This window comes from Anomaloglossus baeobatrachus, chromosome 3 (assembly GCF_048569485.1).
Source record: "Anomaloglossus baeobatrachus isolate aAnoBae1 chromosome 3, aAnoBae1.hap1, whole genome shotgun sequence".
Lineage (NCBI taxonomy): Eukaryota > Metazoa > Chordata > Amphibia > Anura > Aromobatidae > Anomaloglossus > Anomaloglossus baeobatrachus.
Window position 1 is genome coordinate 515,737,628 of NC_134355.1, and position 72,089 is coordinate 515,809,716.

Consider the following 72,089-nt stretch of genomic DNA (forward strand, 5'->3'; position numbering starts at 1 on the left):
ATTACAAGTATTTTCTTTCCAAATCTCATTGCTTTAATGAATCACAGCTATTTCAACTGCATCCTGTTACCACCGGCATCAGCAGCATCCTAGCAAGTGCCAATAAAAGGGAAAAATAAGGAGGTGTAAAAAAAAGCATATTTATTCATTCTATGCCAGGTCTGAGATGTGTAATCCTCCCAGGCTAACAATCTGTACCAGATTTAAGAAGCTTGGCTGTCAAACATCCTACATCGACGCAACTACATGCTGAAATCACCGCAATGAGCCACGGCAAACTTTTTTTTTTTTTTGACATGTAAAGATCACTGGAATCCTGTTATCTATTTCTTTATGAACACAGATATCCATGGTTAACTCTACCTGCAACATGCACACTGCTTGTCAAGATTAGGATTATGGATATAGGGATGCAGGATTCTGTTGTCTTGTTTCACTTAAAACCTGCCATTCCTTCTAATTGGTATTGATACCAGGCATGAAAAACATGATTGGCCTGATCTGTTACCATGGCGATTCTGACTGTTCCGAGATTTTTTATCTTGGTAATTACAAAAAAAAAAAAAAGTAGCATATGCCACATTGCTTCTTTTCCTGAGTGAAAAATTACATGGCATTATTCACTTGTTGTACACAGAACTGCGGTCCTAACGGCACCACTGCACTGGGTGGGTGGTGTCCGTCTGCGAGGATCAGCTTATTGTGCTGGTAAAACACATCTAATTATGATTGCTTCTGTTATAATACATTTTAACACTAAGCAAGTGTAGAGAGAATAATGTAACCTACTTCCCCCAGTTCAGATTAACACTCCTTTTAATTAGAATCCGTTACAATTATTTAAATAGACAGAAACATTTTTTTTCATATAAGCGAAACATCGCGCAGTGTCATTTAATGTTAACATGTTGTACACGTGGCTCAATTGTATAAAAGGCTCTTCCCTACGGGGCATATCGTATCCATGTTTTGAAGACCAGTGGCATTTCAGAATCATTTCAGATGTCAACTTGTTTTTCACAGGAAACAATTTATTATTTCTACCTCTTGGGGTTTGTCTGTTGGATCTTTACCATATGTCCTGAGGTCTGGTGTCTGCCTTTCAAGAAATCATGTTCATTTGATATAATTAGAAGAAGGAAAAGGAAACACCTTCCAGTCTGGTGATCTAGCATTCATTAGGTGCCTGCATTCTGGTCTATGCTGGTAATTATTTATTGTAAAAATGGGTCACTTTCTTTAGACTTGCAAATTCTTTTAAAAATTTGTGTTCCAGAAAACTGAAGTTGTTTGTATAATTCTTAGCAATATGTTATTCTCTATAAATAAAAGTGATCTGATTGATTGCAAAGGAATTTTAATGGGGTCTTTCAAGAAGAATCCATAAGAAGACTTCATCCTATATTCACAATTTGTAAGGCTTTTAATTATTGCTTGGAACAGGGATGGACAGTCACAGACAGCTTAAGATCCCTATGAAACGAGTGTGTCTGACTCCACTCCTTATATGATGAGAAAGCTACAGATTATACAGTGCCTTGTGAAAGTACCCCCCCCCCCCCCCCTTCCCCTTTACATTGTTCATGATTTGCTACCTTGCAATCTGGAATTTCACAGGTTTTATTTTTTAGAGGGTTAGCATCAATTCATGTGCTGAACATACCTACAACTGTGAATATTTGTTTTTCATTTTATTGTGAAGCAAACAACAAATAGGACGAAATAACTGAAAACTCCAGTGTGCAAAACTATTCACTCATCGAAAGTCAGTACTTAGGAGAGCCTCCTTTGGCGGCAATAACAGCTGAAAATTGCTTTGGATATTTTGCAACTGGGATTTTTGCCCATTCCTCAAGGCAAAACTGCTCCAGCTCATTCAAGTTAGATGTTTCCTCTGGTGAACAGCAATCTTTAAGTCTGACCATATATTCTCAATGAGAGTAAGGTCTATGCTTTGACGAGGCCACTCAAATACATTTACACAGAACCACTTAAACCACTTGAGTGTTGCTTTAGCAGTATTCTTTGGGTCATTTTCTTGTTGGAAGGGGAACCATCATTCCAGTCTCAAATCAATGACAGATTGAAATATGTTTTGCTGAAGAATAGCCTTGTACTTCAAACTATCCATCTTCCCTTCAACTCGGGCAATTTTCTTTGTCGCAGCTGCTGAAAAACATCCCCCTAGAATGATGCTGCCACCACCATGTTTCATGGCAAACTGGAAGAGTTGGGTAAAGCGCCAGGATTGTCACATCGAATGCATGCGACAATTCCAGGGTGGCTGTAGGCTGCTATTCTTAGCCTGGATGGTCCTAATAACCATGGGACTCCCCAGGCTGAGAATACCAGCCCCCAGCTGTTGGGCTTTAGCATGGCTGCATATCAAAATTTGGGGGGGGACCGCACATCATTTCTAAAAATTGTTTATTTAAATAATTAAAAAAAAAAAAATCCGCATGCGTTCCTTTTATTTTGAATTACAGGCAAGATAAGCGCAGGGCTGGGTATCATTATATGGGGGGAACCTACACCAATTGTTTTATTTATTTTTGCACCCCGATACTGACCAGCAGACAGCACCTGTGATTGGTTGTCTTTGACGCTGTCACACAGGCTGTTGACCCATCTGACTACAAGCAATTACAGATCTCAGGATGGCCGGAGGGTGATGAAAGCAGTGCATATGGATGAGCAAGGACAATCAGCCCGAGAAGTGAAGAAAAGACTGCCAGAGCAGTGTACAGCTTCATGGGAGCAGTGTACAGCTGCGTCACAGCCATCCTAAGTATGAAGCGCTTGCTTCATTCATAATTTATTTATTTTTGCCTTATTTTTTTAATTTCCTGAGTGCTAGATCCAGATCAATAACTGGAATCCCAGGCCTGGTTCTAGCACCTGGGCACCTTTCAATCCATGCGGATCTGGACTTTTACAGTCCGGTTCCGCCTATCACTACTCCCTTCATCTCTCTGTAATTCATACAGTGCACATACATAATATATATTTGCATTCATTGATTGACTGGTGACATCTCTACTGATAGATGAGGTTTCTTTTGTTTCTTCCTTCATGTCACAGTAAAAATACTAGAGCACACCAAGCTGTAATTATTTTGCAATAAAGGTTTATTTTAATTAGGGTCAAACATCACTATAGTGCAAACTTAAAATTACCGCTGTGTGTGCTTTTATATTTTTGTTGTGACACAGAGGAGTTGGAGAAAGCCTTGTTCATAAACAGCAGTCCCCTTAGGGTACTATGTGGGTTTTATATCTGATTGCAGGCCTTCATGTCAACACTATTGATTAGTGGGCACTAACATGCTTGAGTACTCGTTACTCACATTAAACAAGTCAGACGATTGGACGGGCTCGACTCGAGAAACAAGAATAATGGGTGTCAATGGGAAACTCAAGCATTTTTTCAGCAGACCTGAGGCAGGAAAATTGCTGAAATGGATGGAAACAGTGCTCTACTTGAAGGGGAACAGCATGGGGAAGATGCCTAGACGATTCTCTGACTCCCAGGTTGCTGCTGGGAACAATGCTGTTAGAGTATCATGCCACTTTTATGGAATGACAACATGGGCCCCACTTGAAGGCTGTTTGATGGATACTGGGTCCCAGGTGACCACCATGCCCAAAGAGTATTTCCGATGGCACTTCCCTCATGTCGCCCGATGTAGTGAAGCACCGACTATAAAATTGACTGCCGCCAACAACCTATCCATTTCCATAGCAGTGGTAGTGTGGATGAGGATTTGTGTGTGTGTGTGTGTGTGTGTGTGTGTGTGTGTGTGGGGAAAAGATCTGGGAAGGAAAGGGATTGTACTGGTGAAAGACCCTGTTCTGAGGCCAGTGGGAATTTCTAGCTGATAATCCAGAAAAAGTAGCTTCACCTGTGCAACTCAACGACGTCCAAGTAAAAGGACCTTCCTAGAGGTGCAAGATTGGCCCCACAGTTTCCAGACCTCAACCCAGTCGAACACTTTTGGGTGGTGTTGACAAAAAAGCTGTATATGTACCCAAGTGAGTCAACTAGTATGCAAGATTGGGAATATGTAGAAGAGACCTGGGATCATATTTTGATAAAGACATGTTTGAATCTGACCGAGAGCATGCCTAACAAGATTCAGAAAAATAAATTTTCAGCTCACCTGTAGCCTGGGCTGTGGAATCCAGCAAGTGCACAGTATCCACCGGCAGGTCCCAGCCGGTAATGCAGAGGTAAGAAGTTGAAGGAAGGATCCGGCACAAAAAAACTCCTTATAGTAAAAACATCGTAGCCATTATTTTAAACGTTAAAAACCAACATGTAGTGGAGACCCAAGATTGTATCTATAACGGGGGAGCTTCTTGGTTGGCTTTTAACGTTTAAAATAAAGGCTACGATGTTTTTACTATAAGGAGTTTTTTTGTGCCGGATCCTTCCTTCAACTTCTTACCTAACAAGATTCAGGCAGTGTTGAAAGCCAAAGGTGAACTTAAAAATTACTAGAAATATAATAAAAATTAAAATGTAGATTTTTAGTAGCAAAACAGTAACAATGTACTGACATGACAACAATCTGCATAACTAATCATACACTAAATAATTCCAAGTCACATTTATATATGAGAATGCCAAGATAATTGGCTATAAAATTATGATAGCCACACAATCGAAGCTGTCGGGGAAGGTGAAATATAGAGCCTGAAAGTTAAAGTTCAAAATATTGTTGCTCTTTTGCTCATTAGTGTAGTTTTATATAGAATACAATATACAAAATGGGTGGCCTTTTTCAGAGGAATTACCTTGATTTTTAGTAGTGTTCATAGCCACTTTCCCAGGAGACGTGCAAGGACAGCTATGAATGGAAAAGGACTTATTTCTGAATCACAATGTCTAATGCTCCAGTACCTGTAACCTTTTGTCCTCAGAGAAGTATTGTCCTAGAATATTAGTTGTTTGTTTTGGTTACAGGATCAGATTATTATTATTATGAATAATACATAATTTTACCTGAGTGTAAAATATAGGCAATGATTTGAAGGAGGATATCAGGAGGACTATTTATTAGTAAGTCTGGAAGTGTTCAGGAAGAAAATGTTAATTTTGCAAAACATTGTGTGCCTAAGCCCAAAACATTTGGCTTGTATGAAAATGATCCAGCTATCATCAATCATTGCATTAACACTGTTGGCTTCAATGTGTGGCCACCTGTTGAGCATGCTGACAACTCTCTGATCTGAGTCCTTGTCCTATCTACCTTAGCAAAAAAAAAAAAAAAAGGGTGTTGACTGCTGACTGTGCTGGTTGCCGGCCGCGATTGGTCCGGCCGCGCTGACAGAGTGGGGGTGGAGCAGCTGGAGCATGGGAGCACCATGTATAAAAACACATGGTTGCTTCACAGCGTTCCAGGTTCCACCTCCCCCTGATGAAATAATCTTATAGCTGAGATTGTGAAATGTATATGTAGGGGCTCTCTCCGGGGGGTCTGCTCTACTGCTTATCAGGCCGGCTTTGTGCACTTATGGGTATGTTTATTCAACCTGCTGGGATTCTATTCATGCATTCATGTCTTTGTACTTTATCTGACTGTTCATTGGCATCTAATTAGCACCTCATGGTGGCTAAACTTGTTTATCTGTTTTTGACTGTTTAACTATTTGACTCTGTCACCTCAGAAGTTGCTGCTTCACCAGCATCTGTATCAAGCACTGTTTATTAGTGATTAGTGAGACTTGGATCCTATTTTATATATCTCTGTTATCACAGAGTATACACTTTTATCATTGTGCTTATCCAATGCTGGTTTTTACCATCTGTCTATGTGTAACAATTGTCAAAATTTTACACCATGCTCTTTATGTGCAGGATGCCTTGTTCATGTTTTTGACCCAGTCTGTTATTCATTTATTTTTACTTGTGCCCTATTGTTAGGGCCAGGTGGACGGGCAGACCCAGGAGGTGGATCCACTGGGCCGAACTACTCACTGAAGGCAAGGGGTCCGGTAGCCGGAGCACTACAGGTAGCAGGACAGTCCGTTCCAAAGAGTGGAGTGTAGAAGTTCCTGGGACCACGGAGTCACCGAAAGTAATCTGGATGGCGGAGCTCAGGTTCGGAGCCCGAGATGTTGTCAGGCAGAGTCCGGAACCGATGGAGCGAGAAGACGGGTCACCACAGGGATCAGAGATAGTATGGACTGACGGGATGGCGGACAGTCACCGTTCGGGGTACGGGAATCGTCAGGACCGGATGGCGTGGCAGGAGCGGCTCTAGGAGAGAGATAGGTAAGTATACCAGCAGACACAAGGAGACCTGACTCCTAGCTTAGCAAAACACGATGAACAGGCGACGCCCTCCAGGCAGGGAGCTCCTAATATACCTGACCCTGACTGATGCAATATCCTGTTAGAGAGTGCAGGGCCTTTAAGAGGAAGTCAGTGACCGCGTGCGCGCCCTAATGCACATGCGTGACGCCCAGGTGCCGGAGGCCAGAGCAGGGAGCGGTGCCGAGGAGGACGTGTGGCTGAGGGCAGGGGACCCGGGGACAGGAGCGGTGAGTGAGAAACGACGTCGGGACCCGGGGAGCGTGACAGTACCCCCCCCAGGCCCCCCTCCCCGCAACCGGGACATGAAGGCACGAATCAGAGGAGTACCCACGTTCTCCCGAGGTTCCCAGGACCTATCCTCGGGACCATAACCTGCCCAGTCGACCAGGAAGTACTGCCGTCCCCTGACGGTCTTCATGGCCACGATATCTCTTACCGCATAGATGTCATCATCGGCTATGGGAGGAGGAGGACAGGTATCAGAGGAGAAGGGACCAAGGACAACAGGTTTCAGCAAGGACACATGGAAGGAGTTGGGTATCCGCATGGAGGGCGGTAGCTGCAACTTGTAGGACACCTCATTGATCTTCCTGAGGACCTTGAAGGGACCGATTTACCGCGGACCCAGCTTGTACGATGGAATCTTGAGTCGGACGTACTTGGAGGCAAGCCAGACCAAGTCCCCAGGAGAGAAGCGAGGAGGATCAAGACGTCTCTTGTCCGCATGTCTCTTCATTCGTGCAGCAGCATGTCCCAGGGAGGTCTTGACTGAGGCCCATAAAGCGGAGAAGTCTCTGGCTAGGGCATCTGCTGCAGGTACATCGGAAGCTGGAGAGACTGGTAACGGCACAGAAGGCTGGAGACCATAGACAACATGGAAGGGAGAACTGGAGGTGGATTCGCTGACCTGGTGGTTATGAGAGAATTCAGCCCAAGGAAGGAGCGTGGACCAGTTGTCCTGGTGGACATTGACGTAGTGACGAAGGAAGGTGGTCATGATCTGGTTGACTCGTTCCACTTGTCCGTTTGACTGAGGGTGGTAGGCAGAGGAAAAGTCCAGAGACACCCCCAGGTGTTTACAGATAGCCCTCCAGAAGCGTGAGGTGAATTGGGTTCCTCTGTCGGACACGATATGGGCAGGAAAGCCATGCAGCCAGAAGATGTGCTGTATGAAGGCGTCCGCAAGCTCTTGAGCAGAGGGCAATCTGGCCATAGGAACAAAATGAGCCATTTTCGAGAATCGGTCCACCACGACCCAGATGACCGTATGACCGGAGGACAAGGGCAAGTCCGTGACAAAGTCCATGGCTATGTGTTGCCATGGAATGGAAGGAGTCGGCAGAGGGAGAAGAGGACCAAAGGGCAGGTGCTTAGGCGTCTTGTTCCGAGCACAGGAGGAACATGCAGAGACGAAGGCGGTGACATCCGTTCGAAGAGACGGCCACCAATAGTGACGGGCGATGACGCCCCAGGTTTTCTTCTGACCGGCGTGTCCGGCCACTTTCGAGGAGTGTCCCCATTGGAGGACCTTGAGTCGGTCGGTCTCCGTGACGTAAGTCTTCCCAGGAGGGATCTGGGCCAGGGAGACGGGAGCCACCGGGATGACCTTGCTAGGACAGATGATGGGCTGGCTTGGCTCCTCCTCTTGGTCTACCGGAACAAAGGTCCAAGACAGGGCATCTGCCCGTACGTTCTTGTCCGCAGGCCGGTAGTGTAGCTGAAAGTCAAACCTGGCGAAGAAGAGAGACCAACATGCTTGGCGCGGATTCAGCCTTTGAGCGGAGCGTATATACTCCAGGTTTTTGTGGTCAGTATAGATGATCACCGGGTAAACCGCTCCCTCCAGGAGATATCGCCATTCCTCCAACGCCATCTTAACGGCCAGGAGCTCTCGATCACCAATGGTATAATTGCGTTCTGGGGCTGAGAAGATCTTGGAGAAGAAGCCGCAGGTGACCATCTTCCCGGTGGTGGACTTCTGCATAAGTACGGCTCCTGCCCCTGCGGAGGAGGCGTCAACCTCCAGGGTGAATTGGCGGTTCAACTCAGGACGGTGAAGGACGGGAGAAGAAGCAAAGGACCGCTTCAGAGAGCAGAAGGCGGCTTCGGCCTCGGGTGTCCAAGCCTTCGGATTGGCCCTCTTCTTGGTCAGGGCGGAGAGCGGAGCAGTTAGGGTCGAGAAGTGAGGGACGAACTGGCGATAGTAGTTAGCAAAACCGAGGAAACGTTGGATGGCTTTTAGTCCCGAAGGAGGAGGCCAGTCGAGGATAGCAGAGACCTTCCCAGGATCCATCTGCAGTCCGGTGTCCGATATTACATAGCCCAAAAAGGGGAGGGATGATTGTTCGAACACACACTTCTCGTGTTTGGCGTATAAGCGATTCTTCCTCAGCCTCTGTAGCACGATCTGCACGTGCTCTCTGTGGGTACGTAGGTCTGGGGAGTAGATTAAGATGTCGTCCAGGTATACGACTACACAGACATAGAGGAGGTCCCTGAACACGTCGTTCACCAGCTCCTGGAAGACTGCCGGAGCATTGCAAAGGCCAAAGGGCATCACGCAATATTCATAGTGCCCGTCCCGGGTGTTGAAGGCGGTCTTCCACTCGTCCCCGGAGCGTATGCGAACCAGGTTGTAGGCCCCACGGAGATCCAATTTGGTGAATATACGGGCTCCCCGGAGCCGATCGAAGAGTTCAGGGATGAGAGGCAGGGGGTATTTGTTTTTCACTGTGATCTGGTTTAGTCCCCGGTAATCGATACAGGGCCGTAGGTCGCCTTCTTTTTTCTTGACGAAGAAGAAGCCCGCACCAGCCGGGGACGAGGACCTTCGAATTAACCCCCGTGCCAGGTTCTCGGTGATGTATTCAGACATGGCCCGGGTCTCAGCAGGGGACAAATGGTATATCCGTCCCCGAGGGGGTGTGGTTCCCGGCAGAAGGTCAATGGCACAGTCGTAGGGTCAATGTGGAGGCAATACCTCCGACTCCTTTTTATCGAACACATCTGCGAAGGACCAATAGGCTGGAGGAAGACCAGGTAAGGAGTCCGGGGCCGGAGGATGACGGACGGGCTGGACTGACTGGAGGCAGTTCTCATGACAAGACGGGCCCCAGCGGATGATTTCTCCGGTACGCCAGCTGACCGTAGGTTCATGTACCCGCAACCAGGGTAAACCCAGCAGAAGCGGATGAGACATGCGTGGCAGAACATAGAAGGCGATTTCTTCGGTGTGTAGCGCACCGATACGCAGTTTCACAGGTTTAGTGACGAACAGGACGGGATCAGAGAGGGGTTCCCCATCCACAGAGGCTATCACAAGCGGTGTCTGCAGCGGGGTGACAGGTAACTGGTACTCGTCAACTGTGGCCTGGTGGATGAAGTTACCCGCGGCCCCGGAGTCGAGATATGCCTCTGCCGTGAAGCAGATTTCTCCTGTTGTCACCTGTACAGTCCATGTCACTGGGTCAGAGAGCTTCCCAGTACCTAGGGTGGCCTCTCCTACCAACCCTAGGCTTTGGAGTTTCCCGGTTTCGCTGGGCAGGCATGCACCTGGTGTGCACCGTCTCCACAATAGAAGCAGAGACCCTTGGCGGCTCGTTCCGCTCGACGCTGCTCGGAGGACCGTAGCTGGTCCATTTGCATGGACTCCATGGGTTCATGGATGGAGGAGCCAGAGAGCCCGGACGAGGAGAGGATAGGCTTCTGTGGAGAAGCGGAGTGCCTTACAGGGCGCCGCTCGCGGGACATTTCCTTAGACCTTTCTTGAAAGCGGAGGTCTATCCGGGTTGCGAGGGCGATCAGGGCGTCCAAGGTGGAGGGGACGTCTCGGCCGGCCAGCTCGTCCTTGATACGACCGGTAAGCCCCTCCCAGAATGCGGCAGTCAAGGCTTCATTGTTCCACCCCAACTCCGATGCCAGCGTGCGGAACCGGATGGCATACTGACCAACTGTCAAAGTTCCTTGGCGTAGCCTGAGGAGGGATGAGGCGGATGAAGAAGCACGTCCGGGTTCATCGAACGCGGTGCGGAAGGTGTGCAGGAAGTCCTGGATGTTGGTGGTTACTGGATCTTCCCTCTCCCACAAGGGGTTCATCCATGCCAGTGCTTCACCCTCCAGATGAGACATGATGAAGGCAACCTCAGCTTGGTCGGAAGCGAAGAGATGTGGGAGCAGTTTGAAGTGCAGCGAGCACTGGTTCAAGAACCCACGGCAGTTCTTGGGGTCCCCGGCAAACCGAGGCGGAGAGGCTAGTCTCAGTTGCGAGGTCGCAGAAGTTGTCCCTACGGAAGCCGTGGATGTGGCGGAAGTGGACAGGGACGTGGCTGTGGATTGCAGTGTGTTCAGGCGGGTGTCCACTGACGTCATGAAGGCCAACATACGGGATTGGGTCTCTCGCTGACGTACCAGCTCCTGCTGCAATCCGGCCAGTTGGGATGCTAGTGCTTCGGCGGGATCCATGGCCTGTTCGTTCTGTTAGGGCCAGGTGGACGGGCAGACCCAGGAGGTGGATCCACTGGGCCGAACTACTCACTGAAGGCAAGGGGTCCGGTAGCCGGAGCACTACAGGTAGCAGGACAGTCCGTTCCAAAGAGTGGAGTGTAGAAGTCCCTGGGACCACGGAGTCACCGAAAGTAATCTGGATGGCGGAGCTCAGGTTCGGAGGCCGAGATGTTGTCAGGCAGAGTCCGGAACCGATGGAGCGAGAAGACGGGTCACCACAGGGATCAGAGATAGTATGGACTGACGGGATGGCGGACAGTCACCGTTCGGGGTACGGGAATCGTCAGGACCGGATGGCGTGGCAGGAGCGGCTCTAGGAGAGAGATAGGTAAGTATACCAGCAGACACAAGGAGACCTGACTCCTAGCTTAGCAAAACACGATGAACAGGCGACGCCCTCCAGGCAGGGAGCTCCTAATATACCTGACCCTGACTGATGCAATATCCTGTTAGAGAGTGCAGGGCCTTTAAGAGGAAGTCAGTGACCGCGTGCGCGCCCTAATGCACATGCGTGACGCCCAGGTGCCGGAGGCCAGAGCAGGGAGCGGTGCCGAGGAGGACGTGTGGCTGAGGGCAGGGGACCCGGGGACAGGAGCGGTGAGTGAGAAACGACGTCGGGACCCGGGGAGCGTGACAGTACCCCCCCCAGGCCCCCCTCCCCGCAACCGGGACATGAAGGCACGAATCAGAGGAGTACCCACGTTCTCCCGAGGTTCCCAGGACCTATCCTCGGGACCATAACCTGCCCAGTCGACCAGGAAGTACTGCCGTCCCCTGACGGTCTTCATGGCCACGATATCTCTTACCGCATAGATGTCATCATCGGCTATGGGAGGAGGAGGACAGGTATCAGAGGAGAAGGGACCAAGGACAACAGGTTTCAGCAAGGACACATGGAAGGAGTTGGGTATCCGCATGGAGGGCGGTAGCTGCAACTTGTAGGACACCTCATTGATCTTCCTGAGGACCTTGAAGGGACCGATTTACCGCGGACCCAGCTTGTACGATGGAATCTTGAGTCGGACGTACTTGGAGGCAAGCCAGACCAAGTCCCCAGGAGAGAAGCGAGGAGGATCAAGACGTCTCTTGTCCGCATGTCTCTTCATTCGTGCAGCAGCATGTCCCAGGGAGGTCTTGACTGAGGCCCATAAAGCGGAGAAGTCTCTGGCTAGGGCATCTGCTGCAGGTACATCGGAAGCTGGAGAGACTGGTAACGGCACAGAAGGCTGGAGACCATAGACAACATGGAAGGGAGAACTGGAGGTGGATTCGCTGACCTGGTGGTTATGAGAGAATTCAGCCCAAGGAAGGAGCGTGGACCAGTTGTCCTGGTGGACATTGACGTAGTGACGAAGGAAGGTGGTCATGATCTGGTTGACTCGTTCCACTTGTCCGTTTGACTGAGGGTGGTAGGCAGAGGAAAAGTCCAGAGACACCCCCAGGTGTTTACAGATAGCCCTCCAGAAGCGTGAGGTGAATTGGGTTCCTCTGTCGGACACGATATGGGCAGGAAAGCCATGCAGCCAGAAGATGTGCTGTATGAAGGCGTCCGCAAGCTCTTGAGCAGAGGGCAATCTGGCCATAGGAACAAAATGAGCCATTTTCGAGAATCGGTCCACCACGACCCAGATGACCGTATGACCGGAGGACAAGGGCAAGTCCGTGACAAAGTCCATGGCTATGTGTTGCCATGGAATGGAAGGAGTCGGCAGAGGGAGAAGAGGACCAAAGGGCAGGTGCTTAGGCGTCTTGTTCCGAGCACAGGAGGAACATGCAGAGACGAAGGCGGTGACATCCGTTCGAAGAGACGGCCACCAATAGTGACGGGCGATGACGCCCCAGGTTTTCTTCTGACCGGCGTGTCCGGCCACTTTCGAGGAGTGTCCCCATTGGAGGACCTTGAGTCGGTCGGTCTCCGTGACGTAAGTCTTCCCAGGAGGGATCTGGGCCAGGGAGACGGGAGCCACCGGGATGACCTTGCTAGGACAGATGATGGGCTGGCTTGGCTCCTCCTCTTGGTCTACCGGAACAAAGGTCCAAGACAGGGCATCTGCCCGTACGTTCTTGTCCGCAGGCCGGTAGTGTAGCTGAAAGTCAAACCTGGCGAAGAAGAGAGACCAACATGCTTGGCGCGGATTCAGCCTTTGAGCGGAGCGTATATACTCCAGGTTTTTGTGGTCAGTATAGATGATCACCGGGTAAACCGCTCCCTCCAGGAGATATCGCCATTCCTCCAACGCCATCTTAACGGCCAGGAGCTCTCGATCACCAATGGTATAATTGCGTTCTGGGGCTGAGAAGATCTTGGAGAAGAAGCCGCAGGTGACCATCTTCCCGGTGGTGGACTTCTGCATAAGTACGGCTCCTGCCCCTGCGGAGGAGGCGTCAACCTCCAGGGTGAATTGGCGGTTCAACTCAGGACGGTGAAGGACGGGAGAAGAAGCAAAGGACCGCTTCAGAGAGCAGAAGGCGGCTTCGGCCTCGGGTGTCCAAGCCTTCGGATTGGCCCTCTTCTTGGTCAGGGCGGAGAGCGGAGCAGTTAGGGTCGAGAAGTGAGGGACGAACTGGCGATAGTAGTTAGCAAAACCGAGGAAACGTTGGATGGCTTTTAGTCCCGAAGGAGGAGGCCAGTCGAGGATAGCAGAGACCTTCCCAGGATCCATCTGCAGTCCGGTGTCCGATATTACATAGCCCAAAAAGGGGAGGGATGATTGTTCGAACACACACTTCTCGTGTTTGGCGTATAAGCGATTCTTCCTCAGCCTCTGTAGCACGATCTGCACGTGCTCTCTGTGGGTACGTAGGTCTGGGGAGTAGATTAAGATGTCGTCCAGGTATACGACTACACAGACATAGAGGAGGTCCCTGAACACGTCGTTCACCAGCTCCTGGAAGACTGCCGGAGCATTGCAAAGGCCAAAGGGCATCACGCAATATTCATAGTGCCCGTCCCGGGTGTTGAAGGCGGTCTTCCACTCGTCCCCGGAGCGTATGCGAACCAGGTTGTAGGCCCCACGGAGATCCAATTTGGTGAATATACGGGCTCCCCGGAGCCGATCGAAGAGTTCAGGGATGAGAGGCAGGGGGTATTTGTTTTTCACTGTGATCTGGTTTAGTCCCCGGTAATCGATACAGGGCCGTAGGTCGCCTTCTTTTTTCTTGACGAAGAAGAAGCCCGCACCAGCCGGGGACGAGGACCTTCGAATTAACCCCCGTGCCAGGTTCTCGGTGATGTATTCAGACATGGCCCGGGTCTCAGCAGGGGACAAATGGTATATCCGTCCCCGAGGGGGTGTGGTTCCCGGCAGAAGGTCAATGGCACAGTCGTAGGGTCAATGTGGAGGCAATACCTCCGACTCCTTTTTATCGAACACATCTGCGAAGGACCAATAGGCTGGAGGAAGACCAGGTAAGGAGTCCGGGGCCGGAGGATGACGGACGGGCTGGACTGACTGGAGGCAGTTCTCATGACAAGACGGGCCCCAGCGGATGATTTCTCCGGTACGCCAGCTGACCGTAGGTTCATGTACCCGCAACCAGGGTAAACCCAGCAGAAGCGGATGAGACATGCGTGGCAGAACATAGAAGGCGATTTCTTCGGTGTGTAGCGCACCGATACGCAGTTTCACAGGTTTAGTGACGAACAGGACGGGATCAGAGAGGGGTTCCCCATCCACAGAGGCTATCACAAGCGGTGTCTGCAGCGGGGTGACAGGTAACTGGTACTCGTCAACTGTGGCCTGGTGGATGAAGTTACCCGCGGCCCCGGAGTCGAGATATGCCTCTGCCGTGAAGCAGATTTCTCCTGTTGTCACCTGTACAGTCCATGTCACTGGGTCAGAGAGCTTCCCAGTACCTAGGGTGGCCTCTCCTACCAACCCTAGGCTTTGGAGTTTCCCGGTTTCGCTGGGCAGGCATGCACCTGGTGTGCACCGTCTCCACAATAGAAGCAGAGACCCTTGGCGGCTCATTCCGCTCGACGCTGCTCGGAGGACCGTAGCTGGTCCATTTGCATGGACTCCATGGGTTCATGGATGGAGGAGCCAGAGAGCCCGGACGAGGAGAGGATAGGCTTCTGTGGAGAAGCGGAGTGCCTTACAGGGCGCCGCTCGCGGGACATTTCCTTAGACCTTTCTTGAAAGCGGAGGTCTATCCGGGTTGCGAGGGCGATCAGGGCGTCCAAGGTGGAGGGGACGTCTCGGCCGGCCAGCTCATCCTTGATACGACCGGTAAGCCCCTCCCAGAATGCGGCAGTCAAGGCTTCATTGTTCCACCCCAACTCCGATGCCAGCGTGCGGAACCGGATGGCATACTGACCAACTGTCAAAGTTCCTTGGCGTAGCCTGAGGAGGGATGAGGCGGATGAAGAAGCACGTCCGGGTTCATCGAACGCGGTGCGGAAGGTGTGCAGGAAGTCCTGGATGTTGGTGGTTACTGGATCTTCCCTCTCCCACAAGGGGTTCATCCATGCCAGTGCTTCACCCTCCAGATGAGACATGATGAAGGCAACCTCAGCTTGGTCGGAAGCGAAGAGATGTGGGAGCAGTTTGAAGTGCAGCGAGCACTGGTTCAAGAACCCACGGCAGTTCTTGGGGTCCCCGGCAAACCGAGGCGGAGAGGCTAGTCTCAGTTGCGAGGTCGCAGAAGTTGTCCCTACGGAAGCCGTGGATGTGGCGGAAGTGGACAGGGACGTGGCTGTGGATTGCAGTGTGTTCAGGCGGGTGTCCACTGACGTCATGAAGGCCAACATACGGGATTGGGTCTCTCGCTGACGTACCAGCTCCTGCTGCAATCCGGCCAGTTGGGATGCTAGTGCTTCGGCGGGATCCATGGCCTGTTCGTTCTGTTAGGGCCAGGTGGACGGGCAGACCCAGGAGGTGGATCCACTGGGCCGAACTACTCACTGAAGGCAAGGGGTCCGGTAGCCGGAGCACTACAGGTAGCAGGACAGTCCGTTCCAAAGAGTGGAGTGTAGAAGTCCCTGGGACCACGGAGTCACCGAAAGTAATCTGGATGGCGGAGCTCAGGTTCGGAGGCCGAGATGTTGTCAGGCAGAGTCCGGAACCGATGGAGCGAGAAGACGGGTCACCACAGGGATCAGAGATAGTATGGACTGACGGGATGGCGGACAGTCACCGTTCGGGGTACGGGAATCGTCAGGACCGGATGGCGTGGCAGGAGCGGCTCTAGGAGAGAGATAGGTAAGTATACCAGCAGACACAAGGAGACCTGACTCCTAGCTTAGCAAAACACGACGAACAGGCGACGCCCTCCAGGCAGGGAGCTCCTAATATACCTGACCCTGACTGATGCAATATCCTGTTAGAGAGTGCAGGGCCTTTAAGAGGAAGTCAGTGACCGCGTGCGCGCCCTAATGCACATGCGTGATGCCCGGGTGCCGGAGGCCAGAGCAGGGAGCGGTGCCGAGGAGGACGTGTGGCTGGGGGCAGGGGACCTGGGGACAGGAGCGGTGAGTGAGAAACAACGTCGGGACCCGGGGAGCGTGACACCTATATGTAATTGTCATCTAGTACATCTATATTGTATCTGCCAGCCTGTTTTTGCCGCTGATTCCTTTGTGCCAGTTGCTATTTATTAAACATATTTGCACTTTACTCTTTGTCCTCCAGTCTTTGTTTGATGTTCAGAGTGTGCTCAGACAGGTGCCATGCAGTGGCTTTCCTGCTTCTTTTTCATTGTTTGTTCCTCTTGCATATTAACTAATTTTTCTGTGGTTCCCACAGCTGATTCCAGTCTTACCATGGACTTTCGCTCCCATGATGAATCGTGGTTGATCGAGCTAGATAAAGCACTGGCTGAGGTTGGTGGCACTGCAGTGGAGACGGGAGGAGAGAGCGCATTGTCTGAAAGTGTGCAAAACTATAGATCCTTACTTCAGAAACGTACCAGGGCTTGGTGGAACAAGGCGTTTCTCACCAAATATCTACAAATGGGGCTCATTCCACGGGGCCTACGGGTACAAGTGTGTCCCTCATTTCAGGTTGATAATTTATCCATCAGAACGCGATGGGAGGATTTTTCCAGGGCCTGTTCGAGAGGGTTTTTAAATCTTCTTATTGAGCTTGACACAGCCTCGATTTTGGAAATGGAGACAGAGATGGAAAAATTACTTTTTACCATTAAGGAGAATATGTCGAGCGATGCCCTATCTAAATTCACTGCACAGAATGAAGCTGATCTGCTACGCTGGGAAAAAGAAATTAAAACCGTAAAAATAAAAAAATTTTCACGTGATCAAAATGATTTTCAGCTAAATCGTGTTTATAAATGGCGCTCCAATACTCTTGGACGCCGGTCAAGATCACGATCTTTCTCCAGGACGAGGGGAACGAGTGCAGACAACGGACGTACCTTTCCTGGCCCCAGTGAAACTGATGAATCTGATGCAGAGATTGGCCATTCTAGTGGTATCGTTACGAGATTTAAGTCAAGACAACAACCCTCTAATGTGAATAAGCGCAGAACACCTCAGGTAATTAATCTGTCTCAACATCTCCTCTCCACTTCCCAAATCGATGTGCTGTCAAGGGGACTTTCCTTTTCACCATCTAATGCCTTCCATTGTTTTACAGCGGTAAAGGATTTATATATTTTTGCACGGAAAGTCATTCTCACCAAATTACATAATAGACGTACACAACATTTTTCTGGACCATTGGATTTGAGGGAACAACAGGCCATACAGGATCTTGAGGAGCTGCTGGATGAAGCCGCACCAAGCACCTTAGGTGAGTTTCCATCCTGTGCTTTGCCCAGATCAACAAGGTTTCCCCCTTTGTCTGTTTGCCCGGCCGTTGAGATATTCACTAAACTTGTGATATCCGATTTTGAACATCTGTCCAAGAGACGTCGGTATGACAATTTAACTTATGCCGAGAGATTGGCAATCGAGTCCCTGGACAAACTTGATGACATCGTAATAAAGCCTGCAGACAAAGGGGGTAACATTGTGATCTGGCCAGCCGTTATGTATGAGAAAGAGGCGCTTCGCCAATTACGTGATAAGACCACTTATGCTAAGCTCCCCTGTAGCGCCACTTCCACCTTTTCTGCTCAACTTCAGGTCATCCTTGGTAAGGCTTGTGATCAAGGGATCATTAGTAAACAGGTAGTGGAGGGACTTACGGTACGTTTTCCTAAAACACCTACTTTTTATTTGCTGCCTAAAATCCACAAAGATGCCCTTTGTCCTCCTGGTCGTCCCATCGTGTCTGGCATTGAGGGGTTGTGTCAACCTATATGTCAATTTATTGACCATTATTTGAAACCTTTGGTTGAGACACTCCCCTCATATGTCCGTGACACGACGGACGTTCTTAGGAGGATAGATGGCATCTTTGTGGACAATAACACTCTACTTGTTACGGCAGACGTTGAGTTCCTCTACACCTGTATTTGCCACGAGGATGGCCTGAAGGCTGTTGAATATTTTTTGTCAACTTCCGGTCGGGATGGCTCTTTGTGTGACCTAATCCTTGAGTTGCTCGGTTTTGTCCTCACCCATAATTTCTTTTTATTTAAAGATGTACACTATTTGCAGCAGCGCGGCACTGCCATGGGCGCGGCCTGTGCGCCTTCGTACGCAAACCTCTTCCTAGGTTTCTGGGAGAGGGGTTTTCTTTGCGACGGGGGCGGGCCGGCCGATGCCCATGTGCAGTGCTGGCTGCGGTACATTGATGATTTGTTTATTTTGTGGACGGGCAGGACGGAGCAACTCGACGAGTTCATGGAACGACTTGGCATGAATTCTTTTGGGATTAAACTAACCCATAAATATGATGGCAGGTGTCTGGATTTCCTTGATATTGATATTCAAATTGGTGAAGATAGGAAGATCCAGACTAATGTCTATCGTAAGACGACTTCGGTTAACTCCCTCCTTCATGCCTCGTCGTCCCATGATCAGTGCACTATTCGGGCCATCCCCACTGGTCAATTTTTACGGATGAAACGTATCTGCTCGTCTGACTCTCTGTTTGAGGAACAGGCGGCAGATTTACAAATTCGGTTTCAAGAGCGGGGCTACAGCAATAGGAGTATTAAGTGGGCTTATCTACGAGCGAAGCATACCCCTCGATCTACTCTTTTATATAGTAGTGGGGCGAAATCCGGCGGTTCCTCAAATCCTAGCCAAATCCGTTTTATTTCCACCTATAATCACGAGTGGTCCAATATGCGATCTATTTTGAGCAGGCACTGGAATGTTCTCCTTTCTGACTCTGTTCTATGTGACCTTTTACCCAAAAGCCCCTCAATGACGCCTCGCAGGTCACGTAATTTACGTGACATGCTTGTACGGAGTCATTACGTTCCTAATCGACCCACCACCTTTCTTGACCTTGGTACCACCCTTAGGGGCTGTTTCCCTTGCGGCCATTGTCTGGCCTGCAGCAATGTTCTTCGGATTTCTTCCTTCACCTCTGCTGATGGTTTGCGCAGCTTCGATATACACCACTATGTATCGTGTGGTACCAGCAACATGGTATATTATGCCAAGTGCGGGTGCCACATGATATATGTGGGCCTTACTAGTAGGGAGCTGCGCAAGAGGGTGAGGGAACATGTGAGGGACATTGCTGCCGCCCGGACAGTGGTTGACATTTCCACTCTTAAAACCCTCCCTCGCCACTTTCGTGTTTTTCATGACTGTGATCCAACATCCCTGAAAGTCAGGGGTATTGATGTTATACATGGGGGGGCGAGGGGTGGGAATATACGCAAAATACTCGCCCAACGTGAAACACGCTGGATTTATACCTTAGGTACACTGTCCCCGAGGGGGCTTAATGAGCATCTGAGTTTTGCGCCTTTCTTACGATGACTGCTCTCTTCTCTGACCTTCCTGGTTTTTGTGCCTTGTTTTTAATGTTATACAATTTTTTTATTTTTATTTTAGATTCACTGATTTTTTTCTGCTGGCCCTTTTCTGGAACCACATTTCTGATTTTGAACATCGACATGGTTTTTTTACATATATTGATTATCTTCCTTCTTGTGCCACGACTGGGACATCTGAAGCAATATTGTATTCTCTGTTATACTTATTTTTTTTCACCAGTGTCACTGTTTATATTCATAGTTTCATTTTTATCATGGAGTTATTGTATAATGATTATTTCCCTCTTGTGCCACGACTAGGAGATCTCAATTTACATTGAACATCTTGTGACATGAAGTTTATGTATATTATACACTAGTCATTCGTGTCCTGTGCCACGACTTGGGATGTTTTTTGTGATATTGAACAATCTGTGCTACAGTATATGATCTCTTTATGTGTTATACTGTTCATATTTATTTAGTTTAACTTTGATATGGAACTCATGTATTATGCATTGATTACCTTCCTCTCTGTACCACGACTATGACACTTGCATTAATATTGAGGGTTTGATGTTATAATATATGTCTTTTTATCAGTGGCACATTGTCCATAATTACCTATGTATATCCTTGATATTTATCATGTATCTTCCTCTTGGGTCACGGCTAGGACCTTTCAAGTTACATTCATTTAAGACTTTATGTCACAGTTGATGTTCTCTTATTACTGTTATATTGCATATTTACTTATCCTTGTCTACTTATGCTCGCTCCCGCCTCTCCTCCCCCGTCGGCACGGCTGCATCAGTGACCTGCTGGCCCAGCTCTGTCGGCGTCATCATCGCCTGCGCATGTGTGCGGTTCGTGGGTGACGTGTCCCCGCTTTCTGCACATGTGCGCTACCTAACACAAAAAAAACAAAAAAAAAAGGGCGTTGACTGCTGACTGTGCTGGTTACCGGCCGCGATTGGTCCGGCCGCGCTGAGAGAGTGGGGGTGGAGCAGCTGGAGCATGGGAGCACCATGTATAAAAACACATGGTTGCTTCACAGCGTTCCACCTCCCCCTGATGAAATAATCTTATAGCTGAGATTGTGAAACTTAGGGTACCTTCACACTTAGCAATGCAGCAGCGATCCGACCAGCGATCTGACCTGTTCAGGATCGCTGCTGCATCGCTACATGGTCGCTGGTGAGCTGTCAAACAGGCAGATCTCACCAGCGAACAGTGAACAGCCCCCAGCCAGCAGCGACGTGCAAGCGACGCTGCGCTTGCACGGAGCCACCGTCTCTAAGCTGCGGAGACTGGTAACTAAGGTAAACATCGGGTATGGTTACCCGATGTTTACATTAGTTACCAGCGCACACCGCTTAGCTGTGTGTGCAGGGAGCAGGGAGCCGCGCACACTGAGCGCTGGCTCCTTGCTCTCTTAGCTACAGTACACATCGGGTTAATTAACCCGATGTGTAATGCAGCTACATGTGCAGAGAGCAGGGAGCCGCGCACACTGCTTAGCGCTGGCTCCTTGCTCTCCTAGCTGCTGTACACATCGGGTTAATTAACCCGATGTGTACAGCAGCTACATGTGCAGAGAGCCGGAGCCGGCAGCACAGGCAGCGTGAGAGCTGCAGAGGCTGATAACTAAGGTAAATATCGGGTAACCACCTTGGTTACCCGATGTTTATCTTGGTTACAAGCTTACCTCAGCTGTCAGACGCCGGCTCCTGCTCCCTGCTCGCTTCATTTGTCGCTCTCTCGCTGTCACACACAGCGATCTGTGTGTCACAGTGGGAGAGCGCCTTTGAAGAAAACGAACCAGGGCTGTGTGTAACGAGCAGCGATCTCGCAGCAGGGGCCAGATCGCTGCTCATTGTCACACACAGCGAGATCGCTAATGAGGTCACTGCTGCGTCACAAAAAGCGTGACTCAGCAGTGATCTCGGCAGTGAGCTCCCTGTGTGTGAAGCACCCCTTATACATTGGGGCTCTCTCCGGGGGGTCTGCTCTGCTGCTTATCAGGCCGGCTTTGTGCACTTATGGGTATGTTTATTCAACCTGCTGGGATTCTATTCATGCATTCATGTCTTTGTACTTAATCTGACTGTTCATTGGCATCTAATTAGCACCTCATGGTGGCTAAACTTGTTTATCTGTTTTTGACTGTTTAACTATTTGACTCTGTCACCTCAGAAGTTGCTGTTTCACCAGCATCTGTATCAAGCACTGTTTATTAGTGATTAGTGAGACTTGGATCCTATTTTATATATTTTATATATCTCTGTTATTTCAGAGTATACACTTTTATCATTGTGCTTATCCAATGCTGGTTTTTACCATCTGTCTATGTGTAACAATTGTCAAAATTTTACACCATGCTCTTTATGTGCAGGATGCCTTGTTCATGTTTTTGACCCAGTCTGTTATTCATTCATTTTTACTTGTGCCCTATATGTAATTGTCATCTAGTACATCTATATTGTATCTGCCGGCCTGTTTTTGCCGCTGATTCCTTTGTGCCAGTTGCTATTTATTAAACATATTTGCACTTTACTCCTTGTCCTCCAGTCTTTGTGTAATATACAAAATGGGTGGCCTTTTTCAGAGGAATTACCTTGATTTTTTAGTATTGTTCATAGCCACTTTCCCAGGAGATGTGCAAGGACAGCTATGAATGGAAAAGGACTTATTTCTCAATCACAATGTCTAATGCTCCAGTACCTGTAACCTTTTGTCCTCAGAGAAGTATTGTCCTAGAATATTAGTTGTTTGTTTTGGTTACAGGATCAGATTATTATTATTATGAATAATACATAATTTTACCTGAGTGTAAAAAATAGGCAATGATTTGAAGGAGGATATCAGGAGGACTATTTATTAGTAAGTCTGGAAGTGTTCAGGAAGAAAATGTTAATTTTGCAAAACATTGTGTGCCTAAGCCCAAAACATTTGGCTTGTATGAAAATTATCCAGCTATCATCAATCATTGCATTAACACTGTTGGCTTCAATGTGTGGCCACCTGTTGAGCATGCTGACAACTCTCTGATCTGAGTCCTTGTCCTATCTACCTTAGCAAAGTGATAAAATATTAACTGAAAGCTGGCATTTAGCAGTTAACAAAATTAGAAGATTGACTTATTTATAAAAATTGAAGACTATACATTAGCCATTCAAAAGTTTTATATTATCTTACATTATGCTGTTATGATGAGCTCCATAAATAAAGCCATAGTTATTTGTTTGGAAAAAAAGGTAGCTGAAATAATAATGCAAATACATGAAGATTAAGAGTAAGAAAAATTTACAGGGAATTAGGATATTAAAAATATAATTTAAACTGAGTTTGTGTTCTCCAGAAAGACTAAAAGGAAAGCCAAGTGTTAAATATAGCAAATATAGACATGTGTATCTGTTATTAAATCATGTGCTTCAGCCATTGTGGTTTACACTCCCACGTATTTGTAGAGATTGTGGGCCACTTGGAGGGTGATATGACCGAGTCACAAAGCAAGGGAGGTAAGAACTTGGCTGATCATTGTGCACAATGGCGGTTTAATAAATAAATCACTATTAAGCATTACTATATAAAAGGATACTCCTCTGAGCTGATATGGTGACAGAAAATATTGGGTTGTCATCATCATTACCAAGTTCAGATGAGCAAATCAAAGTGTTCAACTTGTCGCGTAATATTTCCCAGGAAATTCGATTTGTGGAGAAGTTAATCTCCACAAGTTTAATGTACCTTATTAAATTTTGGGGTCTCTCTGGCAATCAAACTGTCTATTCTTACTTTGAGTCTTCTGAAGACCTAAAGCACTTAGACCATGAATTTTACCAGCATGAAACTTAAAGGGAACCTGTCACCAGATTTGGCAACTATAAGCTGCGGCCATTACCAGTGGGCTATTATATACAGCATTCTAATATACTGTATATAAGAACCCAGGCTGCTGTGTAGAACGTAAAAATCACTTTATAATACTCAAATGGGGGCAGACCGGTCGGATGGATGTCGCCATTCTCTGGGTCCGGTGCCTCCTCTTTCAGACATATTTGTCCTCCTTCTTCTGAAACCTAGGTGGATGACATGTCCTACGTCATGCAAAAAAGCCGACATTGAGGTCCCGCACATGAGCACTACTATACTTTGATCTGTCCTACTCAGGGCAGATCAAAGTGCGCCTGAACGGAGACACCCATCTGACCAGTCTGCACTGCACCATCCACAGATATGGACATACAGGAGAAACTAAAACTTGTTCACTCAGCACGCTGACACAGAGGTATCAGACAACAAGTGATAAGAAGGAAAATATGCACAGGGAGGAAACAACGAGACAACGATAGAACGCCACAATAATTATCACCAGTAGGACTGGGATGCAACAGCACATAGACAGGTGTATCAAAAGCTATTGTCTGCATGTGAAGACAGATTACCCCATCTCAAAAAGGTGGAGAGTAGCCGAGATAGGTCTTCCTACAACATGTGAATATCCAAAAAACTGATCCGCACATCCAACAAATGTGAACAGGTGCTAGCCAAAAAAAACATAGTAACAATAAAATGCATACAGCTGCACACTGAGAAGCCAAAAATGTACAAGGGAAAATATGGCACTGCATTACTGCAAAAGAGAGATATTTAGTTTATGTATGGGTCAATGCATGTAAGCCCGGAAACCAATGGCAAGGTATATCTCTGGAATCCAGGAATCTAACTTAAATTTCACTATCTAGGTTAAAAACATCTGTCTGGGCAAAATGCCACTATTTGGACTACAAACCTCCATTTATGGGCAGCTAGGCTCCTGCTATAATGGTTATGAACACAGCCAGGTCTTGGGGCGGAGTGCTCAGTCAGAAAGAGACTCACTACAAATATCCAAAACCTGACCCGCACATTCAACAAATGTGAACAGGTGCTAGCCGAAAAAATATAGTAACTGTAAAACGCATACAGCTGCACACTGAAAAGCCAAAAATGTACGAGAGAAAATATGGCACTGCATTACTGCAAAAGAGAGCTATTTAGTTTATGTATTGGCCAATGCATGTAAGCCCGGAAACCAACGGCAAGGTATATCTCTGTAATTCAGGAACCTAACTTAAATGCAACTATCTAGGTTAAAAACATCCATGTCTGGGCAAAATGCCACTATTTGGACTATTCAAACTGTCTCTCCAGGAAAGGAGACAAACTGTGGGTAACTGATCTGGCTTATGAGAAGCTTTGTGGGGATCACGGGGAAGACTATTTTCTAGTGATGACCGAGTACTAAAAAGCTCGGGTGCTCGAAGCTCGGGCCGAGCCTCCCAAGATACTCGTGTACTCGGCCCGAGCAGCGAGCCCAATGTTGTCCTATGGGAGACCCGAGTATTTTTGTGAAATGACCCCCCGGCAGCATGTAGAAACCCTAAAAATGTCACAAAAGTCTCAGAAGAGTGCTCAAATGACATGGCAACAGCATGGGGAAGACCCCTTGAAGCATTTATCACTCAAAAGTCACAGCTGTGAACAATTTTGTCCGCGTTTCACGCCATTTTTACGGACTCACCAGAAAAACCTTCCAAAATGACCCCAAAATGATTTTTCATGGCAGAAATGTTAAGGGCACATACCCAATAGTGAGATAGAGCTGGTGTATGTTACTTTTTGAGATTAATACATGAAAGATTTTACGTGAAAACATTGTGTGGCACTCCGATGTCCCTGAGAAGAGATGTACATGAAGGCCTCTTGAGTCTAATGTGCCCATTTTGAGGAAGTGAGTCTTTGTAGTATTTTCCTTTGCCAGGGCAGTCCAAAATTGTGAGGTTCACCAATGCCCCTGCATACAGACGTGCATGAGGGCCTGTAAACCTGAAGTGCCCATTTTAAGGAAGTGGGTCTATTGTAGTATAGCCCTTAGGCAGGGCAGCCAAAAATTGGGAGGCTCCACATTGTCCCTGGATAGAGACGTGCATGATGGCCTGTAAACCTCAAGTGCCCATTGTCAGGAAGTGGGTGTATTATAGTATAGCCCTTAGGCAGGGCAGCTAAAAATTGGGAGGCTCCACATTGTCCCTGGATAGAGACGTGCATGATGGCCTGTAAACCTGAAGTGCCCATTGGAAGGAAGTGGGTCTATTGTAGTATAGCCCTTAGGCAGGGCAGCCAAAAATTGGGAGGCTCCACGTTGTCCCTGGATAGAGACGTGCATGAGGGCCTGTAAACCTGAAGTGCCCATTGGAAGGAAGTGGGTCTATTGTAGTATAGCCCTTAGGCAGGGCAGCCAAAAATTGGGAGGCTCCACGTTGTCCCTGGATAGAGACGTGCATGAGGGCCTGTAAACCTGAAGTGCCCATTGTCAGGAAGTGGGTGTATTATAGTATAGCCCTTAGGCAGGGCAGCCAAAAATTGGGAGGCTCCACGTTGTCCCTGGATAGAGACCTGTTAGGTTCTTAGTGCCTCCGTGCTTGCATTTAAAAACCGCACGTGTGTGCCTGTTGGTGGCAGCTTTCCGCTGCATTTGTGTGAGTTTTGCAAAAACTTGGATATAACGCACAAGTCTAGTGAATACACATCAGCACAGCATTGCAAAATGCGCAAGGGCGTTGTCAACGAACAAGGAAGTGGACGTGATGGTGGTGCAGGCAGAGACCGAGGTTGTGTGCAAGCTCTAATTTCGCCACAACAAAGGGCCACATCTAGTCGCTCGCACGTCCTGTCCCAAATTCTTGGGGACCGCAGCAGTACACCGCTCTTGAACCAAGACCAGTGTCAACAGGTTGTTAGTTGGATAGCGGATAATGCTTCCAGTCAGATTGGCACCACCACAAACACTCTGTCTTCCACACGGTCAAGTGTCAGTAGCCGTGATACTGCACCGCACATTTCAGAACCTGATCCTCCTTCCTACCACCAGGCCGAGTACACGTCCACGGACATTACTGATCCCACACTTGGACACTTGGAAGAGCTGTTCGTTCACGTTTCCATTCACAAATTCTGGCCTCTCGCCAGCTCCTGTTGAAGTGGGCCATGACGAGATTGTATGTACAGATGCCCAAATATTTGAGCAGCCACGTTCTCACGAAGTTGGCAACGTGTCTCAACAAGGGGTGGACGATGATGAGACACAATTGTCAGGAAGTCAGGAGGAGGAGCAGGGTGCGGAAGAGGAAGACGACGTGGTGGATGATCCAGTAACTGACCCAACCTGGCAGGAGGATATGCAGAGCGAGGACAGCAGTGCACAGGGGGGGGGGGAGGCGTAGCATCCCAAAAGGCAGTAAGAAGCAGAGTGGTGGCCCCAGGCAGACGTCAGGCAACTGTTCCCCGGAACAACACGACACAAGGTGCCTGTACAAATGTTAGGTCTTCCCGAGTCTGGCTGTAATACTATTGTATGTATTGAGGATTTCGATTGCGTTAGGGCAATGACAACCAGAGACGAGTTCTTGGTGCAAGACGTTTATAATATGCAACCAGCAAATATGTACATAAACGGAACAAAAACACAGTAGAACATAAATACAGGAAATACCTTCCAGGGACGGAGCGAAAGGGAATTCCCGGGACCGCGCACCGGACTCCCCCAGGGAGACCACCAAGAGCGAACCCCTATACAGGGACTGTCTGGCAATCATCCCAGAAGCCTTAAATGCGCAGCAGCCGGGACACAAAAGGGCAATAGGTAAGTCCAAAAATGTCCGTACGTGATGTGAGTCCAGAGTGGTATTAAATGGAAGGAACCGGGCAGAAGTGCCGACCAAAGACGGCAAACGGAGTCCGGGCACAGCTAGATGATACCAGATGAAGTCCAGAGTCGGTGTCGGTTGTTTTCCAAGAGGATCCGAATAACAATCAGGAACCAAAAGCAGCAGGGCAGGAGCACACAGGAAGCAGTATACTCAGGCACTGGACTAAGCTTTAGGGGCGGCTTTTAAACAGATGGACAGGAAGTAGGGCAACAGAACAGAAAACTCCATGTTAACAAAGGGCAAGCTCTTTCAAAAGAAAACTGGAAAACCCGGAACTCTGACACTGGCAGTTTTTTAAGTTTGCTCCAGATGATTCTAAAAAGGCCATTTGCAACACCTGCCATGCCAGCATCAGCAGGGGTACCAAAACTAGCAGCCTGACCACCACCAGCATGATCAGGCACATGTCAGCCAAGCACCCGACTTTGTGGGAAGTACAACAGAGTCGAGGAGCAGTGCTTGCTGATGTCACTGCTACGTCTTCGCTGGTTGTGCATGCGAGCCAATCCCCTGTCCATGCTGCCTGCGAACAAGCCTCCTCCACTCCTGCACCTGCAGTTGCCTATGCAGAAAGAACACCATCATCAAGCACGTCCTTGTCCCAGCGCAGCGTTCAGTTATCCATTCAGCAAACCTTTGAACGCAGGCGCAAATACACTGCCAACACCCCACATGCCACAGTTCTAAATGCTAACATTTCGCGACTGCTTGCGCTGGAAATGTTGCCTTTTAGGCTGGTTGAGACAGAAGCATTCCGCGACCTGATGGTGGCAGCTGTCCCACGTTACTCGGTCCACAGCCGCCACTATTTCTCCCGGTGTGCCGTCCCCGCATTGCATAACCACGTGTCACAAAACATCACACGTGCCCTGAACAACGCTGTTTCAGCCAAAGTCCACCTAACCACAGACACGTGGACAAGTGCATGTGGGCAAGGCCGCTACATCTCGTTGACGTCACACTGGGTTAATATTGTGCAAGCTGGGACCCAGTCTGAGCGAGGGACGGAACACGTCCTTCACACACCAAGTTTTGCAGGCCCTACCTCAGTCAGGGTTTCACACACACTCTACAGCTCCGGAATGTCATGCTCCTCAGCCTCCTCCTCCTCCTGCGCATCCTGATCCACTTTACCCTCCACACCAGTCCCAAGCTGGAAGTGTCGCGGGCGGAGGAGGGGACGGTGCGCTCTCCCACTGCTCGGGTCCGGCTGACGCTGCTCTACGTCTGCTGCTGCTCGTTGGCTCGAGCGATGGCCGGATCCCGGGGACTCGAGCGGCGCTACTCGCCCGTGAGTGAAAAGGGGTGGTTTGGGTTTTGGGGATATTGTCCGTGACGCCACCCACGGTTGTGGTGATTGTGTGGACACCACCGCTGCTCTGGACGGGGATCCCGGGAGCCTGTGACAGGGAGCAGCTTTGTTGTTATTTCTCCCCTCCGTGGGTAGGGGGGTTGGTTGTCCCGGGGCCTGGTGATGGGGTAGAGATGGATGACAGGCGGGTTGCGGGGCCTGATGAGGTGCAGGGTCGCAGGGGCAGCGCTGTGCCGCACGGCACGGAGGTACTCACTCAGCCCAATGATGATGACACAGTTCACGGTAAAACAAGTGGCTGGATGGACGGGTCACTCGGACGGCTGCGGTTGTTCCTCCCTGCAGGTTAGTGATGACTGTCTCTCCCTGCACCTAAGTTAAGTGTTGGTAGTGATGGTTTCCCAACGGTAACCCGCTCCCCGACCTGGATATGGGCCGGAGGAGCCCCTTTTGCCCACAGGCGCTGGCCCTGGGAGACGGTTGCCCTTGGCGGTGGCGGTGTCTCCCCTTCACGGTTGTACGGTTGCCTTCTATCTGGACTTGGCTGTTTGGAAACCCTGAGGTTCCCTTCACTAACGGATTTGGCAAATTCACGGCGACACAAAGCCTTGCCGGGATGCGAAAGTCCTCTGCCAATGGTGCTGGCTTCTCTTTGTATACCGGTCCGGTACGGCCGGGTCACCACCCGTCCACGGTCCTTACGGCAGACTCCAATCGGCCTCCACTGCAGACGGTCACCACATCCTGCCAACCTTGCTGTCCTGTCCGGGCCACACACCCGGACCAACTTCAGGCTCTTTGCTGTCACTTTTCTCCTCTCTACTACTTTCCTCCTTCCACTTCCTTAGCTTAACTCTCACTGCCTGTGTTTTCCCTCCTCCTCGGTGGGTGGAGACCAACCGCCTGGCTCCACACCCTGGTGTGGACAACAGCCCCTGGGGAAGGCAACAAGGATTTTGTGTTTTGACTATGATATGCCTGCAGGGAGTGTGGGGTGTTTAAGTGTTGTGCTCTGTGGCCCCTGGCTTGTCCAGGGCGACACAGAAGCACTGCAGCACTGCCTCGGCGAAGCGGCAACAGGCAGTGCTGAAGCTAATCTGCATAGGTGACAAACCCCACAATGCAGAAGAGGTGTGGACAGCTCTGAAACAGCAGGCAGATCACTGGCTCACAACTCTGAACCTAAAGCCAGGAAAGGTCGTGTGTGACAATGGCCGGAACCTGGTGGCGGCTTTGAGGCGAGGCCAGCTGACACATGTTCCATGCGTGGCCCATGTGCTCAACCTCGTGGTTCAGCGGTTTCTAAAGTCATACTCAGAGCTGTCTGATCTGCTGGTAAAAGTTCGCCGCCTGTCTGCACATTTTCGAAAGTCACCTACTGCTTCAGCCGGCCTTGCCGGCTTAAGACGCCGTTTGCATCTTCCGGCACACAGACTGGTGTGTGATGTCCCCACGCGTTGGAATTCAACTCTGCACAAGTTGGTCAGGATATGTGAGCAGAAGAGGGCAGTTGTTGAGTACCTGCATCACCTAAGCCGTCGGGAAATGGGTCAAACTCCACACATAACACCTGAGGAGTGGAGATGGATGTCCGACCTATGCACCATCCGCCAAAACTTTGAGGACTCCACCAAGATGGTGAGCGGCGATGACGACATTATTAGCGTCACCATACCGCTTCTCTGCCTTCTAAAATGGTCTCTGCTCAAAAAACAACCATGATGCATTGCAGGCGGAGCGCGATGAGTTTGAGCAAGAAACAGTAGTGGGTGTGGGTGATGATAACACACAGCCCAGCCTCGTCTCATCACAACGTGCAGTGGAGGACTATGACGAGGAGGAGGATGAAGACATGGAGCAACTCTCTGGCCAAATTGAGGATATGACATGCAGTCATATCCTCGGTTCAGCGTGGCTGGCCAGAGGACAGGGTAGATGATGAGGAGGAGGAGGAGGAGGACAGCATGTTCAGTCATCGTGTTGGTCAGGATACTGAAGTGATGGCTGTTAAGAGTCTGGCACACATGGCTGACTTTATGGTAAGCTGCCTGTCTCGTGACCCTCGCGTTAAGAACATCTTGGCCGACAATCATTACTGGTTGGTAACACTGTTAGACCCACGCTAAAAGGAGAACTTTATGTCTCTTATTCCCGAGGCGGAGAGGTCAGGCAAAATGCAGCAGTTCCAGAAGGCCATAGTCACGGAAGTAGGCAAAGCATTCCCCTCACAAAACGCTAGCGGCATAGGTCAGGAATCAGTGGACAACCAAGGCGTACAGCCGAGAGGGGCACAAGTCCAATCCGCCAGAGGTAGGGGAACAGTCTTTAAGATGTGGGACAGTTTTCTCAGCCCCTCACATACCACAGCCCCTGAGGTGAGGGGTAGTGCCACAAGAAATCCTAAGTTTGGCCAGATGCTCAAGGAGTACCTTGCAGATCAAACAACTGTACTCCGACATTCCTCTGTGCCTTACAATTAATGTGTATCCAAGCTGGACACGTGGCATGAATTGGCTCTCTACGCCTTGGAAGTCCTGGCCTGCCCTGCCGCTAGCGTTTTGTCAGAGCGTGTTTTTAGTGCCGCAGGTGTGGAATCATTACAGATATACGCACCCGCCTGTCAACTGTAAATGCTGACAGGCTGACTCTGATCAAGATGAACAAGGGTTGGATTTGGCCAGACTTCACCACACACACCAACAGCAAATTACAGCGGAATTTAAAGTTTGTAACGGGAATTTGCCATGTACCTCCACTCACCCATGGTAACACACTTCTGGACTTTGGCTAATCGCTGGACTGCTCCTCCTTCTCCTCATGCGCCATCATGGTGACCGTTACAATAGTTAAGCCGTTGTTTCAGGTATACCCCCAGTGGTAAATTTTTTCGCCCATTCTTTCTGAATGGGCATTACAACGACAGGAGACCCGCTCCTTTGCAATGGGAACAATGTTTTGAGGCCCTCATGCACATCTCTATCCAGGGACAATGTGGAGCCTCCAAATTTTTGGCTGCCCTGCCTAAGGGCTATACTACAATAGACCCACTTCCTTACAATGGGCACTTCATGTTTACAGGCCATCATGCACGTCTCAATCCAGGGACAATATGGAGCCTGACGCTGCCACCGACTGCCACACACATGCTGTTTTTAAATGCAAGCACGGACGCAATAAGAACCTAACTGGTTTTTAGGAGCGACAATTACTGAGAAGTCTGACACTATCAGATACTGCTGACTGACGTGTATTATACACTAGACTTGTGCGTTATATAATAGTTTGTGCAAAACGCGCACCTGTACGCTGCCACCGACAGACACACACGTGCTGTTTTTAAATGCAAGCACGGACGCAATAAGAACCTAACTGGTTTTTAGGAGCGACAATTACTGAGAAGTCTGACACTATCAGACACTGCTGACTGACGTGTATTATACACTAGACTTGTGCGTTATATAATAGTTTGTGCAAAACGCGCACCTGTACGCTGCCACCGACTGCCACACATGTGCTGTTTTTAAATGCAAGCACGGACGCAATAAGAACCTAACTGGTTTTTAGGAGCGACAATTACTGAGAAGTCTGACACTATCAGACACTGCTGACTGACGTGTATTATACACTAGACTTGTGCGTTATATAATAGTTTGTGCAAAACGCGCACCTGTACGCTGCCACCGACAGACACACATGTGCTGTTTTTAAATGCAAGCACGGACGCAATAAGAACCTAACTGGTTTTTAGGAGCGACAATTACTGAGAAGTCTGACACTATCAGACACTGCTGACTGACGTGTATTATACACTAGACTTGTGCGTTATATAATAGTTTGTGCAAAACGCGCACCTGTACGCTGCCACCGACAGACACACACGTGCTGTTTTTAAATGCAAGCACGGACGCAATAAGAACCTAACTGGTTTTTAGGAGCGACAATTACTGAGAAGTCTGACACTATCAGACACTGCTGACTGACGTGTATTATACACTAGACTTGTGCGTTATATAATAGTTTGTGCAAAACGCGCACCTGTACGCTGCCACCGACAGACACACACGTGCTGTTTTTAAATGCAAGCACGGACGCAATAAGAACCTAACTGGTTTTTAGGAGCGACAATTACTGAGAAGTCTGACACTATCAGACACTGCTGACTGACGTGTATTATACACTAGACTTGTGCGTTATATAATAGTTTGTGCAAAACGCGCACCTGTACCCTGCCACCGACTGCCACACACGTGCTGTTTTTAAATGCAAGCACGGACGCAATAAGAACCTAACTGGTTTTTAGGAGCGACAATTACTGAGAAGTCTGACACTATCTGGACTGTTTTAGACTGTGTACACCAGCCCCAGATATGATGAAGGCTGGTATACGGTCACCACTAGGAATGGCTATATACCCTGCCTGCCTGCCTGCCTGCCTGTATACTGCTACAATAGTCCTGACAAGGACTCTTCTGGTCACTAGCCTGTATTCCGACCTGGCTATACCCTGCCTGTATATAGCAACAATAGTCCTGAGAAGGACTCTGCTACTGTACTCCGACCTGGCTATACCCTGCCTGCCTGTATACAACTAGAATAGTCATGAGAAGGACTTTTGGTCACACTGTTTGCAGCCCTGCAACTGAAAAAGCTATAAAGGGCCGCAAAGCTTTCCCTGAATCAGCGACACTCTCCCTGCACTGACTGTCTGGATAGCTGTGAGCAGAGCACAGCGCGCCGGCCGGTATAAAGGCTCGGTCACGCTGTGCAGGCTGGCCAATCACTGCAATTCCACAACTAACAGGGCTGTGGCATTGCAGTGGTCTGCCAGCCAATCCCTGCATGAGGGCTGGCTCTCAAAAGAGCGCCAACATGCAGAAATGAAGACCACGAGTACAGCACGAGTATCGCGAGATTACTCGGTCCCCGCCGAGCAGCCCGAGTACAGCGATACTCGTGCGAGTACCGAGTAGTTACAAGCATGCTCGCTCATCACTATTATTTTCCTTACGGAGACCTGACAATCCAGTCTGGCTGTCAGTGGTGAAGGGACTTATAGCTGCAATGCCCCTCTGGGAATTATTCCAATTGTTTCTCTAGGAAAGGAGACAAACCCTGGTGCCACCTACTGAAAGTAGAAATCCTAAAAGTCACAAGTGGCCTTCTAACAAGCCTTTTCATATGACATAGGATATATGCCAGATTAAAATCCCAATTTGCAGACCCGGTGTTTTGGGTTGATTGTTCCTCATCAGTGCAAAGTGTGGGTAACTGATCTGGCTTATGAGAAGCTTTGTGGGGATTATGAGGGAAGACTATTCTCCTTATGGAGACCTCATAAACCAGTCTGGCTGTCAGGGGTGAGGGGAATTATACCTGCAATGCCCCTCTGGGAATTATTCAAATTGTCTCTTCAGGAAAGGAGACAAACTCTAGCATCACCTATTGGTAGTAGCAATCCTAAAAGTCACAAGTGGCCTTCTAACAAGCCTTTTCATATGACCTAGGATATATGCCAGATCAGAATCCCAATTTGCAGACACGGTGTTTCGGGGTGGTTGCCCCTCGTCAGTGCAAAGTGTGGGTAACTGATCTGGCTTATGAGAAGCTTTGCGGGGATCTTTGTGAGCACTCTTTGGACTACAAACCTGCATGTATGGGCAGCTAGGCTCCTGCTATAATGGTTATACACAGCCAGGTCTTAGGGAGGTGTGCTCAAGCAGAAAGAGACTCACTACAAATATAAAAAAAAATGAACCGCACATCCAACAAATGTGAACAGGTGCTAGCCGAAAAAAAGATAGTTACTATAAAATGCATACAGCTGCACACTGAAAAGCCAAAAATGTACAAGGGAAAATATGGCACTGCATTACTTCAAAAGAGAAATATTTAGTTTATGTATTGGTCAATGCATGTAAGCCCGGAAACCAACGGCAAGATATATCTCTGTATCTCAGTATGCAGCTGTATGCATTTATAGTTACTATGTTTTTTCGGCTAGCACCTGTTCACATTTGTTGGATGTGTGGGTCAGTTGTTTTGGATATTTGTAGTGAGTCTCTTTCTGACTGAGTACTCCGCCCTAAGACCTGGCTGTGTTCATAACAATTATAGCAGGAGCCTAGCTGCCCATACATGGAGATTTGTAGTCCAAATAGTGGCATTTTGCCCAGACACGAATGTTTTTAACCTAGATAGTGGCATTTAAGTTAGGTTCCCCGATTACAGAGATATAGCTTGCCGTTGGTTTCCGGGCTTACATGCATTGGCCAATACATAAACTAAATATCTCTCTTTTGCAGTAATGCAGTGCCATATTGTCCCTTGTACATTTTCAGCTTCCTGCAACATGTGGTCCCAGAGGTAAGTAGCAGGCCAGCAGAAATTAACTCCTGCCAGCCCGATTACAAATTAACACACAGCTGGTCGACACTGAGCCTGCCTGCGCAAGCACCAAAAAAAACATAGTGTGGAATGTTTTTGACTATGTTGTGTGAACAGTGTCTGATGCCCAGACACCCAGCAAGTTATGACCCAAACTCCATGTGTTACAAATATTCTGAATTTGTGTAATTCCTATCATGAAAAGGTGTAGTAAGAGACCTAGCTTGTCCCTTATAGTTATCACGTTCAGAACAATTGTGTAAGATCCTAGAGAATTGTCTACTTGGAATACCATTCTTCAAGTGATTACGAAAAAAGCAAAAAGTATTAGTTGCTGTAGTTTTCTTATGTAGATTATTTTTTCTACAGTATATGGTTGAGCAATAATTTTATCCATTCAGGTTTCTTCTTTTCTTTTTGAGGTAAATATGATTGAACTGCAACATTTTGATAGATAGGTTATGGGACAAAATATGAAATATGTTTGGTTTCTTTTTTTAACTCTTTATTTCTGTATTTTTCAAGGTGGAAAAGGTGCGATATAAAGTCTTATAAAGCCGTTTTTTTTAAACTTTTCTTTATTTTTCCTCTATTTTTTGTCCCCTTAGAAGATTGAAACCTGTAATTACTTATGGTATATACTACAGTACCATTTTATTGCATTGTTTAGTGAAACTTCAATGAAGCCCATTCTCTGGCTCAGCTTCACAGGAGGACTAAGTTGATAGCCACACTAGTCTTTAGAAAGCTCTCAGCTGCTATGGTAACCTAATGGCTTTCCACAATTACATTGTGGGGTAGGTGGGTGATGGTTCTAGCTGGGTAATTGAGCCAGCAAACAGGACAGGCAAGCTATGGTAGAGCCACAAAAAAGAAACAATCATCAGCTCACAATATTATCAATCCTGGATGTCTCAAGAGGTGTGGTGCATGGAGGAAAACAGGTCAACAGTAATCCAAGTAGAAAAACCAGCAACTGCAAATATCCTTCGAAAAATCTTCTCTTTATTAACTCATAAAAAAGATTAAAAATATAGACACACACCAGTCCTGTTCTACGCATTTCGAGCGTTCTCGCTCTTAATCATGGTAGAGTATTTCACTTGGGTTAAGGTTCCCAAGTCATTAGTTGATCAAAATAATGACTTCAAAATGCCGTCTTGAGGCTGTAAAACAAGCTCAAGTCATCACCTCTCCAACCCTGTACTTGACAGTTGGTATGAGGTGTTAAAGGCAGGTTCTGTCATCAGAAATTTAGCTTGAAACCTAAAAGTTTCCCCCTCTGCAGCTCCTGGGCTGCATTCTAGCAATGTTTCTGTTGTTTATATGCCCTTTTCTGACCAAAATAAAGACTTTATAAAGTGGTACCTTTTTGTATTCAGATCTTGATAATGGGACACGGGGGCGGGCTCTCTGGTGGCCGTTAGTCTGCCTCCTGGCGATTTACGCCGTCCCCCATCACTCCATTCCATACTTCAGGACACCGCCCACTGCGCCCGAGGTGCCGCGCACGCGAGGACCGCTGGTCACGTGTGTCGCAGGCACGAGACTATGGGCGGCGCTGTGATTGCATCGCAAGTGCCCGCTTATCATCTCATGCACGCTCTCCCCTCTGCCTCCAGTGCTCTGCGCAAGCACTGGCCAGATGACCCAACGTTGGAACGTTCTGCACAGAATGCTGGAGGCAGAGGGGAAAGGGCGGGCACGAGATGATGGGCGGGCACTTGCGATGCAATCACAGCGCCGCCCATAGTCTCTTGCCTGCGACACACGTGACCAGCGATCCTCGCGTGCGCGGCACCTCGGGCACAGTGGGAGGCATCCTGAAGTATGGAATGGAGCGATGGGGGACGGCCTAAATCGCCAGGAGGCAGACTAACGGCCACCAGAGAGCCCGCCCCCGTGTCCCATTATCAAGATCGAATACAAACAGGTATCACTTTATAAAGTCTTTATTTTGGTCTGAAAAGGGGCACATAAACAACAGAAACATTGCTAGAATGCAGCCCAGGAGCTGCAGAGGGGGAAACTTTTAGGTTTCAAGCTAAATTTCTGATGACAGGTTCCCTTTAATACTAATGTTCTGTGTTTGCATTTCCAAAAGACATTGTTCGAGAAGTTTGGGGGTTTGTTCATGTGCAGCTTTGCAAGCTTTATCCAAGATGACATACTCTTATTAGAAATAGGAAGCATTCTAGAGGCAATCCTGCCAAACAAGCCATACTTATTTAGTGTTTTTCTAATTGTATACTGTCATGAATTTGAATATTTAACATGCTAATTGAGACCTTTAGCGTGTGAGCCGTAGTTCTTTTTTTTGGCAATTTCTTTGAACATTCTACGGTCTGACCTTGGGGTGAATGTTCTAGTTCTAGAATTTAGGATGTCCACTCCTGGGAAGATAGTCAACTTATCTTGAATAATTTCTATTTGTAAAAATAATTTTCTCATTATAGCATGATAATTTCAGAATTGAAAATGGCCAAATAACGTTTCCCAGATTAATAGGCAGGAACAATTGCTTCTCTAAGATCATGCCTGATGTCTTTCCCATGGAAGCAGTAATAGAGCAATTAATGTTTTACACACTGACTTTGCATTTTGTCTTAGTTTTTGTTAAATAAATAATGACATATGAGTGATAATGATGAATAATAAAATTCATAAAAGGTGTACTTAGTTTTTCTCATGACTTAAAGATATGTTTTCAATTAAAGATATGGTAATTTTCTTACATTATTAACTGGATCAATCTCACTCTCATATAGGCAGGTGAATCTAAAGCAGAAAGAAAGCTACAGCTGCACTTTAGGACTAGAAAAGTACAGTGCAACCCCCCCAAAATTATTATTTTTCTTTAGAATGGCAACCACTTTGTTCAGCTGCAAAGTTATCACCACTTTGAAAGCGAACCACCACTATGACATCAGCCACAAGCTTCTGCTTAATTTTAACTCAACTGTAATCATTATTTTTAAAGCGACATACCCAATAAATGTTCATCACTAATCAATTGGATAGCTGATAAACGAACAAGTACAAAACGTACAAGTGCTTGGGCCTTAGAATGATACCGAGAACACTGGTCCCTGTTTTTGGAGTGTATGGACACTCATTGCTCCATATATTTCTTTGTGAAGATGAATATATCAGTTCCAATAGAAGTGTATGAAGGGGTTGCAACCACAGTGGATTTTGGAGCCCCTAAGCCTGGGATCTGTTTTTGTCACACATAGTTTTACACAAACTTTGCTGACTGTCATGGCAGCATTGGACTCTTTAGGTGAGATTTTGGAAGACAGTTCATGTCTAAAGTCATACAAAATTTGCAAGATTGTGAACAACAAGACACATGGTAGAATACTGCATCAGCAAGGTCTTTCCCAGACAGAGTCAAAGTAGACTGGAGTTTCAAGATGTGGTCTTTAATCTCTTTCTGAAGAATAACTAAGAAACTAGTGGTCATAAAGGAAATATAGTGAACAAAATGAAAGACATCATGCTTACTTCACTTTCAAACAGGAAGATGTCCAGCAGTGCCATCAGCTCACAACTGGCAGAAGCCAGGAGGACCCGCCTACACACATCTATTGTTCATAGAAGTCTGGCCATACACCAAAAAATGTTACCTTTAACCCTAGAACGCATACCTTGGGCCTCACAGGCCTGCTAGGTTACTTGTTGTCTATTTTCTGCAAGATTACTTTAGTTAGAATTTTGAAACTCTAGGTATTCTTCAGGTATATAGTTGTTAGTAATTTCCAGTTGGTCATATATTTTTATGTTATAGGCATTTCGGTAAAACAACTCTTTTTTGGGACTACCCCATATTCACATACCTGGGGCCTTTTAGGCCTGTACTTGGTTTACATGTGATCCTCAGCCTTTTTGTCTGTACTGTTGCTGGGGAAGACTTTGTCTTTATTACTCAGTCTTTATGACTCTGCTGTTGCTAGGAAGAGTGTGGATTCTGCCTGACTACATGGTCATGTGATCTTGGGAGGGAGGCTCCCTCACAAAGTCATGCGTCTCTGACATCATTGCATGTCATAAACACACAGGAGCTGGAGGACAGACAACATCCTGTTCATTGTGTGCTACTTGCTGAAGAGACTTTGGAGGAAGGAGTCAGCTTTATTTTTATAGAACATCCAAAGCTAATGTTTTTTGGAACAGTACTCCTGGTGTTCTTGGACGCACCCCATCACATAATATTATGAGAGTTGCTGAAGGCGCTGTAGGAATTCCCCAATTCTTGTCCAAAAGAGATGTTTTCTGTAAAAAATTTTCAGATGATAGTGCAGATGAGGTAGTTTTGTGTACTAACTTAGAAGGAAAACATATCACTTCAGGAAGAAAAAAACATGGAAAAATGTAACAAAAGAGGAACTATATGGTTAAATTGCCCTTACTCTTCTGGCAGGGTGTACAAAATCGTACAGTGTTCCAATCAAAGAATTATTTCTGAACCCTTTTTCAGATCCACACTACAAAGCTACAATGTCAGTCAATAGATTTGAGAAAAACACTGTGGAAAGAAAGCGCAATAGGGTCTTACCCCAGACAATTGGGGAAAATCAAGGAGGGTGGTCTTACTCACCTATAGGGGTTGTGAAAGTCACAACGCCTATAATAGCATATAACAGTATCCAAGCCACGGCAGCGGACCCAAGAGTAGCAGATAACAGAAAGTAGTAGATAGGGATGTTAAACCGCGCCACTGACTCAACCGATCCAGGAGATTAATGGATAGGTGTTGCTTTAATTCATTACACAGATCAGGTCAACGCGTTTCGGGAGTCGCAGCTCCCTTCATCAGGACAGTCTGGCAAGCAAAACACATCTCTGTTTTGCTTGCCAGACTGTCCTGATGAAGGGAGCTGCGACTCCCGAAACGCGTTGACCTGATCTGTGTAATGAATTAAAGCAACACCTATCCATTAATCTCCTGGATCGGTTGAGTCAGTGGCGCGGTTTAACATCCCTATCTACTACTTTCAGTCAATAGATTTGAGAATATTCCGAGAAACCTTCGTTTTGATGATAAGAAAACTCATCCTGCGAGATTGGAAACAGATAAAATAGCCCCAATTGCCTACATCTGGAATCTTTTCATCAAAAACTGTACAAAGCTTTACCATTCTAATGACAATGTGACAGTGGATGAGCAACTTCTTGCCTTTAGGGGACGTTGCAAATTCATTCAGTATATGCCCAGTAAACCTGCCAAGTATGGCATAAAAATGTTCTGGATGTGCGATTCTACAAGCTATTATGGCATGAATGGTCTGATTTACTGTGGCAAAGAAGCTGATGATCCAGTCCAGAAAGACCTATGTTCTGACATAGTAAAAACACTTGCAGTACCAATTTTCAATTCTGGAAAAAATACAACAATGGACAACTACTTTACCAATCTGGAACTGGGCATATTTTTGCTTCAGAAAAAACTCACACTTGTTGGTACTATGAGGCCAAACCGCCACAAAATTCCCCATATCATGAAGCACAATCCCAAGCGACCACTTTATGAAAGTGTCTTTGGTTTCTGCAATCAAGCGACAATGGTATCTTATAAAGCAAAGAAAGAAAAATCTGTGATATTACTGAATACAATGCATCATAATGGAAGTATTGACACCGATGACAGGAAACAGAAACCTGAAATCATACTGCATTATAATAAAACAAAAGGAGGTGTGGACAAGATGGATGAAATGATTGGAGATTATTCGTGCAAGAAGCAGACAAAACGTTGGCCTGTAGTCATTTTTTATAATATCCTTGATGTGTCAGCTCTCAATAGCTATATTGTTTATAGTGAAATTCATCCAGAATTCCATGCCAACAGGAAGGACAAGAGACGTCTATTCGTGATGGAACTTTGCTGTGAACTTTTGATGCCTACCATGATGGAGCGAAGCAACACGAAATGCTTGCCAAGGCAAATTACGGATGCTTTGATCCATGTGGACAAAATGTCTGCAAGGAATATTCTTTGGAAAAAATAATATGTGAATATTGTTGGGGCAATCAGTAAAGTTGAAAAAGAAAGTTTTTGAAAAGAGATATTGATGCACCATGTTTATTACAACTTTTATATAAAAAAAGTTTAGACACAAAAATCGTTTTTTATATATATATATATATATATATATATATAACTATATAAAATATGAGTTATATAGCATGCATATATTGGGCATTTTAAGCCGGTGTAATTGCTTTTTTTCGTTTTATGCACATAATTATAATGTTTTGAAATATTCACATCTCAAATAAACTTTGAAAAGTATTTCTATATGAGTTACTCCATGTTATTTGCACACAGGCCTAAAAGGCGACAGGTATGTGAAAGTGTAGATTTCTATGGTTGCTTGTTCTAGGGTTAACATGGAAACAAGGCCAAGTGACTAAACAATGCACAAACACTTAATAATTGGCTTAGAAAGTAATTGGCTTAGAAAAAAATGGCAGCAGGTGTAGATGAGTGAAAATTGAAAATGTTCCGCTGCAATAGAGGCAGTTTGTGCACCAAGAGCTGGAAAGCAGTACATTAATGAGTGGATGCAATCAGCATTAAAGCATCCTGTAGGTTTCCTGCAAATTTAGGGCTGCATCTCAGCAAATGGAGATGAGGATTTGGTCAGAATTAATAATGTGTGTTTAGTTCTAAAAAATGCAGGTAGATACCTATCCATCATACAATACCATCTGTGAGGCCTTTGATTTGCTACAAATTAATTCTGCAGCAGCACAAAGAGCTCAAACAAACAAGTAAGGTTATTAAGAATGTTATTCAGCACGAACAAGAATAAATAGTCTATTCTGTATCTTCTTAGAAGCTGTGAATCCCAAGCGCTCTAATTATCAGTCCCTTAAATAACTGTATGCTTACTCACACTTCAAGCATCAACAGATAGTTCAACTCAGCCAGAAACGATAACTTGTAGGAAGACCAGGAGAAACGCTGTTGTTTTCTTCTAGAATCTTGTATTAAATACAAAGTGAAGGCAGGTGAAAAGGAATAATCTGTACAGGGTGTACACATGTGTCTTCAGCAATGGTTCCTCTAGACTAAACTGAGGAAGAAGGGAGGAGCATCCTATACAGGAGCCAGCTAAGGGAGGAACATAGGGACAATCTACATACAGTCTAAATCTACCTAGAAACAAGGAATTTCCTGATAGGAGGAAAAATATGTAATGCAAGAAATACTGTATATACAACAGGTTGTTCCCATTCATTGGACACAACACTCCCCGTCTGAAATCATCTGATTTCACAAGTCCTTATATGACGTAAGGAGTTGAACCTGTCCCTCGATGTCTCGAAACCTGAAACTAGAAAAGAGAGAAACACGAAAAAATGCATCGGTAATGCAATGAATTCAAGTCCATGCTTGGTCGATGACGCATAGTCCTTGTGTAAAAAATGTAACGGTAGAAAAAATGGAAAATTAATTCAAGTTCAACAAACCCATCGTCAGATTGGGGAAGCCGCAAACATGCCAACTCTTCCTCCAACGGTAAAGTTTTAGTCCAAAGGAAAAGTTCAAGGTTCAATTGGACATGGACAGTTGTGTCTCAGTACATCAGGGGTAAGAGAAGGTGCGCTCCCCGTCGTGGCAGTGTCCAATGACAAAGTTAGTTCATGTAATGTCACTCTTCAGTAAAAATAGCACGAGTTCGGTCACTGGACGAAAGAAGATTTGGGTTGAACCACCCTTCGTCACCTTCACTTCTACCTTCTGGGTCTTTCCATCATCGCTGAGTACATCCTTGGTGATGAGTCCCATTGACCACTCATTGCGATGAGCCTCTCTGTCTTTCAGCAAGACAACGTCTCCTACCTGCAGGTTGAGAGATGACTTCTGCCATTTGTGACGGCTTTGAAGCAGATGCAAATACTCGGTCTTCCACTGATGCCAGAATACGTTGGACAGATGTTGTACTTGCTTCCATTGGCGTCTGAAAATATCCTTTTGATTGAAGTCCCCAGGAGGGACTGAAACAGCTCCAATTTTCTGTGTGAGGAGTGTGGCTGGAATGAGAATCATTGGAGCGTCGGGGTCAGACTATACAGGAACCAGAGTTCTGGCATTTATTATAGTGGATACCTCTGCGAGGAAGGTCACCAGCATTTTGTGGGTGGGAGGAGGATTGTGATTTAGTAGCATGGAATCAAGGATTCTTCGTGCGATTCCGATCATGCGTTCCCAGGATCCACCCATGTGTGACGAGTGTGGGGGATTGAACACCCAGGTACAGCCGTTGTCAGCCAAGAAGTTGTTTAGCTGCAGTTCCTAACAAGCCCCTGTGAAATTAGTTCCACAGTCGGACCGAAATTGTTTGGCAGGGCCACGGATGGAGAAGAACCTTCTTAGGGCATTGATGAAGCAGGAAGACTCCATGGATTCAATTACTTCAATGTGAACTGCACGGATGCTGAGACAGGTAAATAGGACAGCCCATGGCTTACTACTTGCAGCTCCTCCAGAAGTTCTTCTTGTGATGACTGACCATTAGAGTTGAGCGCGGTTCGAGGTTCGAGGTTCTCCAGTTCTAGGCTCGAGTGATTTTAAGCCTTTTTGAGCATTGATAACTTCCTTGTGAGTAAACAATTGTTGCTGTTGTTTTAGGAAGGATCACCAACATGGACTTTAGAAACCGAGATTCTACATGGTTAAATAAATTGTCAACCATATTTGGAGATGTGGGTGGTGATGTTGTGGACAACACTTCAGAGGATATCACAGATGAGAAAGACGCATTGAAAGAATTATTGTACAGAAGGACTAAGACATGGTGGAACAAGGCTTCTTTAGAACATTATGACCAACGAAAACTTGTTCCACGTGGCCTACGAGTACAGGTCATGCCATCATTTTCCTTGGAAGAGGAACAATTGGCAAAAAAATGGGAGGAAGCGTGTAATACATGCTCATCATCTTTCCTATCAATATTGATTGAGGCCGATAAAAAACATCTTGAAAAATTAGAGGAACAAATTAAAATATCACTAGACAGAGTGAGACAGGCACTTTCTCCCGAACAAATGCAAAAATTTGACTCGGAATTGAACAACGCCTTCCAAAAGTGGGAGAAAGATATACAGACCTTTAAAACGAATAAATTTCAACGGGATACCCGGGACTACCAGACTAACAAAGTCTATAGATGGAGATCAAGACCAAATCCCACGAGAACGACATCATTCTCATCGTCCATGAGTGATATCTCGACTATTTCTACTGATAACTCTCGGGGAGAGACCTCAGCGGCCGGAGGTGGATACTACACATGCAATAAGGCGAAGAAATATAAACCATCTGGCTTTGAATCAGACCCAAAATCAACAAGTACCTTAAAGGTAATTAATTTATCTAACATTGTCTTGACAGCCGCACAAGAATCTGTCCTCTCCTTAGGTTTGGGCTTCAGCCCAACAGCCAATTTCGATCATTTTACGGCAATTAAGGATACCTTTCTTTTTGCCCGAAAGTTATTGTTGAAGAAATATCACTCTAATAAATCAAAATCTGATTCATTCTCCACAGAGGAAGAACTGGCGGCACTACAAGCCTTAGAAGATCTCTTATTGGAGCAGATGAATATACAACCTGGTAAGTTTCCAGAAATCCTTAAGAAAAAGAGTACTTATTTTCCACCATTATCATTAAGTTCCTCAGTGGAGGTATTTGTTAGGATGGTTGTTGAGGCAATATTTCGTATTCCCCAACACCGACCGTATGACAACTTATGTAGGGAGCAGCGACAGGCCCTGGATGAATTAAGACACATGAAGGGTGTCATTTTTAAACCAGCAGACAAGGGGGGTAACGTGGTAGTGTGGCCTGTGGACCTCTACGAGAAAGAGGTCTTCAGACAGCTCCACGACCCCCTCTGCTATCAACAACTCCCTAAGGATCCCACGGAATCCTTTCAAAATGAATTATATGATATACTTGATGAAGCTCTTGAAGTGGGAGTCTTACCCAAGAAAGTATGGGAAGGTTTAAAGATCAAATTTCCTTGTGTACCAACATTATATCTATTACCTAAGGTACACAAGGACCTAAAGAACCCCCCTGGGAGACTGATTGTCTCAGGGATGGGTAGTCTGGTGGAACCTGTATCCAAATTATTGGATCACTTTCTAAAGCCCATAGTCATGGAATTACCATCTTATGTAAGGGACTCCACTGAAGTCTTACAAAGACTAGATGGGATACACATGGACGAGGACATGTTCCTCGTCACATGTGATGTGGAGTCCCTGTACACTAGTATCCTTCATCCCCTGGGACTCTCGGCACTAAGATTTTTTCTAACTAATAGGGATATGGAGAATGATCTTGTTGACTTTCTTCTTACTGTGATGAAATTTATCCTCTCCCACAATTATTTTGTTTTCAAGGATCGCTTTTTCCTACAGAAAAGAGGCGTAGCGATGGGGGTGGCATGTGCCCCATCCTACGCTAATCTTTTCATGGGAATGTGGGAGAGGGAATTTGTGCAAAACAGCGAGGCAATGTTTTCTGGTTCAGTGGTGCTCTGGCTAAGATTCATAGATGACGTTCTATTCATTTGGCAGGGCTCCAGAACAGTGTTGGAAGAATTCCTGAACCATTTGAATAACAACTCGTGGAACGTCAAATTAACATACTCGGTCAGCAAGACCAGAATCAGCTTTTTGGATTTGGATATCATGGTGGACAACCAGGGAGACCTACACACCAACATACATCGTAAGGAGACAAGTGTCAATTCATTTTTACACGCTAAGTCAGCTCACCCTTCACATGTAATACGTGCCATTCCTACTGGCCAATTTATTAGAGCGCGACGCATCTGTGACAGAGTTGAGGACTTTGAACAACAGGCAGGAGATCTCCAGACAAGATTTCTCCAACGTGGATATAAGAGTAAATACATTAATCAAGCCTACCAGCGAGCGAAAACTGCGGAGAGATCAACACTTCTTATTCCTCATCACAAGGGAACCTCTGATAACAAACTCCGGTTCATCACCACCTACCACTCCAGATGGGCGGAATTAACAGATGTCATTTCAAGACATTGGTCCATCCTAAAACAAGATCCTTATCTGTGTAAAATTGTCACTAACGAACCTTCCTTTGTAGCCAGGAGAAGCAAAACGATACGTGAGTTTCTGGTACATAGTCACCATGTGACTACAACATCTCAATTTATTTTTGATTCTAAGGGACCAAAATGGGGTTCTTGGAAATGCGGTAGCTGCTCAGCATGTAAATATGTCTTAAAAACCCAGAATTTTTCAGATGCGCTAAATGGTAGAACATTCAAAATTCTCCAATACATCAACTGCAGAACCACACATGTCATTTATTTGGCATGTTGTCCGTGCAAAAAATTATATGTGGGCATGACTACACGCGAACTTCGGGTTCGCATTTTGGAACACATCAGAGACATCAAGAATGCTGAAACAGTTACCGCAGACCAAACCGAGAAACTCGCTAAATTGAAACCGATTGCGAAACATTTTCGCGAAAGCCACCCTGGTCAGGGACATAATCTTCAATTCTCAGGCATTGATAAATTGCATGTGGGAAACAGAAGGGGCGACACGGGGAAGAAACTGGGACAAATGAAATGGATTACCTTATTGAGAACTATGAAACCAATAGGCCTCAATGAACAATGGGGATTTTCTAATTTCTTATAGGATTATCCATTTGTCCCTCCCATTTGACATCCATTGAATGATCTAATATGAATGTCACTTTTCTGCCCATGTCGCCTTGGCATAACATCAGATCACATGCAGCTGAAAATATGTCTCAGAGTTGAGGTAAAATTGTGACCCTATATATGGAGTTGTGACATCATATGTTATGAGTACCATCACATATATCCATATATGATATAATAATGATTGATAACTTATATTATCTTTTGTCACAATCCTAGCCTGATAAAAATTAATACCTACTTTTTCTATCTATGCCATGGGTAGCGGGTGGCGACATTCTCTGTCGCCTCTCTCCACCTCATTGCTATAGATGAGTCCGCTATGGACTTCCCCTGACACTCTTATGACTGATGAGGACTTGAGAATAAAGACTGTTAAGGACTGAAATCTGAATCCCCCCGCCCCTTTGATGCTATACATGATGAGTGGTGTCAATAATTGATGTCTATTTCCACTATGAGTATCATTGCATATACTCATATATGAATGAACAAATAATCTTCTGTTGCAATGTTAGTCTGATAAAAATGTATACTGGCTCCTTTTTTCTATCTATGCCATGGGTAGCAGGTGGTGATATTCTTTATCACCTCTTTCTACATCATTACCATAGATGAGTCCTATATGGACTTCCTCTGACACTCCTATGATTGGTGAGGACCTGAAAATGAAGACTGTCAAGGATTGAGATTTGTATCTCTCCACCTCTTTGATATTATGTACAGTAGGTGGTGCCAATATGTGACACCCCTCTCTGGTACATTGTCTCTGATACTCTACGCCTTCTATGTACAACATCCACATTGGAGTGGACATAATTAATATGAATTTCATTGATTGCGCGGATATATACTTTCTAATTACTATACCATATTTGGAGAGCGATGACACCCTTGTGTCACCCCTCTCTGTAATGTCGCCTTAGTAGGGTCTAATATGATCTTTCATGACCAAAAAGTTCAAACTCCTAATTGTGATATTCCTCTGAATGTGTCTGTCTGCGGCACCATTACTTTAGATTTGTGTTTTAATTATTTTAATTGAGGGAATGACATGGACACCTTATATGCAGCAACTATGTACATAATGGATATAATTAATATGGGATATTGCTGATAATTGTTTGACACACATACCCCTTCTTTGTCACAAATGTATAGATATATGAATGGTACATTATAAAAATTGATGCAATCTCTATGAATATAAGATTGAATATTAGAGTTGTGCCCTTTTAGATCTATGAATAGAATATATGGGGTTTCGCTATCTACTTGTTGTCCTATATACCTTATTATCCATATGGAGAAGACTGATTTCTGGTATACAACAAAATGGAGCTGTTTCCCCCTGTACACAGCACTATGAGCACTGACGCTGCGATGCGCATGCGCGCTCCCGTCCCTGCGGCCTCGTGGCGTGGATGCGTCATCACATGCGACTTCGGTCGCGTCTGGTGACGCGCCCGTGCCTCGTGGCGGCCGGGGGGGAGTTTTCGCGTCCGCACCAGCAGCGTCCGGTAAAAACAGTGTTCATCATTAATAGCAATCAGCTGTTTGGGGGTTATATGAGGCTGCCCAGCATTCCCTCACATCACTCCCTGACGAAGATACGTGAAACGATCGTTGGAGTGGTGTGAGGGAGGCTCTATCCATTAGGTAACTATACCATCTTTCTGCATGTTTAGTCCACATGGACCTTGAAATACTGGCTTGTGAAATGCTATCGGGTCTCCTTCTTTGTGAGATCTGAAACCTCTGCAATATGCTTTATTGTTGTGTCCATTATATAGAACTCTTTTGCAAAATATAAACGATAGACCTATATGTAACGGGACAAATGCATTTTGCTTATAAACCAGAGCACCTTGAATTGTATTTACATGCAGATTTTTTATTTACCATTTGAGGGTTATCTCTCTTGCTCTTTTCAGTAAAAAGCTTCATTACTATTATCTACAGATTATATGCAAGGAGAATTGTACGAAAACCCTTTATATGTTTGCACAAATTCATCCCAGTATATAGGGGATGATAGATGATGGTTTCAAAATGATATTATGAATGAAATTGTCAAAATCATGCCTTCTTGATAGACTCCTCTTTCTACACCTTTGTTCATACATTTTTTTATTATGTCTTTGTGTCTTTTGTGTACATGTTTTTTAATCATGTTAATAAAGATGGAATATTTTGTACTATAATATGGTCTTTTGAAGTGTTTGTAGGGATATATCGAGTGATTTTGGGGCCTGTTCTAGATCGAACTAGAACTCGAGCTTTTTGGAAAAGCTCGATAGTTCTAGAAACGTTCGAGAACGGTTCTAGCAGCAAAAAACCAGCTAATTCCTAGCTTGGTTTCCGCTGTAATAGTGTAAGTCACTCTGTGAATCACACTATTATGACATTTCAGTGTATAGTGTGCGTGAACAGCGCCTTCAGATCACTGCTGTTTCTATAATGGCGATCGCCATTTTTTTTTTTTCCTTGTCTTCCTTCCCTAAGCGCGCGCGTGTAGTGGGGCGGGCCAGCATGTCAGCCAATCCCAGACACACACACAGCTAAGTGGACTTTTAGCCAGAGAAGCAACGGCATGTGTGATAGGATGTCCATGTCACATGTCCCTGCATTATAAAATCGGACATTTTCCTCCAGGACACCATTATCTCTTCTGCGTCTTTGGTGTCAGACATCACTGTCGCAGGTCCGTCCTTTGTCCTATCGCTGATACAGCTGTATGCGCTCCATACACAGCTCTGGACAGCTTAGGGAGAGCACTTTCTAGCAGTCCTTTTAAGGGCTCAAACCGGCAGGGTCAGAGCCATAGGTGACAGGTCCTGAAAACAGCGACAGCGTCTGTGTAGCCAAGGTCAGGGATTTCCTCCCTGCATTTCCCTATTAGGAGGGAATAGAAAGGCAGGCTTCCATTCCTCTACCCAGAGCCCCACAATCCTGGCACTGTACCCTCCTGTCCTCTGCACACTCCAACTCATTATAACTAAGCCATTATACTAGCAAACACTCAGTGTACCTAGTGGCATCCTAAACGTGGCTATTGGACTTTGCTATAGTCCCACTAGTGCAAAGACATTTGCAGAGCACGTCTGCCTGCATTGCACACTCCAACTCATTATAACTAAGCCATTATACTAGCAAACACTCAGTGTACCTAGTGGCATCCTAAACGTGGCTATTGGACTTTGCTATAGTCCCACTAGTGCAAAGACATTTGCAGAGCACGTCTGCCTGCATTGCACACTCCAACTCATTATAACTAAGCCATTATACTAGCAAACACTCAGTGTACCTAGTGGCATCCTAAACGTGGCTATTGGACTTTGCTATAGTCACACTAGTGCAAAGACATTTGCAGCACCTCTACCTGCATTGCACACTCCAACTCATTATAACTAAGCCATTATACTAGCAAACACTCAGTGTACCTAGTGGCATCCTAAACGTGGCTATTGGACTTTGCTATAGTCCCACTAGTGCAAAGACATTTGCAGAGCACGTCTGCCTGCATTGCACACTCCAACTCATTATAACTAAGCCATTATACTAGCAAACACTCAGTGTACCTAGTGGCATCCTAAACGTGGCTATTGGACTTTGCTATAGTCACACTAGTGCAAAGACATTTGCAGCACCTCTACCTGCATTGCACACTCCAACTCATTATAACTAAGCCATTATACTAGCAAACACTCAGTGTACCTAGTGGCATTCTAAACGTGGCTATTGGACATTTGTCTAGTCACACTAGTGCAAAGAGATTTGCAGCACCTCTGCCTGCATTGCACACTCCAACTCATTATAACTAAGCCATTATACTAGCAAACACTCAGTGTACCTAGTGGCATCCTAAACGTGGCTATTGGACTTTGCTATAGTCACACTAGTGCAAAGACATTTGCAGCACGTCTGCCTGCATTGCACACTCCAACTCATTATAACTAAGCCATTATACTAGCAAACACTCAGTGTACCTAGTGGCATCCTAAACGTGGCTATTGGACATTTGTCTAGTCACACTAGTGCAAAGACATTTGCAGCACCTCTACCTGCATTGCACACTCCAACTCATTATAACTAAGCCATTATACTAGCAAACACTCAGTGTACCTAGTGGCATCCTAAACGTGGCTATTGGACTTTGCTATAGTCACACTAGTGCAAAGACATTTGCAGAGCACGTCTGCCTGCATTGCACACTCCAACTCATTATAACTAAGCCATTATACTAGCAAACACTCAGTGTACCTAGTGGCATCCTAAACGTGGCTATTGGACTTTGCTATAGTCACACTAGTGCAAAGACATTTGCAGAGCACGTCTGCCTGCATTGCACTCTCCAACTCATTATAACTAAGCCATTATACTAGCAAACACTCAGTGTACCTAGTGGCATCCTAAACGTGGCTATTGGACTTTGCTATAGTCACACTAGTGCAAAGACATTTGCAGCACCTCTACCTGCATGGCACACTCCAACTCATTATAACTAAGCCATTATACTAGCAAACACTCAGTGTACCTAGTGGCATCCTAAACGTGGCTATTGGACTTTGCTATAGTCACACTAGTGCAAAGACATTTGCAGCACCTCTACCTGCATTGCACACTCCAACTCATTATAACTAAGCCATTATACTAGCAAACACTCAGTGTACCTAGTGGCATCCTAAACGTGGCTATTGGACTTTGCTATAGTCACACTAGTGCAAAGACATTTGCAGCACGTCTGCCTGCATTGCACACTCCAACTCATTATAACTAAGCCATTATACTAGCAAACACTCAGTGTACCTAGTGGCATCCTAAACGTGGCTATTGGACTTTGCTATAGTCACACTAGTGCAAAGACATTTGCAGCACCTCTACCTGCATTGCACACTCCAACTCATTATAACTAAGCCATTATACTAGCAAACACTCAGTGTACCTAGTGGCATCCTAAACGTGGCTATTGGACATTTGTCTAGTCACACTAGTGCAAAGAGATTTGCAGCACCTCTGCCTGCATTGCACACTCCAACTCATTATAACTAAGCCATTATACTAGCAAACACTCAGTGTACCTAGTGGCATCCTAAACGTGGCTATTGGACTTTGCTATAGTCACACTAGTGCAAAGACATTTGCAGCACGTCTGCCTGCATTGCACACTCCAACTCATTATAACTAAGCCATTATACTAGCAAACACTCAGTGTACCTAGTGGCATCCTAAACGTGGCTATTGGACATTTGTCTAGTCACACTAGTGCAAAGACATTTGCAGCACCTCTACCTGCATTGCACACTCCAACTCATTATAACTAAGCCATTATACTAGCAAACACTCAGTGTACCTAGTGGCATCCTAAACGTGGCTATTGGACTTTGCTATAGTCACACTAGTGCAAAGACATTTGCAGAGCACGTCTGCCTGCATTGCACACTCCAACTCATTATAACTAAGCCATTATACTAGCAAACACTCAGTGTACCTAGTGGCATCCTAAACGTGGCTATTGGACTTTGCTATAGTCACACTAGTGCAAAGACATTTGCAGAGCACGTCTGCCTGCATTGCACTCTCCAACTCATTATAACTAAGCCATTATACTAGCAAACACTCAGTGTACCTAGTGGCATCCTAAACGTGGCTATTGGACTTTGCTATAGTCACACTAGTGCAAAGACATTTGCAGCACCTCTACCTGCATGGCACACTCCAACTCATTATAACTAAGCCATTATACTAGCAAACACTCAGTGTACCTAGTGGCATCCTAAACGTGGCTATTGGACTTTGCTATAGTCACACTAGTGCAAAGACATTTGCAGCACCTCTACCTGCATTGCACACTCCAACTCATTATAACTAAGCCATTATACTAGCAAACACTCAGTGTACCTAGTGGCATCCTAAACGTGGCTATTGGACTTTGCTATAGTCACACTAGTGCAAAGACATTTGCAGCACGTCTGCCTGCATTGCACACTCCAACTCATTATAACTAAGCCATTATACTAGCAAACACTCAGTGTACCTAGTGGCATCCTAAACGTGGCTATTGGACTTTGCTATAGTCACACTAGTGCAAAGACATTTGCAGCACCTCTACCTGCATTGCACACTCCAACTCATTATAACTAAGCCATTATACTAGCAAACACTCAGTGTACCTAGTGGCATCCTAAACGTGGCTATTGGACTTTGCTATAGTCACACTAGTGCAAAGACATTTGCAGCACATCTGCCTGCATTGCACACTCCAACTCATTATAACTAAGCCATTATACTAGCAAACACTCCGTGTACCTAGTGGCATCCTAAACGTGGCTATTGGACTTTGCTATAGTCACACTAGTGCAAAGACATTTGCAGAGCACGTCTGCCTGCATTGCACACTCCAACTCATTATAACTAAGCCATTATACTAGCAAACACTCAGTGTACCTAGTGGCATCCTAAACGTGGCTATTGGACTTTGCTATAGTCACACTAGTGCAAAGACATTTGCAGCACGTCTGCCTGCATTGCACACTCCAACTCATTATAACTAAGCCATTATACTAGCAAACACTCAGTGTACCTAGTGGCATCCTAAACGTGGCTATTGGACTTTGCTATAGTCACACTAGTGCAAAGACATTTGCAGCACGTCTGCCTGCATTGCACACTCCAACTCATTATAACTAAGCCATTATACTAGCAAACACTCAGTGTACCTAGTGGCATCCTAAACGTGGCTATTGGACTTTGCTATAGTCACACTAGTGCAAAGACATTTGCAGCACCTTTACCTGCATTGCACACTCCAACTCATTATAACTAAGCCATTATACTAGCAAACACTCAGTGTACCTAGTGGCATCCTAAACGTGGCTATTGGACTTTGCTATAGTCACACTAGTGCAAAGACATTTGCAGCACCTTTACCTGCATTGCACACTCCAACTCATTATAACTAAGCCATTATACTAGCAAACACTCAGTGTACCTAGTGGCATCCTAAACGTGGCTATTGGACTTTGCTATAGTCACACTAGTGCAAAGACATTTGCAGCACGTCTGCCTGCATTGCACACTCCAACTCATTATAACTAAGCCATTATACTAGCAAACACTCAGTGTACCTAGTGGCATCCTAAACGTGGCTATTGGACTTTGCTATAGTCCCACTAGTGCAAAGACATTTGCAGCACGTCTGCCTGCATTGCACACTCCAACTCATTATAACTAAGCCATTATACTAGCAAACACTCAGTGTACCTAGTGGCATCCTAAACGTGGCTATTGGACATTTGATAGTCACACTAGTGCAAAGACATTTGCAGCACCTCTTTCTGCATTGCACACTCCAACTCATTATAACTAAGCCATTATACTAGCAATTTTTGCTGCCAGTTTAAGGGCCGTAGTTGCATTGTCAGGGATATTTATTCTTTATTATTCTGCTGTTAATAAAGCTAGACCACCACTGCAATCTACACCACCTCTCAATTTTTACTACCACATTTTCAGTCCACAATCTTGTCGCAATCAACATGAGTGGCAAAATGACAGATGCTGGTGGAAAGGGTAAGAGGCGTGGTGGAAAAGGCAAAAAAGGTTTTGTCCGTGGGGAAGGTGGCAAAGCTCCATTATCATCTGCTGAAGATAGACCATCTACCAGCAAAAGTAAGATGTCTACTACTTATCGTGGACAATCCGATGTGCTCCCTTTTTTACGGACACGAACAACAGGAACAAAAGGTAGATGATGGGCAAAAAAGGAAAATGCTTGAATGGATCTCAAGTGGTCCAACAAGTGCCCTCTCAGCCACTTCAAGTACCGCATCCAAAAAACACCAGTCCTCTGAGTTGTCATCCCAATCAAACTTGATTTCTCCCAGCTCTGAAGTCTCCATCAGCCCTGCACAGTATGGTGGAACTGAGATGGCTGAGTCTGCAGAGCTGTTCAGTCACACTATAGCCTGGGAATCAGAGGTCTGCTCCCAAGCTACAGTGAGTACAGAACAGGAAATGGTCTGCAGTGATGCCCAGAACCTTTGTGACTCTGATTCAGGCCGTGAGGACCAAGTTTCGGAGCATAATGTTGACCCTTTGTCACAAACTGTAACACCTGTGGTTATAGACAATGAGGAACATACTGATGAAGATGAGACTCAGATACCCGATTGGGATGACAACTTAAATATTCGGTCAGGGCAAGAAGAGGCTCGGTCAGATGGGGAGGGGAGTGCAAACACAACAATTGATGATGAAGTTCTAGATCCCACCTACTGTCAACCCACAGTCAGGCACTCGAGGAGGTCAACAGAGGTGGTGGAGGAGGATGCAACTGATGACGAAGTTACCTTGCGCCTTCCTGGACAGAGTCGGAGTACTGGTAGCACGTCTACAACTGCATCCTCAGCCACCACTCTGCCTCTGAGCATTATTCGGGGTGGATCAACAGGTCGCATGGCCTCTAAGCCTTGCCTAGCCTGGTCCTTTTTTGACATAGAAAAAGATCGCCCAAATTATGTGATCTGTAAAATTTGTCATGGTTCTCTTAGTAGAGGTCAAAACCTCAGCAGTTTGACAACTTCTTCCATGAATCGTCACATGAATAAATATCATATGGCACGGTGGGAAGCTCACCGTGCTGCAATGCGGCCTAGCGGAGCAAACCATCCACCGCCTGCCCCTTCCAGTGCATCCGCGCGCTCGTCAACTTCTAGGACTGTGGGGACAGCTGTCACACCTGTTTTTCCACCCACAACTTCCACCACTGTAACCGCAACAGGCAGTTTGCTTGGTAGGTCGTCAGTTGTTTTGGAAGGGGAAACAAGTGAGTGTGTACAGCTCTCTCAGACATCGATAGCACCAACTTTGGATGAAGGCAACATCATGTCTCCGCCTGCACTTTCCTCACAAACCTGCATTTTTCCAGGGACACCCTACTCAACACCGTCTACACACAGCAGCCAGATCTCTGTCCCTCAGATGTGGACAAATAAAAGGCCATTTCCTGCGACCCATGACAAAGCTAAGAGGTTGACTCTATCCCTCTGTAAGCTGTTGGCTACAGAAATGCTGCCTTTCCGCCTAGTGGACACACAGGATTTTAGAGACCTTATGTCTGTCGCTGTGCCCCAGTACCAGATGCCTAGTCGCCACTACTTCTCTAAGAAAGGTGTGCCCGCGCTACACCAGCATGTCACACACAACATCACCGCTTCCTTGAGAAACTCTGTGTGTGAACGGGTGCATTTCACCACCGATACTTGGACCAGTAAGCATGGACAGGGACGTTACACGTCGCTGACTGGGCACTGGGTAACTATGGTGATAGATGGTGAAGGGTCTGCTGCACAAGTCTTGCCGTCCCTACGACTTGTGTGTCAATCCTCTGTCTGTCCAAGTTCCGCCACTGCTTCTGCATCCTCCACCTCATCTGGGTCCTCCACCTCCGCCCCAAGCCTGCCTGGTCAGGCCACCAGCATTCTCACTGCGCAGAAGGAATCACGCACCCCTCATTACTATGCTGGCAGCAGAGCGCAACGGCATCAGGCGGTCTTTAGCTTGACATGTCTTGGGAATAAGAGTCACACAGCTGAGGAGTTGTGGTCAGCTCTGCGGTCCGAGTTTAATAAATGGTTGTCTCCACTCAACCTGCAGCCTGGTAAGGCCGTGTGCGACAATGCTGCAAACCTGGGTGCGGCCCTTCGCCTGGGCAAGGTGACACACGTACCTTGTATGGCTCACGTGTTGAACCTTGTCGTGCAGCAATTTTTAACACAGTATCCCGGCCTAGATGGCCTTCTGAACAGGGCACGAAAACTGTCTGCTCACTTCCGCCGTTCAAGCGCCGAAGCTGAGCGACTTGCATCGCTCCAGAAGTCTTTCGGCCTGCCGGTTCATCGCCTGAAATGCGATGTGGCGACACGCTGGAATTCAACTCTCCACATGTTACAGCGACTGTGGCAGCACCGCCGTGCCCTGGTGCAATACGTCATGACGTATAGCCTGGGCCAACGAGATGCAGAGGTGGGGCAGATCACCCTGATGGAGTGGTCTCAGATCAAGGACCTATGCACCCTTCTGCACAGTTTCGACATGGCGACGAATATGTTTAGCGCTGACAATGCCATTATCAGCATGACGATTCCAGTCATTTACATGCTGGAACGCACTCTAAACACTATTCGGAGTCAGGGGGTGGGACAACAGGAAGGGGATGAACTACAGGAGGATTCATATGCGCAAGACACAACAACATCACCAAGGTCCAGACGTTCATCATCACCAAGGCGCCAGGCATGGGAGCATGGGGGACAGGGATCAACAAGGGCGCATGGTAGCAGGCGAGATGTTGAGGAAGGTGCAGGAGGACATGAAGAAATGGAGGACGAACTGTCCATGGACATGGAAGACTCAGCAGATGAGGGAGACCTTGGTCAAATTTCAGTTGAAAGAGGTTGGGGGGAGATGTCAGAGGAAGAAAGAATGGTTAGCACCTCTATGCCACAAACACAGCGTGGACTTGGTCCGCATGGCTGCGCAAGACACATGAGTGCCTTCTTGTTGCACTACCTCCAACATGACCCTCGTATTGTCAAAATTAGAAGTGATGATGACTACTGGCTTGCCACACTATTAGATCCCCGGTACAAGTCCAAATTTTGTGACATAATTCCAGCCATAGAAAGGAACGCACGTATGCAGGAGTATCAGCAGAAGCTGTTACTCGATCTTAGATCCGCTTTTCCACCAAACAACCGTGCAGGTGCAGGGAGTGAATCTCCCAGTTGTAACTTGACAAACATGGGACGGTCTCGTCATCTTCAACAGTCTACACGTACCAGTAGGACCGTATCTGGTGCTGGTAACAGCAATTTTATGGAATCTTTTCATAATTTTTTTAGACCCTCCTTTGCAAGGCCACCAGAGACAACAAGTCTGACACATAGTCAACTGCTGGAGAGGATGATACAGAAGTATCTCCAAATGAACATCGATGCCATGACTTTGCAAATGGAGCCTTGCTCCTTTTGGGCTTCAAACCTAGAAAAATGGCCAGAGCTCTCAACTTACGCCTTGGAGATTTTGTCGTGTCCAGCTGCCAGCGTTGTCTCTGAACGTGTCTTCAGTGCTGCTGGGTGTGTGCTGACAGATAAGCGCACGCGTCTGTCCAGTGACAATGTGGACAGACTGACGTTCATCAAAATGAACAAGTCATGGATCCAGAAGGAATTTACAACCCCTGTGTCATCCTGGGGAGAGTAAATGCTTGTGGATTTGGAATGTGCTTGATGCAAATCTAGCTGTGAAGTGTACAACTAGGGCACAAGTGCTGCCACTGAATGGGTGGGTGTGTGTGGGGCACAATTTTTGGAAAAAAAGGGAGACTCCGCTTGGAGTAACCCTTGCTTACATTGTTTTTAAAAGAAGCCAAGATGAACAAGTCATGGTTCAGCAAAGACTTTATCTACCTACCCCGGTGTCATGCTGGGGATGGTTATTTATGGCGTATTTTTGAATGTGCTTGATGCAAATCTAGCTGTGAAGTGTACAACTGAGGCACAACTGCTGCCACTGAAGGGGTGGGTGTGTGTGGGGCCCAATTTTTGGAAAAAAGGGAGACTCCGCTTGGAGTAACCCTTGCTTACATTGTTTTTAAAAGAAGCCAAGATGAACAGAGCTGGGATCAGGAAAGACTTTGCTACCTACCCTGGTGTCATCCTGGGGACGGTTAATTATGGCGTATTTTTGAATGTGCTTGATGCAAATCTAGCTGTGAAGTGTACAACTGGGGCACAAGTGCTGCCGCTGAATGGGTGGGTGTGTGTGGGGCCCAATTTTTGGAAAAAAGGGAGACTCCGCTTGGAGTCACCTTGCGGTGTTTTACATGACTTTAGAAGGGCGTGCCATGCCTATATCTGTGTGTCTTCCTCTTTTTCCTTGTCCAGCTCTTTTGTTTTCGCATGAGTTTATGTCCTTGTCACTTTCCCATGTGTTGTGAGTTGTTTGTCACCTTTTAGACACCTTTGAGGGTGTTTTCTAGGTGTTTTTCTGTGTTTGTGATTGCCTGCCATTGTTTCCTATGCAGTTCGAGTTCGGTTCGTCGAACGTTCGACGAGCCGAACTCGAACGGGACCTCCGTTCGGCGAACCGACCTCGAGCCGAACCGGGACCGGTTCGCTCATCTCTACTGACCATGGACCAAAGACGTCAACACCGACATACGAGAATGGCAGATCTGTACTTAAACGATCTGTCGGAAGATTTGCCATCTGCTGATGTTGATGTCTTTCTCTAAACCTTTGGCACTTGACGCATCTATGAAGCACTGAAGAGACACACCTTTTCGCCCCAATGATCCATAAAATGGCGGACCTGATCCCACCTTTGGTAAGCTGTCTACCTTGATGCTGCATTTGTTCATGATAGTGTCGGACGAACAAGGTAGCAACGTAGTGTCGACCGGGAATTATAATATGGTTCTGTTCCTTGTTATGCAGATCAGATTTTCCAATCCAGCCACCCACTCGTAGCAACTTGTTGTGATCGAGCACTGGATTCAGGTTGAAGAGTGAACTGGTTTTGAAAAGGTTAACACCCTTTGAGATGCTGTCAATCTCGTGGCGATATACTTCTTGCTGTACACACTGAGTATGACTTGTTCGGCATGTTCTTTGTTGATTAAAGCAGGATGATTCACGCACATGTGCCAGCCGTGGCATGTTGAAGACTTGTAGAAACAGTGAGCGATGTGAGTAAGACACGCTACGGCTCGTACCGCAGATAACCAACTTGAGAAGCGCTCGAAGCGATGAGGTCTCAACTTCTGTTTTGATGTCACTGAATTGTATTGAGCGGACACAATTGGTCTAATTTCCTTGTCGGATTCTGGTTCCACCAGCTCGAACATGTTCCCGGCATAGTTATCGAAGGTGTCCTCGTATAAGATACTTGGAGGTGTCAGCCACATGTTGTCGTCAAGTTTGGACGCAGCAGTGAGTCTCGTTCCTCGGTCAGCTGGGTTTTGTTCGGTGGGAATGTGGTGCCACTGTTCAGCATGATCTCTGTCGAAGATATTTTGCATGAAGTCAACAAAGTGTTTCTCCATCTCTGGTTTTCTTTTCAAGGTGCGTTTTAGAGAGGAGAAACTTGCGGTTGCTTACTGGAAGTTGTTTGGCAACCTTGGCCTTGGAGACCGATAGGGAAATGTGGCTACCCAACTGTTAGAGTTGTTTTGAGAGAACTCTTTATCCATAACCTTTATGAATTTGTTGTCTTCTCTCGTCGGTGCCAACTTGTTGTCTTTGTTTGTAGACTCAAACACTGTTGACGCGAAGACGTCATCCCAGAGATGGTGTGCATCTATGCAGTCGGGTGGCTACTGTCTCCACCTGGTGTCGCTCAGCCTCTCTTTCACCCAGTAGTAATCCGGACATGGTTGAAAGTGAGTGCTGCGATCGTTTGGGAGGATGTAAGTCTTGTAGGAGGAGATCGCGACGTGATTCTTCATTCTGCCTATGCAGACATTTCCTATAATCACCTAGCCTAAGTCGTAGCGCTGAGCGAATGGCGCGTCGTGTGGCCCGTTGATTTGTTGGCGTACTTTGTGTAGCTGGAGGATGTCCCTTCCAAGCAGAATAAGGATTTTTGCCCTTTGATCGAGAGCTGGAATCTTGCTGGTGATAGTTCTCAGGTGAGGGTGGTGAAAGGGTGGTGAAGAGCTGCCTCCGGTGTCGGAATCTCTTCCCGATTAGCCGGTATCTGGTTGCAATCGATGAGTATCGGTAGAGGTATCTCTATGGTATTTTCAAGAGATGTAACCCCGAGACCACTGGCTCTTCTTCCGCAAGGTTCTGAGATGCCGCTGCAAGTACCTAGTGTGTAAGGGTAGGCATTTACTTTTAAGCCGAACAAGTCAAAGAGTTCAGACCTGGCCAGTGACCTGTTGCTCTGGTCATCCAGGATGCTGTACACCTTCATGGCCCTTTCTGGGTGACCTTTGGGATATACCCTTACTAGGCATATTTTTCCACAAGATTTGTCTCAGAGATCTTCTCCGCAGACTTTGGTGCACGAGGAGGATACTGTGAGGTGTTTTGCAGCTTGTCCTGTACTCTCCCTGCCATGACTTGTGGTAGGAGAAGGCGTAGGTGCAGGATCTGGCTGAAATGGGTGAAGCGCTTGTACGTGATCTGCGCTGTCATACTCCATGCACTTAATTGTAACCTTACAGTCCTTGGCAAGGTGTTCTGTAGAGGCACAACACCTGAAACATACCCAAAACCTTTTCAAGAGTTCCTTTTGTTCTTGAATGGGTTTCTTCCTGAAGCCAATGCACTTCTTCAGAGGATGTGGCAGTTTGTGAATGGGACACTGGCGGTTCGGATTTTCTGCCTTCCCGCCTTCATTGCCCTTGTCTGGTGCTGACGTTGGGGTAGGTGGTAGAACATCAGTCTTTTTGACTGATACTGGGCCCCCACGTTTTCTGTCATTTTGATGATGGCTCTCATATCTGGAAGCTGGTGAAGTGGAGCCGGTGGGTTCTCCACAGGTGAATCTGGGGTCTGCCTTATGTTCCGCGATTCCGTTGATGAACTCGCAAAAGAAGGAGAATGGAGGGAAGGAGACTTGGTGCTCTTTTTTATAGTTTGCTCCTACCGTGGTCCACCTTTCCTGCATGCTGTAAGATAACTTGGTGACTATAAGATTCACCCCACGAGCGGTGTCCAGGTAGCTGAGGCCAGGTATGTGTGTTTCTGTTTTGGCCAACTGGAGTTGGACAGCAGGTCGCTCAGTTCCTGGTACTTTGATGCATCCTTGCTAGATATTTTGGGAAGGTCATATAGTTGTTTCAGCAATGCATCTTCAATTGCTTCAGGACTGCCGAAGCCTTTCTCTAGTCTGTCCCATGCGGTTTCGAGACCAGTTGTTGGGTCGCTGATGTAGACGGATCTGAGTATCTTTATTCTCTCGGTAGACCATGGCCCTAGCCACCTGATTAGCGAGTCCAGCTCTTCAGCAGCTGTAATGCCGAGGTCACGCATTGCAGTTTTGAGGCACAATTCCACCCTCTGTAGTTTTCAGGCTGGTCATCAAACTTCATGAGACAGATGTTGGTGAGATCATGTACCTCGCAAAGTCGAAGATGTCTGTTCTTTCCGACATTGGGGGCACATTTGCTGACTGCGTGGTGCTGGTTGCGTGGTTCATAGCTTCTTGGTTCGGGAACATGGGAAAGTACGGAGTGGCGTAGGCGTTTAGACCAGCGACCGGTTTGGTGTGTACAGTCTCTGTTGTATGCCGGGTCGGAACTACACAGTTGTTTGAAGTGTAGCGCCTTGCCGGCATGTTAGGTTGGTAGACATGGGCATACGGAGGTTGCTGATGCACAGGGTTTGGCTGTGCATTGAAATATGAAGCAGGTTCAGGCTTGAAAGGCTGAGGTGCATTGGACTGACCTGGATGGCTGGAAGCTGTAGGTAGGTGGATCAGTGTCCTGAAGCTCTGGAGAAGTGTTGGCGCTGACAGGAATGTTGATGGTAGTTGGAGGTTTGTCGGCTTGGTTCAACACATAATCTCTTGTACGCTTATGTGAGTCTTCTGTGTCGAGATCACACAAACTGGCGCTGCCTTATTGGCTCTCACCCAGAGCTTGCTCAAATACCTTTAGCCTTGCCATGACCACCACATGTTCAAATTCCTTCTGTAAGGCTTCAATTTCTGCCTTTTTGCATGCAGATTCTGCTTTCATCTCTGCTTCTCTCTGAGCGAAGATGGCTTGTACTTTCGTTGTTTCTGCTTCAGCGCACGCCTTTATGAGATGCTCATTCAGGGTTGAGTCCCTTGATGAGCCTGATTTGAGTGAGTGCCTTGAGCTCTTAACGGACCTGGATTTTTAAGATGCTACTCCTGACATTTACGCTATTTTTGCTTCAGTCTTGCTCACAATGTCGCGCACGGTGTGGTCTCGTTTAGCATTAAGCTGTTGGAAGTCCTGTAGTTCTTTTTGAGACTCAGCCATATTTGATCTCAGCATGGTAGAGGGATATTTTTTACAAATGTCTTTGTAGGACCAGTATGTTGAGTACAGTTGTTCAAGGGCTCCCTCTGGTGGTAGCTCATGAGCACTGGGCGCAGATAAAACAGTCACTTGTTTTTGCACTCTTTGCCACAATAATGTTGTGTGGGTAAGCAGTTCACTTCTGGCTGTTTCTAGATTCTCTTTAACCTTCCATGTTGGTTTGATTAACCGCTTAGATCTTTCACTGTAATTTAAGTGTGAGTCCATGTCTTTCTCTTGTTGCTCTAGGACAGGCAGTGAAAGGGTTCTTTTTACCTCCATCAAGAAGGGTGAATACTGCTCTGCACTGGTTGTCAGGGAGACCAATACAATGTTGCAATCTTAGCTGGGGAGCAGCCTGTGTTTGCAGAATGTATTTGCAAAGTCTCTGGCTGCAGCTTACAATTGCTTTATAGGTGATTCTAGGTTTATAGCTGCACACAGTTCTGATAACAGGTTAATACTTTACAGGGCACTTTGTCTGAAGCTGCTATAAAGTTTTATGCTGTGGCTTGTTATCAGCCCCTTGGGGTAATCCTTTCTCTGGATTGTATGCAGTATAGCACTCCTGGAAACAGGTTCTTTACTGATATATGTATACTAATCCCGGTCACAACTAGTCCTTTTCACTATTATGTATCTTCTTAGATGCTGTGAATCCCAAGCACTCTAATTATCAGTCCCTTAGATAACTGTATGCTTACTCACTAGTACTTACTAGTTTTCTTCTAGAAACTTGTATTAAGTACAAAGTAAAAGGCAGGTGAAAAGGAATAATCTGTACAGGGTGTACATGTGTGTCTTCAGCAATGGTTCCTCTAGACTAAACTGAGGAAGAAGAGAGGAGCATCCTATACAGAAGCCAGCTAAGGGAGGAACATAGGGACAATCTTCATACAGTATAAATCTACCTAGTAACAAGGAATTTCCTGATAGGAGGAAAAATATGCAATGCAAGATATACTGTATATGCAACAGGTTGTTCCCATTCATGGGACACAACAGAGTCCTAGAAATTATGATATGGCCCCCTAGAGCCGTGGTCTGAACATCGTGAAGTCTAACTGGGATTACATGAAGAGACAGAAGGATTTGTGCAAGCTTACAATTGTATGCTATAAGATCTGTGGTTAGTTTTCCAAGACATTTGGAATAATCTCTCTCTTTAATTCATTCAAAAATAGTGGACAAGGACGTGAGAAGAACTGATACTTTGATGCTGTATTGAAGGCAAAGGGCGGTCACAATAGATATTGATTTGATTTAAATTTTATTTCACTTTAAATTTTGTTAATTGATAATAATAAACTTTTATTTTTGAGAGCATTCTTTTACAGCATTTTTTCCACACCTTTGAAAACATTTGCACAGTACTGTACATGTACAAAAATTGACAAATAAAACAGTAATGTAGAGAAAAAAACATATATAGTTCACGTTGCTAGTACAAACTTTGCCATGTTCGTCATAAAAGTCAGGTTGTATTTTACTTGTAATCGCAAAGTAAAAAAAAAAAGCTGTATTGTCTCCCTGACCAATATATAAATAAAGAAATTATATTTGAGTCAAGACTATGGTTGGGCGGACCTGGACTGTAAAAGTCCTGATCCGAGCGGTTGCAAAGTTGCCCAGGTAGCCGGACCCATGCTCAGGATTCCGGCTGTTTGATCCGGATCTCGATAAATTTTAAAAAATAAAAGAAAATAAGAATGAAGCTAGCATTTCAGCCAGCCTAGCTGTACGCTGCTCCCACGCTGATGTACGCTGCTCGTACGGCCTCCCTGGGCTGCTCATTTCATATGCACGGCTTTCCCTGCCCATTGGCCAGCCTAATGTCTGTGATTGGTAATTGCCCCCAGCCTATGTGACGCGTCTCCCTGCATCCAGTCACTGCTCATCGCGGCTCATTCATTTTCCACTCACAGCGGGCAGCCATGCTGCTTTATGGTCACTTGCTGTGATATTCAGATGTAGCAGAGCTGAATCATCATGAGACTTTGTGTGGATTATGTCAGACCTGCAGGGGTGTGTTGGAGTTAATAAAGTGGTGAAAGAGGGTGTTTTTTTGTATTTCATTCCAAATAAAGGATGTTTTTGGTGTTTGTGTTTATTTGCTTTTATTTACAGACTAATGTTGAGGGGGTGTCTCATAGACACCTGCCATCATTAATCTAGAGTTTAGCAGCAGCTGCAGGCTATGAACCTCTTATTACTCTGATTGCATCCGCACCAGGGCAATGGGAAGACCGAGGTAAAGTTCCAGGATAGCCACATCTAATGGATGTGACAATTCCAGGCAGCCAGAGGCTGATATTTTTAGGCTGGTCCTCCCCAGCCAGAGAATACAGCCCCAGCTATCAGCTTTATCTTGGCTGGGTATCAAAATTGGGGGGGAACAGCACATCATTTTTGTAAATTAATTAGTTAAATAAAAAAGAAAAGCTGCATACGCTTCCTCTTAAGCCGGAGTCACACTTGCGAGGGACTTGCAGCAGCTGCATAGAACTACATGCAAATACACGCTCCTGTCAGGAGAGTGTGCGGCTGTCGGGGGATGTGATGCGCGACTCGCACAAGTGTGACTCCAGCCTTACGGTGCGCTCACACGAGTCGTATGACTCCCACAAGTATTGAATCACATCACCCGGCACTGCTGCACACTCTCCGGACACGAGCATGCAGCTGCATAGAAATACATGCAGATGCACACTCCTGTGAGGAGAGTGTGTGGCTGCCGGTTGATGCGATCCCATACTCGTGTGACTCTTACAGGTCGTGTGAGCGCATTGTAAGGCCAGAGTCACACTTGTGCGAGTCTCGCACCGCATTACCTGCCAGCCGCACACTCTCCTGACAGGAGTGGGTCGACTGCATGTATTTCTATGCAGCTGCACGCTCCTGTAAGGAGCATACACGGCTGCCAGGCGATGCGATGAGAGACTTGTGCAACAGTGTGACTACGTCCTTGTTTTGATACACAGCCATGATAAAGCCCGACAGTTGGGGCTGCAGCCTTGGGCTATATTTGCGTTGGTATCAGAATATCGGGGCCCTGCACCGATTGTTTTATTTATTCTGTTATTTTTATACCATGATGCTCACCCACAGACATTCGCACTGCTTTCTCCACCCACTGGCCTTGCTGGAGCCTGTGATTGGTTATAGTCAGGTGACACGCTGACACTCAGGATGGGGGCTCGTCTAACTGCAACCAATTACACACGCTGGTGGGCGGGAAAAGCAGAAAATATTCAATGAGGATTAATTGTCGGCTCTGAAAGGGAAAGCGTGATCTGGAAGCAAGGTTTTTTTTAAAACTTTAGCAGGGACGTGCCGGTCCCGGTTTTCTGCGAGTCCACCCAGCTCTAGTCAAGATACAATGTTAATGGATAAAACAGGAAACTAACACAAAGCTCAAAATTAAAATAATATAATCTGTATCAGTTTCTTTGTCCTGCAGCAAAACTACTTTGCTCACTCAATATGATGAAAACCAAGGAACACTGTTGTCTACCATCAGAGATAATTGGAGTGGAGCTGGTGTCCTAGAATATAACATAGGGGTCAAGGAAATATACATTCATGGCTAAAAGTGCTGGCATCCCTGAAATTTTTACAGAAAACAAATTATTTCTCCCATACGATTGCTGCATTTACACATGTTTTGTCATACACATGTTTATTTCCTTTGTGTATATTGGAATAACACACAAAAAAAAGAGAAAAAAGGCAAATTGGACATACAGTAATTTCACAAAAATCCCCAAAAATGGGATGGACCAAATCGTTGGCACCATTCCCAGATTGTGGGTTTACAATTTTGTTTCATGCATACTGACCTGTGGCAAGTAACAGGTGTGGGCAAATAAAAATCACACTTGAAACAAATAAAAGCATTAAGAACAGAAAGAGAAGAGAACTATCTGGAGACTTGAAAGTCAAAATTGTTGAAAATTATCAACAATCCCAAGATTACAAGTCCATCTCCAGAAATCTTGATGTTCCTTTGTCCATGGTGCGCACCATAATCAAGAAGTTTACAACCCATGGCGCTGGAGCTAATTTCCTTGGACATGGACAGCAGAGAGAAAGTGATGAAAGGTTGCAAAGCATAATTGTCTTGGTGGTGGATAAGCAGCCCCAATCAAGTTGCCCTACATGCTCAGGGTGCATTAGTGTCAGTGTGAACTATTCATCAACATTTGAATGAAATGAAATGCTATAGCAGGATACCCAAAAAGACCTCACTGTTGACACAGAGATATAAAAAGCTAGACAGCTGTTGGCTAAAATGTATGTGAGTAAGCCAAAATCCTTCTGGGAAAGTGTCTTATGGACAGATGACACCAAGATAGAGTTTTAAGATAAAGCACTTCATTCTACTGTTTACTAAGAATGCAATGAGGCCCACTAAGAAAATAATATAGTACCTATAGTAAAATATAAAATAAAATTAGCAGCTTACCATGTAGTTTCCAGTGAATTGTAGCCTAGATGTGAGAGTCCTCACGGAGGAGGATGGGAGCCAGCCGCACAAATTAGTATAAAGAAGGAGCAGAATACATTGGACCGATATAGTGAAAAAAATGTAGCTTCTTTTTCAGCTAAAAAATTTTTTTTGTCTTTTGTTGTTCAAAAATTAAAAATAAGAATAGCTACATCACATATTAGGCAGGTAATCAGGTGTTTAACAGCTCAGGACTACTCGTTTAGGCGCAAATTTACGCCTTCCTCATGGTCCTTGGTTGGTTTTAAATCTATGGCTTTAACAAGGTCTACTCTGTAATTTACCTCCTTAAAGGGAACCTGTCAGCAGAAATTTTGCAATAAACCTAAAAGATTCCCCCTCCGCAGCTCCTGGGCTGCATTCTAGAAAGGTTCCTGTTTCTATTGTGCCCCCTTTGAGACCAAAATAAAGACTTTAAAAAGTCTTACCTTTTTGTATGCAAATATTTTTTTATGTACACAGGTCGTAAGTTAGTCGCCCTCCTGCCACTTTACGTCGTCCCCCATCGCTCATTTCCATAACTGAGGATGCTGCCCAGTGCTCCCGAGGTCTCGCGCATGTGCCGTGCCACTCTCGCGGAACTGAGCACTGTGCACAGTGTGACCGCTGGTGACATGATTGCTCAGGCGTGAGATTATGGGCGGCGCTGTGATTGTCATCAGCAAGTACCCGCCCATAATCTCGTGCCCACGCTTTCCCCTCTGCCTCCACCGTTCTGCGCAAGCGCTGGCCAGATAAACCCACGTCACCTCTTACCCATCTTTCCCTGGAGCAGGAAATAGATAGGAGGTGCAGAGCAGCATAATGGTGGAGGCAGAGTGAAAAGCGCGGGCACGAGATTATGGGCGGGTACTTGCTGATGACAATCACAAAGCCGCCCATAATCTCACGCCTGCACAATCACGTCACCAGCGGTCACAGTGCACAATGCTCACTCCCGCGAGAGTGGCACTGGGCATGCACGAGACCTCGGGAGCACTGGGCGGCGTCCTCAGTTATGGAAATGAGCGATGGGGACGGTGTAAAGCGGCAGGAGGGCGACTAACGGACGCAAGAGAGCCCGCCCCCGTGTACATAAAAAAAGATTAGCATACAAAAAGGTAAGACTTTATAAAGTATTTATTTTGGTTTCAAAGGGGGCACAATAACAACAGGAACCTTGCTAGAATGCAGCCCAGGATCTGCAGAAGGGGAATCTTTTAGGTTTATTGCAAAATTTCTGCTGACAGGTTCCCTTTAAGCATAAACACATGTTGATATTGGGTTATGAGGTTATTTTTTTTACCTCCATATTAGAATTACTCAGAAAAATTCTCAAAGATACCCATAGAAGAGATTAAAGTTACTGGCCTAACATATGCAGGCTCAGTTTTTGTCCCCTTTTTTAAATATTATGTTGTTCTCTATAGTTATCTAATGCCTCATCACTACCTTCTTGCTTTATTTCTCTAATTTGTTATATTTTTTACATTTAATGCACCCCTTACAGCTATAGCAATAGTTCCTTTCTCTTATTTCTAGCTGGTTTATTCCCATAGGGTATATATTGTGCACAGATCCTAGTGAGGATGCTTATAAAAGTTTGACATTTGCTTTGTGTATTTTTAGTTTCAAAGATATCCACAATCACCTGTAGTGAGTTTAACCCATTACTGCAAATTTGTCTGCTGTATTACTGCATCGGCTTTTCACTAAGCTATAGCATTGCTCAGGAAATCCATTGTGTTTTGATCCTCCCTGCTTCTTTCTGTGGTCTGAATCCTGGTTATTTGTTCTGCTGACAGTATTTAGCTTTCCATGAGCAGCTCCAGTTGTTGTGTACTCAGCGCAGCATCACTTGTTCAGTTATTCACTTACTCGCCTCTCCTCCGTTACTCCAGATGATGCATTATGCACAGGCATTTCTTTTTGTATTGTCTATAAAATCTTTCTAGTTTTCAATTCAGTTGTTCCTAATAGACAAAACACATGGGAAGGCAATGTAAGGATTCGGTGAAGTACAGAAACCTATATAGAGGTGAAAGGATTATTACCAAAATCACAATTTGATATTATAATGATCTCTATAAGTATTTAATATTTGCGCCAATATAACTTCGTTTTAAATCTTCCCAGACTTGCACATATCACCCCCCCAAAAAAATTCTATTTGCCCTACAGATGCCATTGGAACTACAGTACAGACCAAAAGTTTGGACACACCTTCTCATCTCTAGAACAACTGTTAAAAGGAGACTTTGTGCAGCAGGCCTTCATGGTAAAATAGCTGCTAGGAAACCCCTGCTAAGGACAGGCAGCAAGCAGAAGAGACTTGTTTGGGCTAAAGAACACAAAGAATGGACATTAGACCAGTGGAAATCTATGCTTTGGTCTGATGAGTCCAAATTTGAGATCTTTGGATCCAACCACCCTGTCTTTGTAGAAAAAGGTGAACGGATGGGCTCTACATGGCTGGTTCCCACCGTGAAGCATGGAGGAGGAGGTGTGATGGTGTGGGGGTGCTTTGCTGGTGATACTGTTAGGGATTTATTCAAAGTTGAAGGCATACAGAACCAGCATGCCTACCATAGCATCTTGCAGCAGCATGCTATTCCATCTGGTTTGCGTTTAGTTGGACCATCGTTTAATTTTTAACAGGACAATGACCCACAAACACACCTCCAGTCTGTGTAAGGGCTATTTGACTAAGAAGGAGAGTGATGGGTGCTACGCCAGATGACCTGGTCTCCACAGTCACCAGACCTGAACCCAATCGAGATGGTTTGGGGTGAGCTGGACTGCAGAGTGAAGGCAAAAGGGCCAACAAGTGCTAAGCATCTCTGGGAATTCCTTCAAGACTGTTGGAAAACCATTTCCTGTGACTACCTCTTTAAGCTCATCAAGAGAATGCCAAGCGTGTGCAAACCAGTAATCAAAGCAAAAGGTGGCTACTTTGAAGAACCTAGAATATAAGACATATTTTCAGTTGTTTCACACTTTTTTAAGTATTTCATTCCACATGTTTTAATTCATAGTTTTGATGCCTTCAATGTGAATCTACAATTTTCAGAGTCCTGAAAATAAAGAAAACTCTTTGAATGAGGTGTGTCCAAACTTTTGGTCTGTACTGTATGTTACTGTACTTCCAGTGCTCCTGGGTGAAAATGCAATGTGCAGTGTCTCTCAGCTCTGGTTTTTGTTTAGAACAGAGCTAATTCTGTGAAGGATGATATCATGGAAAGACTAGTGTATCACAGTGCAAAGCACATGCTAGAAAGCAGCAGTGTCTGCTGGAATAAAAAGGGGAGCAATATATACTGTAAGATGGGGCTATGAATAGAGAAGCTGAAATGAAGATGTAGTGCAGGATGGAGCTCTATATAGAGGAGGATGAAAAGAGAGATTTACTGCAGAATGTAGTTATACATATAGGGGCTAAAAGGAGTGATATGCTGCCAGATGGAGCTCTAATAAAAAGGGGCTAAAAAGAGTTAACCTGTTTATTGCCTGCTGAGAGGTGAATGATATGAAACCGCAAATGCTGCTTTGTTGATTCATACACTGATGAGCAAAACGGTAACAATATTTTGAACTTTTGCATTTAGGCTCCATATCTCACTATCCACTATAGCTTTGAATGTGAAACTACCTCTTATAGACAATCATCTTTGCTATCGCATACATAAATTTAACTGGCAACTTTTTTGCATATGATTAAGTATGCAGATTCTTGTCATATCACTGCATTGTTACTGTTTTGTGCCTAATAATATAAATTTGTATTTTTATTATTTTTTTAGTATTTTGTATATCCACTTTGGCAATCAACAATGCCTGAATCCTTCTGGGCTTGCTTTTGATCAGGTTCAAGACTGTCTTGACTGAAAACTGATCACAGGCCTCTGCTACATGTTCTCAATGTTGGTGCATACTGGTCAACTCACTTGGATATATCTACAGCTTTTGTTTCAACTCTACCCACAAGTGTTTGATTGATTGAGATCTGGTGACTGTGCAGGCCAATTCAGCATCTCTACTTCCTTATCATTGAACCATTTTTTCGCCTGACTCAACTTTTGCTTTGTGTCATTGTCCTGCTGAATTGTTCTTTTTATATCCATAGTACTTGAGTGTACTAAATAACTCAAGGGATACTCATATATAGCTCAGCATTGAGACCACCATCGATGCTGGTCAAATATCTAATGCCTCTGGCTGTGAAACAACCCAATATTATCATGCTTCCTCCACCGAACTTGACAGTTCCTTCAATTTATTCATCCATTAGCCCTTCTTTCCCTTTTTTTCTTCCAAACCCATTTGCACCTATTAGAGCCTAGCTTATTGACTTTCTTCTCATCACTTCAAATCCCCCATTTCCAATCTTCTGCTGTGCCTTTTTCTTACTTTTTTGCAAAGTCGAACAGATGCTTCTTATAACATTATTGAAGTTGAGGATTCTTCACTTTTTTTCAGGCCACCATTTCAGACTTGTGTAATGTGCATCGCATGGTGCTTGCATGGACGTCTGTGATCTCACTATTATGAAGAATATGAGCCAACTTCACTGCCGCATTTGTCACGCCAAAACTGATAGACCTTGAGATGAGCCGACTTGTTGACTTCAATATTTTGCCTCGACAGTCAACTCTTGGCTTTTGAATGGAAATGTAATTTTTGCTGGAAAATGTAATTT